The 71,546-nt window shown below is 38.9% G+C and overlaps 4 protein-coding genes, 1 long non-coding RNA gene and 2 other non-coding genes across 15 annotated transcripts; 6 read left to right on the top strand and 1 right to left on the bottom strand.

Annotated features, from left to right (window-relative positions):
* Nucleotides 1-3,664: 3,664 nt before the first annotated feature.
* Nucleotides 3,665-5,685, top strand: LOC103708297 (polyol transporter 5-like). Its single transcript, XM_008793144.4, has 2 exons — nucleotides 3,665-3,904; nucleotides 4,008-5,685. The coding sequence occupies exons 1-2, from the start codon at nucleotides 3,754-3,756 to the stop codon at nucleotides 5,441-5,443; spliced, it is 1,587 nt and encodes a 528-aa protein (XP_008791366.3). The 5' UTR covers nucleotides 3,665-3,753; the 3' UTR covers nucleotides 5,444-5,685.
* Nucleotides 5,686-35,606: 29,921 nt separating this feature from the next.
* On the top strand, nucleotides 35,607-46,061 carry LOC120111055 (L10-interacting MYB domain-containing protein-like). 5 transcript variants are annotated; one of them, XM_039127403.1, is made up of 4 exons: nucleotides 35,607-35,761; nucleotides 41,860-41,919; nucleotides 44,537-45,302; nucleotides 45,438-46,061. In XM_039127403.1, the coding sequence occupies exons 3-4, from the start codon at nucleotides 44,639-44,641 to the stop codon at nucleotides 45,899-45,901; spliced, it is 1,128 nt and encodes a 375-aa protein (XP_038983331.1). In that variant the 5' UTR covers nucleotides 35,607-35,761; nucleotides 41,860-41,919; nucleotides 44,537-44,638; the 3' UTR covers nucleotides 45,902-46,061. The 5 variants fall into 5 exon arrangements, 4 of the variants coding, with proteins under 4 accessions (XP_038983331.1, XP_038983333.1, XP_038983332.1 ...); XM_039127405.1 differs by lacking the exons at nucleotides 44,537-45,302; nucleotides 45,438-46,061 and adding exons at nucleotides 43,207-43,571; nucleotides 43,659-44,448; XM_039127404.1 differs by lacking the exons at nucleotides 44,537-45,302; nucleotides 45,438-46,061 and adding exons at nucleotides 43,204-43,571; nucleotides 43,659-44,448.
* On the top strand, nucleotides 36,175-36,260 carry LOC120111252. Its single transcript, XR_005512328.1, has one exon. It is a non-coding gene; the product is annotated as a small nucleolar RNA R16 (small nucleolar RNA).
* On the top strand, nucleotides 36,365-36,445 carry LOC120111253. The gene has a single exon (XR_005512329.1). It is a non-coding gene; the product is annotated as a small nucleolar RNA R16 (small nucleolar RNA).
* Nucleotides 46,062-54,182: 8,121 nt separating the features above from the next.
* LOC108511891 lies at nucleotides 54,183-55,057 on the top strand. The gene is made up of 4 exons (XM_039127747.1): nucleotides 54,183-54,491; nucleotides 54,604-54,767; nucleotides 54,846-54,939; nucleotides 55,022-55,057. Exons 1-4 carry the CDS (start codon nucleotides 54,438-54,440, stop codon nucleotides 55,055-55,057), a joined length of 348 nt encoding a protein of 115 aa, XP_038983675.1. The 5' UTR covers nucleotides 54,183-54,437.
* A 253-nt stretch (nucleotides 55,058-55,310) lies between these two features.
* Nucleotides 55,311-55,930, top strand: LOC120111228. Its single transcript, XR_005512308.1, has 2 exons — nucleotides 55,311-55,450; nucleotides 55,534-55,930. It is a non-coding gene; the product is annotated as an uncharacterized LOC120111228 (long non-coding RNA).
* A 3,169-nt stretch (nucleotides 55,931-59,099) lies between these two features.
* LOC120103888 lies at nucleotides 59,100-64,307 on the bottom strand. 5 transcript variants are annotated; one of them, XM_039127402.1, is made up of 10 exons: nucleotides 63,988-64,307; nucleotides 63,679-63,866; nucleotides 63,420-63,542; nucleotides 62,555-63,333; nucleotides 62,398-62,446; nucleotides 61,928-62,313; nucleotides 60,790-61,834; nucleotides 59,843-60,699; nucleotides 59,455-59,521; nucleotides 59,100-59,349 (listed from the first exon to the last, which is right to left on the bottom strand). In XM_039127402.1, the coding sequence occupies exons 6-8, from the start codon at nucleotides 62,254-62,256 to the stop codon at nucleotides 60,397-60,399; spliced, it is 1,677 nt and encodes a 558-aa protein (XP_038983330.1). In that variant the 5' UTR covers nucleotides 62,257-62,313; nucleotides 62,398-62,446; nucleotides 62,555-63,333; nucleotides 63,420-63,542; nucleotides 63,679-63,866; nucleotides 63,988-64,307; the 3' UTR covers nucleotides 59,100-59,349; nucleotides 59,455-59,521; nucleotides 59,843-60,396. The 5 variants fall into 5 exon arrangements, with proteins under 5 accessions (XP_038983330.1, XP_038983326.1, XP_038983329.1 ...); XM_039127398.1 differs by having other exon boundaries at nucleotides 60,790-62,313; XM_039127401.1 differs by having other exon boundaries at nucleotides 60,790-62,313; nucleotides 63,420-63,537.
* Between the last annotated feature and the right edge of the window lie 7,239 nt (nucleotides 64,308-71,546).

Genomic DNA, 71,546 nt, shown 5'->3' with positions numbered 1-71,546 from the left:
CCACCGAAGGCACCATAAAGTCATTTAAAACTATTACAATGGATGACTGTTACAGCTTGCCTATCTATGCACGTTAAGCCCATTGACGTGCATAACTTGCAGATGAATATTGAGCACTTAGCGTGCATGTCTGTCTTACTAGGTAATAGGCATTACTCTCACTCTATATGTTATACATTCAAGTATGCTTGTTTTTATACTCCTATACCATTTTATTTTCTTTCAAGCCTCCGCTGTTTCTCTAAATTTCTATCGGTCTTAGACATCAAAGGATTCTCCATCGGGCTTTTATTTTCACGTCGGTCTTCTATCTCCAAATAGATTATTTCGTCTGAGCATAACCGACCACACTCCATTTGCTAGCTCGTCCAGTCCTCTCAGCCCGAATTTTGGCGGAAACATTCGACAGATCCAACTGATATCGGTGCGTTATTTGGCCGTTATGAGTAAGCAAGGTTTTAAAGTAATGGCCGTAATAAAAAAAAGCTGCTACGTACGATGATTTCGCCCCCTTCATTGCATCACATACACAACGAGAGAAAAGGATAGCAGCTATGTTAGAATGGATTATTAAGTATTTCAGTATCCAGGTATAACACAAAAGGTCTTTGTTATTTACATTTATATTATTAAATTAAATATTAGTTAAATTTCAAATTTTTAACAATTTTTCTCTCAATTAAAGCTTATACCTTCTAAGAAAAAAAGAGAAAACATTAAACAAATAGTTATTTGAAATTACCCTTATCGATCTTTCATTATCTGTTGCATATATTTTATTATAATACCATTGTAAAAATTATATTAATAGTAAAATTTTGATATCACACATTGTTTAGACAAATAATAGTTATTATATTATATATAACAATTAGTAGTGGTTTTGATATAATACTGTTATAATCTGTATAACAAAGAGTTAATATAATATATATAATTATTGACGCTCTTTCCATTCCATCTGAACGTGTTGTAGGATCTCCTGGCACAGTTCTGTCCAGATATAGTGGAGAAGAATGATGACAAGCCAGATAGTGCGAGTTAGTGTGTGCAAGTATACCACCAACACTGGATTAGCCGGAAAATGATCGAAGTTAAGATAGAAAGTAGCATAGGTCCAAATACCTTGATCTGCATAAATTTTTACTACCGTCATACCACCATTCAATGGAGATGGCTAAGGGATGTAGCGCTACGCTACAATTAAGGGACATAATGTTGAGCTACCATATTGAAAGTTAAGTTACTCCTATTCTCAAGGTAGAAAGTACGACAGACTAAGATAAATAAAATGCATTGAATTGATTGTCGAAAGAGTCCATTGTAAAGGACAATTTTTACTTATTTATATTAATAGACAATAAATGCATACTCTAACGGTTGCCACCACATCTAGCCTCCATGCTAGATGGTTTTAATATATGACACTAGTTATCCTCTACTATTTATGTTTGTCAGCATAGTTATCCAGCGACTATTAGGCTAATAATCATATTTTTTCGGGTTTGGCTTATTCAAATATCTTACATTGGCTGTCTTTCTTCACTTTGACCTATAACATGTTTTTCTATACTTTGGGAATGTTTTAGAGACCCGTTAAATCACTTGACCTACTCCTGCCAACTATTCATCTTTATGATGGCTAGGTTCTTAAGCTTTCAATCTGCTTATCAACACCAGGACCGAACCCTCTAATTCCTTCGGACTATGCTTTCTCATTAAGTGAAATTTATCACGATTGGAACTCTATCCAATTCAACAAAAGTCATATGACCCTCCTCTACCTGATCCACATAACGGTTGCTCTCAGCCGCCAACTGGATTAAGATGGGACGCAAATAATGCCTTCGATATCTTCTTGGCTTATAATCAAGAGACTAGGAGGATGTCTGTCATCATATGCTCGATATCTGCAGAGTCATAATCCTAATTCGTTGATCGATTATTATTTTCCTTTGAATGAAGTATCGCTTCAATAATCTGCTCATATTTTTCTATTTCCCCCAAGCTTGATACTTTTTTCATGATGTATTTTCATGTACCAAAAAGGTCCGCACATCGCTCAAAAGATCTTCCACATCCATAAGGATCCGACTATCTTTGTATTAATGGCTTGGGCGCCAGATTCTTCATCGTTTGTCCTACCTCTTGGCAGATCAAGCCGACAATCTTCAATATTAGTCAAAAGAGCCGAATCGTGTCCTTGGACTTAGAGTTGATCGACCTTCGTTAAAAAGTACGATTCTTGGAGAAACCTACGAACTAGCATCCAAAGTTCTCCAAGAGGAGTAGAAAAAACTAAAAAATTATAAAAAGGTTGGTAGCATGGAATCCGTCATAGTGAAATATTATCATCTATACCGACTTATTGGTCGAAACTCTTGTGGAACTTCTTACTAGATAATATGTAATACTATTGTTTATTCTGCCTTTATACTATTATTTTTGATCTTTGAACGGCCTTTTTATATAGCATTGAGAGCCATACTATCTGTAATCTATATGAAGAACTTTATCATTAGTAATGCCGAGTACCAGGCCAAATCAGCCCTTGTGTTGTTCCATTGTCTCTCGGCATATGGCAAACGAATCATATAGAAAAACTCTTAAAGCATCCTTCAAGAAAGTTGCCCTCCAATCATTGTGATGCTTACAGCTAGTTCTATAAAACAGTTATATTCTTACCTTTTACTGTTGGGCGAATGACCATGAATTAATGTCAGCAAGTAATTGTTGTCTTCACCAACGGTTTTCTCTAACTCGCTCTGACTAACAATCTCAAACATCAGCCACGCATTGATTCAAATATCCCCTGATATTTCAGTTTGCTACAACCTTGATGGTGTCACTTTTGTAATGCCTCAGTCAATGGATTCCAGAGCTCCATTATATCGTCTTTGGCTGTTATTTCCTAATGAGTTAAAGCTTCAAATTTTGATTCTTCATATGTTGCAGTATTTTCATGTAGAACCAATTCATTCTCTATTAAGACGGGAGTAAGAGGTACCCAATCTAGTTATTTGATTTTTTTATATTCAAATGTTCATTGGAATGTATGGGGTAAAACACTTTTCCAACAAGAAAAATGGATAATTTTGAAAAATTGGTACATATATAATTTCTCACTTTCTAAATTTATTTATTTTATTTAATTTATAAATAAATGATTTCATTATCTAGGATGGGTCAATTTACTCCTATGGAGTAATTTATTTTGGATTAAACACACACAAAAACAAGTAAGTTAACACATTTATTTCGATTAACTCATTTTGCTTCCAAGTATGAGGATAATTTGATATTTAATATGATGCAAGTTGTACATTATTTGTTTGTACAATGCAACCAATTTATGCAACTTGTAAGAACAGTTCTTTGACGATTTATATTGTCGTCCTCTTTTTTAAAGGGTGATCTTTTTGATCTTCTATTTGGAGAAACACAATGTTGCACAAACAAATCCTATATACGAGATTCATACTTCGTCTTAGTTACGTGAGATATTAATTCTACGAACGGCATTTGAATGCTAATACGGTTTTACCACCCATGTTACTAAGTTCTAACCTTGCGCCAAAAAGTCAGGCCCGTGCGACGACTTTGACGAGTCTTCAAGACTCTCAAACTCACATGGCCTCCATATTCAATTATTTAAGCTATCATGCTCTTGACCGCAACTCCAATCCAGTCCCTCGCTCTACTGGCGCAGTATCTCTTCTCCTCCCTCAAAGAACGCATATCGCCAGCACAGAAATGGATAACCAGAAACCTAGAGCACCAGCAAATTCTGATCCTCCTCCCAACCAAACTCTAGCCATGGAAAAGCCAAAGAAGCCTCCAAGAAACAAATACGCCTTGGCCTGTGCCACGCTTGCTTCCATGACCTCAATCCTCTTGGGTTATGGTACAAATACTAACTCTTTAAGTGTCATGCTTATGAAGTCAGCCGCAGTATTTTGCGGTTTCTAGTACTAGTCTTTTCTAATTCTTCTACTACATGTTTACAGATATCGCGGTGATGAGTGGTGCTTCTGTTTTCATTAAAAAAGACCTGAAAATAAATGACACCCAGATCGAAATCCTCGCCGGCATCATCAACATCTTCTCCCTTGTAGGCTCCATCGCCGCAGGCCGGACCTCCGACTGGATTGGCCGCCGCTACACAATTATATTCGCGGCTGCCATCTTCTTCGCCGGGGCCCTCCTGATGGGCTTCGCCACAAACTACGCCTTCCTAATGGTCGGCCGCTTCATCGCCGGCGTCGGCGTCGGCTACGCTCTCATGATCGCCCCCGTCTACACCGCCGAGGTCGCCCCCACCTCGTCCCGCGGCTTCCTCACGTCCTTCCCGGAGGTATTCATCAACTCCGGCGTTCTCCTCGGCTACGTCTCCAACTTCGCCTTCGCAAAGCTGCCGTATCACCTCAACTGGCGCATTATGTTCTGGGTCGGGGCGGTGCCGCCGATCTTCCTAGCCATCGCTGTCCTCGCCATGCCCGAGTCGCCTCGGTGGCTCGTCATGCAGGGCCGGCTTGGCGCGGCCAAACGTGTCCTCGCCAAGACCTCGGACGCGCCGGAGGAAGCCCAACTCCGGCTCTTGGAGATCAAAGAGGCCGCTGGAATACCCGAAAGCTGCAACGACGAAGTCGTCGCAGTATCGAAGAAAAGCCATGGGGAGGGCGTGTGGAAAGAGCTTTTACTCAGACCGACACCGTCGGTGCGCCGTATACTGATCGCCGCAATCGGTCTACAGTTCTTCCAGCAGGCTTCAGGCATCGACTCGGTGGTGTTGTACAGTCCTCGAGTGTTTGAGAAGGCCGGGATCAAGTCGGATTCCAATTCCTTAGGCGCCACGGTGGCCGTCGGGTTCATGAAGACGGCGTCGGTCTTGGTGGCGACATTCTTACTGGACCGTGTCGGGCGGCGGCCGTTGCTCCTAAGCAGCGCCGGAGGGATGGTTATTTCTCTCGTTATTCTTGCTTCCTGTTTGTCAGTTATCGAACACCATCCTCACGAGAAGCTGACATGGGCGGCGGCGATGTCGATCGCGACTGTGCTGACCTTCGTCGGCTCGTTCTCCATCGGCCTCGGGCCGATCGCGTGGGTGTACACCTCGGAGATCTTTCCGCTGAGGCTGAGGGCGCAGGGGGTGAGCTTGGGGACGGGCACCAACAGGATTCTGAGCGGGGTGGTCACCATGACGTTTATATCGCTCTACAAGGCGATTACCATAGCTGGGAGCTTCTTTCTTTACGCCGGGATTGCGGCGGCCGGGTGGCTCTTCTTTTATTTCTTCTTGCCGGAGACGAGAGGAAGGAGTCTGGAGGACATGGAGGTGCTCTTCGGTAAGAAGCCGGAGGGCGGAGAAGAAGAGAAGAAGAAGGGGGAGGCGGAAGGAGTGCACGGAGGTGGAGAAGATAGCAAGGCGAAGACTGAGGTTTAACGCGACTACTCTCTAGTTACTTTGTTACTTGAACATTGTGAACAAGAATCACTAAAGAAAAACAAAATCGTAAAGCACTTGATGCAGGGTGCTTTATGTTCTCGCTTATTAGTTTCCTCTCAGCTGAGGCTAGAAAATGATTGTATAATTAGCTCATCAAGTTCGGCTTGTTTGTTATTGAGCCGAGCTCACAGCAACTCATATAATTATGATAATTAAAATGAAATAATTGCATATACATACATAGCATGCTGAATCTGAGTAAGTTAAATCTAGCTAGTTCCAACTTGGGTCATTTGTTAATTGATCGAGATAAACGTGAGCCATATTTCATGGTGAAGATGAGCTAAGGATCGAGTGGCTTCCTCTGTTTGACGGTGTTCTAGCAAAGGAGCCAAGCATGTGAAGGAGAGATTAGTAAGGAGTCAGCGAAGAAAGAGGACAGTGGTCGATGGGCAGGTTTAGGCTGGCGTGGTTGGGCTTGCAAGTTGATGTGACTTCTGGCAGAGACTCGTTGATCATTTAGAGTACTGGACTCACCAAAAATTATGAAACAACAGTGGGAGCACTGGACCATTGTTGTTCTTGAACATTTTCCTAATGATTGTGGGCCCTTTTTTTTGTCACGTCCTTGGACGCTTTCCTTAACCATAGGGGCGCCTTTCTTCATATAAAAACGTTGAAAAAATAATAAAAGAACGCCCCCTTCCCTAGGGTAAATCATGTGGCTGGTGGATCCTAGGGAGGGCCGTCCAACCGTCTTGATTTTTTTTTTCGAGTATTGGCCCATGGCCTGACCCCAGATGGTATTCGATATTGTCAATGAGCCAGCGCAATCCCCAAACCTGATTAATAATATTGGCTTAAATAACATATCTTTACCTCATATTAGTGTATATTTCACTGATTTTAAGCTAATTATCTGCGGGAAATATTGAGTTTGAGTAATCTGATGGACGCTTAAGATATTGAGTAATTTGTGTTAATGGAGCAGAATGAGATTGTTTGACTTATGTTTAGGCTAGAGGAGAGTCATCTTTTTTTCATGTAATGCAGGTGCAGGACTAAGATCTTGTTTGGCATTATCATAAGTAGTAGAGCTTTTGTCTCTAGGATTTTAGATAGTGGAGCATTTAATAAAAAGTTATTTATTATTTGGCAACTATATTTGTTAAGTATTATGAAATTTTAATACATATTTGGGTATTCTAAAATTTTGGAATGATTTGAAAATTTGAAGGATTATTTTGAAAATTATTAAAGATGAGAAGATGTATGTGAGAATCTTCCAAACTTAAGGGGTCAAAATATATTTTTTTCTTTTTTTTCTGTTGCAAGATTATTTGCCTGTAACATTTGGTTTCCATGTGATTTTGCCACGTTCCTGAAAGTATCAAAAGATTAGGCCTCCATATTGACAAGAAGATATTAAAAAAAAAAACCGACTCCTAACACTTTGATATCCATTCCTTGTTTCCTTCTCAATCTAGCCGACCACGGTTATCATCCTCGACCTTTCCCTTCTTTATCTAATCTTATTCTCACATTATTCCCTTTCAGCTACTCCTGTTCCCAAACCTCCGCTCTATCTTCTTCTACTTCCCTCAATTCCTCGAATGGTCATGTATCAATCTATCCTTTTTCCCCTAGGATTCTTCGTTTTATCAAGTTTTGCTTTAGTAAAAACTTTGCTAACTAGGATTTCTAAGCTCTAGTAAGAGTTGTGATAGCATAATTTTAGGAATCACGTAACAACCTGCATTGCCCGTCATATTTTTTTTATTAGCATAATTCTATATCAACCTATATTATTTTTTTTATTAGCATAAGTTGTTAGAGTGATTTTATGGATCACATTGCAACTTGTATCAGTCAATAATATTTTTCATTGTTAGTGTGATTCTATATCAGTTTATATTATTTTTCTTGTATGGAGTCTATACACAAATATGTATAAGCTCGAGATGTACCAAATATGACGGAACAGAAAAATAAAATTACTTTTCTCTCTCATTTTTTCTTTTTTTTTTCTTCTTTTGCAAATATTTTAATATGGTATCAGAGACACCAATCACCTAATCTATCACCATCATCTCTTTCACCTTTGTTGTGGTCGTCGTTATTGTGTCTAGAAGCTTTGAAGACCCCTATTGTCAATCTATCGATCTCTATTCTTGGATGAATCAACATCCAAAAATTCTCTATTTTTTGGTAAATCTGCAGATCCTCTATTTTCTAATGAATCAATATTGATCTCATTAGTAGATCTGCATATCCTCTATTTCTGGTAGATTAATATCGGAAGATCCTTTGTTTTCTATGAATCCGCAGCTCCTCTTCACTGCTTTTCTTCTCAGCTTCAGATCTTTTGTTATCTCTCCTCACCATTGCTCAGCTCCTATCTCTTTATGTCCGATTTTATTTGCTGCCTCCAGTGCCTTCATCATCCAGTTCGGGTCTCTTGCTCCTCTTCCATGGTGCCTCCGTCTACGAGAATCATCGACCTTCGGTTGCCTTCTCTCCAAGCTCTGTTCTTGATGCAACTGTCATCTTCTATATGTCTTATTCTGTAACATTATCAGACAAGTCAATCAACTACATCGACAGACATATCAATCTATTGCCCAAGGTGACAACCCAAGAGGGAGGGTGAATTGGGTTTTCTAAAAAATTATGTTCCCTATTTAACTTTGAATTAAATGCAGCGGAATGATAAGATGTTATCTTTCTTAAGCTCTAGGCAATTACAAGTAAAGCAGTGAAAAATTAAGCAAGAGCAACTATACTATGGCTTTAAGGTGCAATTGATCTAAAATTAACTTATAGTTGTATGATCAATTTTTAACTATGTGAATGGTATGAATGGAGTGGAAGCTAAGCAGGCTCTAAACATGTTGGGAACCCTAGTAGTCGCATACATATATTTTTTAAAAATTTTACAGCGGAAGTATAAATTAAACTATTTAATTTCTATACATGCTAGAGATCATATCTTTACAACAAAAATAGATCCAAGACTTTAAACATTTATCCTAAACAAGTAGATATGATTCTATATCTAATATGTAGTCATGCAGAATTTTAGCAACTTTCTAATCTTAATTTTTAATGAGATCAGATCTCATATCTTTTTGCTTTGAGAACTTTGATGATGCCTTGGTCACCTTGTATAGCCGCACACGCGTCCGTCCTCTACGGATAGTCCACGCGAAGCTCTAGGAAGATCCACAACTGCAGGAGTGCTAGCTCATGCAGAGGTGCTGCAGTGGCTGAACTTTTCTCCCTCGAAGCACTCAACTTTTGATTCTTCTTCGAGAGGATGAAGGATGGAGATGAAGGAGGAGAAGGAGGAGAGAAGATGGCTAGCTCTCATAATTTTTTCAGAATTTAGAACCCTTTCTAAAGACCATCTTATTTGCAAACCCTAGGCGTGGGGTCTTTTTATAGCCAAAAGACCCCCCACGCCTCACACCTCTTTTGATCAACGAATTTGGCTGATAAAATTTTTAAAAAATTTTGGTGAATCGGCAGCTAAGAGATGAACAAATTCTCTTTTAATCTTGTGCCAAGAATTCCTAAAAATCAGAGAGTTTTTGCACCCCAAACTTCAGCTGCACGCCACCCTGCTTGATGCATCAAGCAGTCCCTACAAATTAGGGATTTGATTCCTATCATTTTAGGAAGATTTGAGGCGCCATATTTTTCTGGAAAATAGCCCCACGCCTCCTCTTTCCTCACGCCAAAAATTGGTCAAAAATAAAGAGGATAGGCACCACTACTTTTAGGGATAAAGATGAGGTATCTTTCTTCTCCAAGAAAGAAAGCTAGGGTCCTAAATTTTAGGAATTCTTCTCCATAATAAATTCTGATTATTTGGACTCTTAATCCTCATCAAATAAGGACTCTTAATTGACTTGAGTCAATCCCAATATAATTGGATCAAGTTCGATCAATTAGGTTATGCCCAATCGGCTTGGGTCGAACCTGATTGAATTAGATCAAACCCTAATTTAGCCCAAATTGAATCTAATTCAATTTGGCTTAATTAAAGTCCAATAATTCAATCAAATTGAATTTATTAGTAATCCAATTACTAATTAACCCTCCAATAATTCAATAATTATTTTAATGCAACTTTTGCTTAGGATAATTTGTCAATCGAATTGACCAAATTACCCCTGAATGATTCTTAATCATCAATCAGCCATTTGATCAACCTAGAAACTTCTATGCGTGTGACCCCATAGGTTCGAACCTAAACCGGTAGCACAAGAATAACTTCTTCTACTAATCGAAATGACCATCTAGCAATGGTATCCGACGTCCGGATAGGCCGAATATATGCGAAGCAAATATTCTGAAACCCTGGACTATGGTTACTGTATAATTCATCCCTTTGATTTCTAATGCCAGGATGACTTCAGAGTTCTGTCAACTCTGTAATAAGTACATCCTCTATATGATCAACTTTAGAAATCCTGTGACTCCTCACAAGGATTACCCTGGCTAAGGTTTTGCTAAATTGAACACAAAGCATTATCTCTTGTTTTCAGGAGGGGTCAATTCCATCTTAACTCATGTACTGATTTCACAAGTACTTGACTGCACCTAGTAACCTTCCGTCCCAGAATTAGAAATTCTGCTAGTCCGGTACCAAAGTACAATGAGTTACTTGTTAGTCACTGTGGTGATCTCAGGTTTGAGGGATACTTATACCCATATCCACTCGGAACATCTCGCGATAGTAGAGTGTTCCGAAATTGATCACGTTCAGTGAAATATACTCCTACACTTCACCTGTGCGACATATCAGTGTCTCCACACTCCTTAGTTAAGAGGACAGCCAACATATATGTCTCACAACGACCTAATCTCGACAATGCTATCGTCCTATTAACAGCAAATCATTTGGTCGCGAACAGGTTTAAGGACTTGAAGATAAATCCTTCTTTATTATAAAACAAGTCCCAAGGACTTAATCATATAAGAGTTCATTTGAAGATGTACAATGAAATGATGAACAATGCCAAATAACACTTTATTAATTTGTCAATTCATTTATAAAATTCAATCATCAGCACACTGACGATTGACTCTTAGGATACAATTTTCAATAACTTCCACTTAGCCTAAAGCCAATCGGCACAGTATCTAATTGATAGTCAACTTTAAAGACCACGCAATAGCACGTATCTGGTAGGATAGTGATTACGGATATCGATCCACAAGGATTAGGGTACAGTTATTTTTTTTAAAAAAAAAATTGAAAAAGAGAATTTGTGAAGACTATTGAACTAAATAATTTAATAGGAAATGCAATTAAAATGATATCAGTTGAGAGAACCTTGGGTAAGAAAATCACCACTAATAGAGGGACAAGGATTATTTGTATTTTAATTCGTTTTTGGATTAACATGCAAATTGGCTACAAGCCTTATAAGCATTCAAATAAAATTTCACAAAAGTAATTTAGGAACATCCATCTTCAATTAGCATGAAATATCTATCCTAAACTAATGTGGCAGGACACTGCATCTTTTCTAAGCATGGATGATCTTATATTAACTTAGTGATCATGAAGAACAATTATATAAATATCATACTTAAAATCACAGAATCTAAATATGAGATGAAAAGATATTCATTATGATCAAAGAAGTTTATACAATTTCAAGAACAGAAGTAAATAAATACAAAAACCGTTGTCGCCTGTGTCAGGGCTTCATCCTGCCCTAGTGAAGAGATCAGCTTTCCATGGTGTCGTGGGTGATAGCAGCAGTGGAGACTGCTTCAATTTGCATCACGATCGGCTTCTTCCCTTCCTCCCTCCTTCCTTCTGTGACTTCCATGGAAAACTCCCTCTCAGCACTTCATTATTTTTTTCTATGGGAAGTCATTTCCAAAATACCCAAAGTATTCTCTCCCTCCTTTTACTTCTGTGGGAACTCCACCTGAGAAGAGATGCTCTCCAAGGTAGAGGAGTCTTCTCCTTTTATAGCTTCACCAGACCCTCCCCCTGTTTCGTGGTTGTTCCAAATGGGAGGATCATGCGGAAGGATGAAGCTCACTTGTGGATGGAGTCGGATCGCGGAGTACTCGGACGTGTTATAGGTGCTGGCTTCGTTGGGATTTGGAGCTATCCGTGGATACTGGACTTAATCCGGAAGAAAGGAAGCTTGGGAACGGCTGGATCTGTGGACATGAAATGATCCAGAAGTTGTTGGGATTTTGCTGGCTTCGGAAGTTTGAATCATGGAACATCCGGACGCTAGAGACTTGGGAATTGGAAGTAATCCGTGGATGAAGGCTGATCTTGATCGTATCCCGAAATGGTTGCGGCTGCAGCTGGAAGAAGTCGATGCTGCTTCAACGCGGAGGAAGCCATGGATGTTGAGAGGATTTCGGAGGCTGGGAGGAGCTGGACACGGTGGACGATTGTTCCGCTAAGCAGGGGATTCATCCGTGGTCGATGGAGTTAATCGCGAACGGGATGAAGATGCAGGGGATTCGGAGAAGAGGATGGGTTGGTTCAGAAGATGGCTGGGACGTGATCCACGGAATGGGGAGGATGAAGCTGAAATGGAGACGTGAGAGGATCTCGGCTGATGGCTGAGAGGAATCCGTGGGTTTGTTCTATTCTTTGGACACGGGAGGAGATAATCACGTGGAGGATCATACACTAGGAAGAAGACGAAATGAAGGAGCTTTGGATGCGAAACTGTGAACGACATGCAAATGGGATGGAGATACAATGGGAAGATGAACATGAGATGCTTGATTTTTGGAGAAGATAGACTCTGTTCTGGGATGCAGGGAATCCGGAAGAAGATTGTGAGAATCTTGGTTTGGGATGCAAGGGATGGCGTTTGAGAAGAAATCTGGAAAGTTTGAACATGTGGAAAGACCTATTTTTGATGGATGAATCGTGTGAAGAAATTGGATGTGAATGGCTGAGATGTGATGCCGAGGAGTTAGGATGAATGGCTGAATCAGAATCTGAGAGGATCTAATTCGCGGGATGCATGTGATTTGGGTCCAGGGATTATCCCAAATGAGTTTGACTTGACCTGCATAGATTAGACTTGACCTGCATAGATTGGACTCGACCAATAAAATCAATCAAACTTGAATTACTTTTAATAATTTATTAAAATGTAGTGATAAAGAGGAATGCATTTTCTTATGTTTAAATTTAAAATATGTGCGTAAAAATAATGATAAGTGCTATGAGTAGGAAGTTAATTTATGCATTATTTAGCACTTATCACTAATACCCATCTTCGATTTGTGTTCGTTGAACTCTTTGATGCCGAGGACTTTGGTAAATGGGTCAACCAGATTTTCTTTTGTGTCAATCTTCTGAAAATCAATATTACCTCGTTCGACGATCTCTCGAACCAGGTGGTAGCGACGTAGAATATGCTTGGTCTGCTGATGTGCTTTGGGTTCTCTTGCTTGAGCTATGGCTCCAGTGTTGTCACAAAATACAGGCACTGGACCATTAATGGAGAGTGTCACTCCAAGCTCGTTGATGAACTTCTACAACTATACAGCTTCCTTGGCGGCATCAGATGCTGCGATGTATTCTGCTTTACATGTAGAATCTGCTACTATATACTGCTTGGAACTCTTCCAGCAGATGGCCCCACCTTTAAGATTAAAGATATATCCTGACACGCTCTTGCTATCATCTTGATCTGACTGAAAACTTGAATCAATATATCCCTCAAGTTTTAAGTCAGAATCACCGTAGACAAGCCACTAGTCTTTAGTATTTCTCAAAAACTTAAGGATGATTTTTACAACCTTCCAGTGGTTGCTACCTGGATCAGACTGGTTTCTGCTCACTACTCCTAGTAAGTATGCCACGTCTGGTCTAGTACATGTCATGGCATACTTATAGATCCCACTGCCGAAGCATATGAAATTCTATTCATACTCTCTCTTTCTTGAGGGGTTGTCGGACAATCCCTCTTAGAGAGGTTAATTTCATGGCCCATCGGAAGATAACCTTTTTTGGAATTAATCATACTGAACCTCTTCAGTATAGTATCAATGTATGTGGATTGGGATAATTCAAGTAATCTTCTAGATCTATCTCTATAGATCTTCATCCCTAGGATGTAAGATGCTTCTCCCAAATCCTTCATGGCAAATTGAGATGATAGCCAAACCTTTATTTCTTGTAATGCAGGAATGTCGTTCCCGATTAAAAAAATGTCATCCACATACAAAATAAGAAATATAATAACTGAACCATTTGCCCTTTTATAAATCAAGGTTTCTCTTCATTCTTAATGAAGCCATATGTTTTGATTACCTTATCAAAGCGTATGTTCCAACTCTGTGAAGCTTGCTTTAATCCATAAATGAATTTTTGAAGCTTGCACACCTTAGACTCATCTGCAGATATAAAACCTTCAGGTTGCATTATATACACCTCCTCTTCTAAATCTCTATTTAGAAAAGCAGTCTTTACATCCATTTGTCAGATTTCATAATCTAAATGTGTTGCTATCGCAAGCACAATCCGAATGAACTTGAGCATTGCCACGGAAGAAAACGTCTCGTCATAGTCAATACCATAACGTTGGTGATATTCCTTGGCAACCAGACGGGCTTTATAGGTCTCAACCTGACCGTCTGCTCTCCGTTTTCTTTTGAAAATCCACTTACACCCTATGGGTTTAATCCTTTCGGATGGGTCAACTAATGTCCATACATCATTGACTTTCATGGATTCCATTTCGGATTGCATAGCTCCAAGCCATTTACTAGAGTCATACCTCTGCATTGCATCCATATAGGTGATCAGATCCTCATTATTTTCATCAAGTTCGATAGGATCCCCGTTCTGGACTAAGAAACCGTAGTATCTGTCTGACTGACGTGGTACTCTACCTGATCGTCTTAATGGTGCATCTAAAATAGGTTTTGAATTTGATCTAATCAATTCAGACTCAACTGGTTCAGTGGATGGTGTCGGGTCTTCTACATGTTGAACTTTTCTAAGCTCAACATTAGAGCTTCTACTTCCTTCTCCAAGGAATTTCTTCTCTAAGAATATAGCTCTATTGCTTACGAACAATTTTGTTCTTCAACAAGGTAGAAATAATATCCTTTAGTTTCTTTAGGATAACCGACAAAGAAATATTTGTCGGACTTGGGTTCAAGTTTGTCTGTTTTTAAACGTTTGACGTATGCCGGACACCCCCAAATTCTAAGATGAGAGAGGATCGGCTTACGTCCAGTCCACATCTCATGTGGTGTTTTATTTACCGACTTATTTGAAACTTTATTTAGAATGTAGCAGGCTGACTCAAGTGCATATCCCCAAAAGAATATGGGCAGACTCGCAAACTCCATCATGGATCGAACCATGTCTAACAGGGTTTGATTTCTCCTTTCTGATACGTCGTTATACTGCGGTGTACCAGGAGGAGTCCATTGAGAAAGAATCTCATTCTCTCCCAGATATGTCAAAAACTCATTGGAAAGGTATTCACCCCCTCGATCTGATCGAAGGGTTTTAATACTCTTTCCAGTTTGTTTTTTTACTTCATTACGATACAATTTGAACATTTCAAATGCTTCAAATTTATGTCTCATTGAATAGACATAACCATACATCGAAAGATCGTCTGTAAACGTAATGAAATATGAATACCCACCTCTAGCATCTGTGCTCATTGGCCCACATACATCAGAATGTACAAGGATCAATAAGTCACTAGCACGTTCACCTTTTTCGGTAAAAGGTGATTTGGTCATCTTACCAAGAAGACATGACTCGCAGGTTGTCAATGATTCACAATCATTAACATTGAGAATTCCCTCTTTATTTAATCTGTTCATTCTGTTCTTGTTAATATGACCTAGCCTATGATGCCAAAGGTAGACATCTGTGACATTATCTATTCTAGGGCGCTTGCTTGACTTGTACATTACATTAACACGCTGTGATAATATGTAAATCCCATTACTCAATTGTCCATGCATTACAGTAACACCATTCATAACGATATTACAATAATTTCTTTTTATTGAAATCTCATAACCGTTCATGGCCAAAAGGCCTACAAAAATTACATTCAATAGAAAAGAAAGATAAAAGTGACAGTCACTTAAGACTATTATTTGAGAATTGAATACAAGTTTTAGAATTCCTAAAGCTAGAACTGGAACTGATCTTCCATCTCCAACAATTAGGAACCTTTCGCTTTCTTCAAATCTCTCACTGACCTGTAATCCCTGCAACGAATTACAAATATTAAAAGAACTTCCGATATCCAATACCCAGGTCGAATTATCACAAATTGAGAAATTACAAGGTATTATCATATAAGTACCTTGATCTGCAACCGATTGCATCTTTTTCTTTGGTCTGTTCGGATCAGGAGAGGCAATGTACTGAGGACAGATCCTCTTTCAATACCCTTGCTTCTTACAGTAGAAGCACTCTACCTTACTCTGATCAGCCTTCTTCTTCTTAGTATGACTTTGCTCAGCACGATGCACCTTTTTCTTTTGATTTTTGTTTTTCTTCTTTGTGGAGTGATTGATTTTAACCCTATTTGATTTTGATGAGCTCAAAGCATTTGAGTATATCTTATGTTATACTAATGAATTCAATCTAGTGTTTCAGTCAAATATTTGTGAATTTATGTTTAAGTGTCTCTAGCTTTGGTTCAATACACTTTGGCTAAGTATAAAAATCAATTTGAACTAAAGTCTGAATCTCGAGTCGACTCCGGAAGATTACGAGTCGACTCCAAGCGTATCAGAAGCACTGGCACAAGCTCGAGTCGACTCCTGCACATTACGAGTCGACTCCGATTGAGAACAGACAGCCGGACAGAAAGATTCATCTCAGAACCTGTCAACGAGTCGACTCCTGAAGAATTCGAGTCGACTCCGATGCTTGCCGAGTCGACTCCAGCATAGTACGAGTCGACTCCATGGAGTAACAGATAGAAAGACAGAGAAGCCATATTGGACTCTGAGAGCCGAGTCGACTCTCGAAGAACTTGAGTCGACTCCGACGGTTGGCAGGTCGACTCCTAAGGAAGCAAGAGTCGACTCCCAGAGAAATGCAAGGCTAAAAGTCAGAGAGCCAACTTCGATGTCTGAGAGCCGAGTCGACTCCCGCAAAGTCCGAGTCGACTCCAAGGCAGTTCAACTCCAAAGATAGAAGACCGATATTTCGTGTCTGAGAGCCGAGTCGACTCCCGCAAAGTCCGAGTCGACTCCGAGACAGATCAAGTTCAAAGACAGAAGACCTGTCTTTCAGGCTCTGAGAGCCGAGTCGACTCCAAGGAAATCCGAGTCGACTCGAGGAAGCAAAACCGAGAGGATAAGTTTTGAAGCCTGAAGATCGAGTCGTCTCCAGAAGGGAAAGTCATCTCCGGATAATTGGCGAGTCGACTCCAGGTTCAGCCGAGTCGACTCCAGAACGGGACGGCACTCGATTTCAAATTTTGAACAGTGGGCGAGTCGTCTCCAGTAAAGCATGAGTCGACTCCAGCAACACTCGAGTCGACTCCTGATCGAGCGAGTCGACTCCGATCCCAACGGGCATTTTGTCAGGAGTTGCAGAATGTGCAGAACGGCCTTGAATCTGTGTCTAACGGCTATTTTTCTTTGGGAATGGCTTAAATAGCCTGAGTGAACAGTAATAGAGTAGGAAAGAGAGACTCCATTCAAAGCTAAAGGGATTTCCACCAACCAAAAGCTCTCTAGAGTGATTACACGAAAAAGAAGGAAGAAGTGCATTGAAGTCGACTCTCCAACTGTCTTCCTCACATTCAAGGCTCTCCTCCTGACAGCAAGTCTACATCAAATTCAAGAGGAGTCAAAGAGTTTGAAAAGCCCCTTCCTCCATCTCCAAAATCAGTTTGAGGGCTTCTTACTCTTCCTTGCTTAAATTGTTTAAATACGCTTTTGAGAAACTTCCTTTTTGTTTGTGTCAAACTATTTGTTACTTACTTGATACAATCAGGGGATTGAATCAAGGGTGTTAAGGTTTGTTGGTGAGCCAAGGTTAAAACCAACGGTGTAAGGGTTTGATTGTGATCCCGGAAAAACAATCGGGTGGTTCTAGTCGGTGAGCCTGTGAAAACCGACCGAGTTCGTTGTGATCTCGTAAAACAACAAGTTGGGTTGTGAACTTGTAAAACAACCGGCTGTAATCCGAGGGATTATAGTGAACTCCCAAGTGAGGCTTGGGGAGTGGACGTAGGAGCAAGGGTTAGCTCCGAACCACTATAAAATTGCTTGTGTTTGTGATTGTTTCATTGTCTCTTCCTTTTCCTTCATCCACTGTATATAGCAACTAATTAATCCACTCGCAAAAGTTTTAATTAGTTACTCACAAAGTCTTTTAATTGCAATAATTATTTTAAAACCCAATTCACCCCCCCTCTTGGGTTGTCTATCTGGGCAACAAGTGGTATCAGAGCCGGAACTCTTTTACCAAAAGAGTAAAAGATCAAAATGACAACCCCATTTGGATCTTCTCATATTGAGGGCCAGTCCACCCATAGACCTCCATTCTTCAATGGATCCGACTACTCATATTGGAAGGCTAGGATGAGAATATTTATCCAAGCACAAGACTATGAGATGTGGACCACCATACTTAATGGACCATACATCCCATCAATTTTTGTAGAGGGTGTTACTATACCCAAACTTGAAAAGGATTGGGATGACAATGATATAAGGAAAGCACAACTAAATGCCAAAGCAATGAATGTGCTTTATTGTGCTTTAGACCGAAATGAATTCAATAGAGTCTCTACTTGCAATTCTGCAAAAGAGATTTGGAATAGACTTGAAGTGAACCACGAGGGCACAAATCAAGTAAAAGAATCTAAAATAAATATATTAGTTCATAAGTATGAATTATTTAAGATGGATTCCAATGAAACTATCACTTGCATGTTTACTAGATTTACTGACATTGTCAATGGCCTAAAAAGCCTTGAAAAAAATTATACTAACAGTGACCTTGTCAGGAAGATTCTTCGTTGTTTGCCAAGGTCATGGGAGGCCAAGGTGACGGCAATCCAAGAAGCCAAGGACTTGAACAAGCTTCCACTTGAGGAGCTTTTTGGATCCCTAATGACGCACGAGCTCACAATGAAACAACACAGCGAAGAAGAATCCTCTCATAAGAAAAAGGTAATAGCTCTCAAATCTACTTCTTCTAACAAGGATTTATCTTGCAGTAGCAGCAGTGAAGAAGAAGATCATGAGGGAGATGATGATGAGGCTCTTCTCGTGCGTAAGTTCAGAAAATTCATCAACCGAAAGAAGTCCTTTCATCAAAGGAGAGGTCCCTCAAGTTTCTATTACAAGGATAAAGGTAAGGAAAGGGAAAATGAGGGAATCGGATGCTACGAATGTAAGAAGCCGGGACACTTCAGAGCGGACTGTCCTTTGCTCAAGAAGGCCAGCAAGTACAAGAAAAAGAAAGTCCTCGTTTCCACCCTATCGGACTTCGATTCATTATCATCATCATCGGATGAGGAACAAGAAGAAAAGGCCAACCTATGTTTTATGGCAAACGAAAATGAGGTAACATCTGAAACGCATTTAGATTTTACCTTTGATGAATTGTATGATGTGTTTAATGAATTAATGGATGAATATAAGACAATAAATCTTAAGAATAAAGAGCTAAAACTAACTAATCAATCTTACCTCCATAAATACGATAAATTAGTTAAGGATAAGGATTTTATCATTAAAGAAAATTTAGAACTTAAAACAAGCAAGCAAATGTTAATTCAAAAAACTAATACCTTAATTAAAGATAACGAAAAACTAACCAAGGAAATTTCTAAACTTAAAAAGGATAAACAAACTATTAGAGATAATTTCACAAAAGACTTAAATGCACTAAAAACAGAAAAACAAAAGTTGGCACTAGAACTTGAAAAGTACAAACCTTTTGTAGAAAAGTTTACATATAGTTCTGAAAAATTGGAAATGATACTTAATAGTCAACGAGCTGTGTTCAATAGAGCTGGTTTAGGGTATAAACCTAAAAATAAGCAAAAGCTCCTTAGTAATTTCTTTGTAAAAGCAGGAGAAAGCAAAACTAAGAAAATAACCTGTTTTTGCTGTGGAACAATAGGACATAAAGCTAATGTGTGTGATCATAGAAAAGGAAAAGCTAAAGGAAAAATTAAAAGGGTTTGGGTTCCAAAAGGAACCAACATTACTAACCATGAAGGACCCAAGAAAATTTGGGTACCTAAAATTGTATGATTTCCTTGTGTAGGAGTGTCTTGCAGCCAAGGTCGACAAAAACTGTTGGTATTTGGATAGTGGCTGCTCAAGACACATGACGGGTGACAAAGACCAATTCTTCACCCTTGAGCCTAAGAAGGGAGGTGCAGTGACATTTGGAGACAATAACCAAGGTCACATTGTTGGTATAGGTAAAGTACAAATCACCTCCTCAACCTTTGTTGATAATGTACGATTAGTAGATGGTCTTAAACATAACTTACTTAGCATAAGTCAATTATGTGATAAGGGTTTTGATGTTTTGTTTAAACAATCCTTATGCATCATAACCAACTCAATTGATAATAGCTTAGTATTCAAAGAAATAAGACGTGGAAATGTCTATGTAGTAGATCTAGATGATCTTGCTAAAAACAGTCATTGCTTAGTTGCTAGTGATACTAAGGAGAATGATGCAAGTTGGTTATGGCACCGTAAATTAGGACATGCAAGTATGGATACAATATCTAAGTTAGTTAAAAGAGATTCTGTAATAGGTTTGCCAAAACTAAAATTTGAGAAAAATAAAATCTGTGAAGCTTGTCAATATGGCAAACAATCAAGGAACTCCTTTAAATCCATAAATTGTGTCTCTACCTCTAGACCTCTTGAACTACTACACATGGATCTATTTGGACCAACTAGAACCACAAGTCTAGGTGGAAACAAATATGGTCTTGTTATTGTAGATGATTTTTCTAGATATACTTGGGTCATGTTTTTAGCTCATAAAGATCAAGCATTTTCAGTATTTAAGAAATTTCATAAGGAAGTAACTAATACTAGAGATGCTTCAGTCATAGCTATTAGAAGTGACCATGGAACGGAATTTGAAAATCATCTATTTGATGAATTTTGTAGTAAAAAGGGAATAACTCATAATTTTTCTGCACCTAAGACACCACAACAAAATGGAGTTGTAGAAAGGAAGAATAGAACCCTAGAGGAAATGGCTAGAACCATGCTATGTGAAAGTAACCTCCCTAAGTATTTTTGGGGAGAAGCCATTAATACATCATGTCATATATTAAATAGAGTTTTATTGAGACCCATTATAAAGAAAACACCTTATGAACTTTGGAAAAATAGAAAGCCCAAAGTAAACTATTTTCATGTTTTTGGATGTAGGTGTTTCATTCATAATAATGGGAAGGATAACTTAGGTAAATTTGATTCTAAATCTGATGAAGGTATCTTTTTGGGATATTCTACATCAAGTAAAGCATATAGAGTATTTAACAAAAGAAATCTTGTTATTGAAGAGTCTATACATGTTGTTTTTGATGATACTAGTGATATCTCTTCTAGCAAGAGAGTTGTTCCTGATGATGATGCAGAAATTCTTGAAGAAAAGATTGATGAGATGACATTACAAGAAGATGAACAAAAACTAAATGGAAATGCATCAACAAGCCAAGAGGCAATTGTGGATCATGGGCTGACTAAGGCTTGGAGGTATGCTCATGGACATCCTAAGAAATTAATTTTAGATGATCCATCTCAACCTGTTAGGACTAGAGCATCTCTTAGGAACTTAAATAATCATCTAGCATTTGTCTCACACTTTGAACCTAAACACATAGAAGAAGCTGAAAAGGATGTAAATTGGATAAATGCAATGCAAGAAGAACTAAACCAATTTACTAGAAACAAGGTATGGAACCTAGTTGAACGACCCTCTGAATATTCAATAATAGGTACCAAATGGATATATAAAAATAAACTTGATGAAAATGGAATTGTGATTAGGAACAAGGCTAGACTAGTAGCAAAGGGCTATAATCAAGAAGAAGGTATAGACTTTGATGAAACCTTTGCTCTTGTAGCTAGACTTGAGGCAATTAGATTGTTACTAGTATTTGCATGCTCTAAAGACTTCAAATTATTTCAAATGGATGTAAAAAGTGCATTTTTGAATGGGTATATTAATGAGGAGGTGTATGTAGAACAACCTCCTCGTTTTGAAAATCATCAATACCCCAATCATGTTTACAAACTAAATAAAGCACTTTATGGTCTAAAGCAAGCTTCTAGAGCTTGGTATGAAAGACTTAACAAATTTCTACTAGACCATGAGTTCTCTAGAGAAAATGTAGATACAACACTGTTTTTAAAGAAGAAAAACAAAGAAATGTTAGTAGTGCAGATTTATGTTGATAATATTATTTTCGGTGCTACTAACAATCGCCTCTGCGAAGAATTTGCTAACTTGATGCAGAGTGAATTTGAAATGAGCATGATGGGAGAGCTGAACTATTTTCTCGGGCTACAAATCAAACAATCTAAGGAGGGCATCTTCATCTGTCAAGCGAAATTCATCAAAGAGATGCTCAAGAAGTTTGATATGGAAGGAAACAAGCCAATCAGCACACCCATGGGTACGTCATGCAAACTTGATAAAGATGAATCAGGTAAGTCAGTAGATCAAAAGATGTATAGAGGTATGATAGGATCTTTATTATATCTTACTGCAAGTAGACCTGATATCATGTTTAGTGTATGCATGTGTGCTAGATATCAATCTAATCCTAAGGAATCACATTTAATAGCTGTTAAGAGAATCTTTAAATACCTAATAGGAACAAAAATCATAGGTCTATAGTACTCTAAAGATTCAAGCATAAATTTGATTGGGTACACTGATTCAGACTTCGCTGGTTGTAAACTTGATAGAAAAAGCACCAGCGGATCATGTCAATTCTTAGGAGAAAATTTAATCTCTTGGTTTAGCAAGAAACAAAACTCGGTTGCATTATCTACAGCTGAAGCCAAATATGTTGCTGCCGGGAGTTGTTGTGCTCAAATCTTGTGGATTAAACAACAACTTGAAGATTATGGCATTAAACAAGATAAAATTCCCATTAACTGTGATAATACAAGTGCCATTAATCTAACTAAGAATTCAATTCAGCACTCAAGAACTAAACATATTGAGATAAGACATCACTTCATAAGAGATCATGTACTGAATGGTGATGTGACACTTCAATTTGTGTGTACTGATGATCAACTTGCTGATATCTTCACAAAACCCCTATGTGAGGATCGATTTTGCATACTTAGAAGAGGGTTAGGAGTGATTGATCCATTCTCGTGATACTCTCCTCTAATTCATAGATTTTGAGGATTAGTCTAAGGCAAACATAGGACTTCTTATCTATGATCATCAATTCAGCTCCTAAATCATGGATAAGTCTATAACTATCTCTAGTGGCACAAAAATAACATGATTTTTGGGTGCGTGCCAGAGTTTGAGTCGACTCGGATACATTTTAGAGTCGGCTCATGGGGGAGTCGACTCGCGCATATTTCGGAGTTGACTCGAGGTCGATGGCATCATGGGGGGAGTCGACTCGCGCATATTTTGGAGTCGACTCGAGGTCGAGTCGACTCGCGACTTACTGGAGTTGACTCGAGGTCGGAAATTTGATGTTTTAACCCTAATCGAAACGTTCAATCGACACTTCTATTCACCGCCGTCACTGTTTCAAAAACTCTAGAGTCATCTCCGACCTTTGTTAGGCCATTTCCGTCGAGTTTCCCTCCGTCCCTCGTGTCCTTTCCCCCTCCTTAGGTCTAGGATGCCTCGCAAAGCCACTGTCCCGAGCCGGAAAAGGCCCCATTCCGCGAGCGGCACCGAGCGATGGTCAAAGGCTCGGAATGAACCCGCGAGGCCACAACCTCCGGTTCCTTCCCCGCCGAGGCCAGTTCCCTCGCGTCCGTGCGCCGGGAAGGCGGTCTCCATCGGGAGAAAAGTCAACTTTGACTTCCTCTCCCGGGAAGGCTTTACCCTAGGGCATCGGTTAAGGGCTCAAGGGTTAGAAAGGTTTTGTTCCCTAGATCTCCCTACTTACCCGGGGTTAGTTAGGGAATTTTACGGTACTGTAGCTAGGGGTAATGGTGGTATTCAGGAAACTGTAGCGGGTGTCCCTATATTTATTTCGGAGGACTTCATTGCTCAAGTCCTCTATCTTCCCCAAGTAGGGGTGTCTCCCTCTCACCCCGCGGATAGGACTGAGGCCCTTACGGCCATACTAGAGAGTCCACCTCAGTCCCCCCTAGAAGAGGTGTCTGCAAATCAGCTATCAGCTGAAATGCAGCTCCTCTTAAGTATCATATCTAGGACCCTCTTCCCCAAGACAGGCCGTTTTGATTTTGTGTCTGAGAGGGACCTAGCCCTGATGTTCTACATACTTCAAGATACTCCAATCAACTTCCCAAAACTCATCTACAGATTCATCTGTGAACCATTAGATAAGCCTAGATTGAGTCTCCCGTATGGTATGCTATTCACCCTCATCTTTAGGGAGTTAGGGGTTCCTATTCCTGAGGGAGAACCCTCTCGCTCACTGCGTCACACTGACCGAATGGGTGAGGGGACTCTCCATAGGATGGGGTTCCATAGAGTCGAGGGAGTCTGGGTACGGAGACCATCCACTTCCACACCTTCTGACCCTACTACTCGACACTTCCCCAGCCCTGATCATGACTCAGATTTTCCCACCTATCCCTCCACTTCAGCACCATCTACTTCAGCCGGACCCTCCATTGCACCACCTTCTCAGCCACTGGAGGTCCGGATATCTTCTGAGCAGCTCCGGGAGTTGCGGCAGGAGATCGTGAGGGAGCTACGGGACGACCTACTGAGGGAGCTCTGAGGTCCTCAGAGTGCTCCCTCCACCCAGCTAGTACCCTCCTTAGCAGCCGTGACAGAGATGGTTGCAAATCTGAGGGAGGAAATATTCAACATCCGAAGCCTAGTTCAAGGTCAATACTGGAACATAAGTGACGTCAAGGACGACACAAGGGAGATGCGAGATAGCATCAAAAAGGAACTAGGCAACCAGAGTCAGGGTGCTGAGAGACTAGCCAATGCACTGATCTTCAAACTCGACACCCTCCAAGAAAGTGTGAACAACATATCGAGGATTCAGTCTAGAACCACCTCGGAGATACTCGAACAACTGGGGAACATCAATGAGGGGTTAAGCATGGTCATCCAACACACTAGACTGAGCATGGGAGCCACATCCTCCACCACAAAGAAACCCTAGTATCTTTTTTTTTACTTTGTGATGTAAAGTCCCTTGAGGACTCACTTGATATGTAATCACACTTGTACTCAATTTTGGATAAATACAATGAGTAGAAATTCTCTTCAAAAATTGTGCATTCTTGAGTTTTTGTCTCTTACTGTGCTTTCTGCCTTTTTGCTATGATGACAAAAAGGGGGAGAAAATATATTGAATTGAAATGTAAAGGGAATCAATAAAAAGAAAACTTTTAAAGCACAAGGTAATTTGTTCTAAGTGGATTCGATACCTCGAGGCTCATTATCTCTCTGTTGGGGCTCCTAAAGGAGTAATCTCCAGAATCTATTCAAGGGATATTCGGAGATTAGTTGAATCATACTCAAGAACAAATTAGCAGATTTTCCCTCAAAAACCAAAAATATAAGCTCAAAAGCTTCAATACACTAAAAGAAAATTCAGAGAATCTAAACAAAATTGAATGCATGTATTGAGGGGGAGAATCTGAAATCTTAAGAAAGCAAATTCATTAAATATATATAAGCCAAACAATTGATTGCATGACATGAAGGCTTATATAATTCCAAATGAAAGGGGAAGCTTTAACTTCAGAATTTACTGTTTCACACCTTTCAATTTTGGATAAATTAAATGACTAGACACTTGAATTCATTTCAAAACTTTATTATAAATCTCCTTTCGGTTGAGCAATTCACTTTACAAATACTCAATGTTTTGTCATCATCAAAAAGGGGGAGATTGTGGAGTGATTGATTTTAACCCTATTTGATTTTGATGAGCTCAAAGCATTTGAGTATATCTTATGTTATACTAATGAATTCAATCTAGTGTTTCAGTCAAATATTTGTGAATTTATGTTTAAGTGTCTCTAGCTTTGGTTCAATACACTTTGGCTAAGTATAGAAATCAATTTGAACCAAAGTCTGAATCTCGAGTCGACTCCGGAAGATTACGAGTCGACTCCAAGCGTATCAGAAGCACTGGCACAAGCTCGAGTCGACTCCTGCACATTACGAGTCGACTCCGATTGAGAACAGACAGCCGGACAGAAAGATTCATCTCAGAACCTGTCAACGAGTCGACTCCTGAAGAATTCGAGTCGACTCCGATGCTTGCCGAGTCGACTCCAGCATAGTACGAGTCGACTCCATGGAGTAACAGACAGAAAGACAGAGAAGCCATATTGGACTCTGAGAGCCGAGTCGACTCTCGAAGAACTTGAGTCGACTCCGACGGTTGGCAGGTCGACTCCTAAGGAAGCAAGAGTCGACTCCCAGAGAAATGCAAGGCTAAAAGTCAGAGAGCCAACTTCGATGTCTGAGAGCCGAGTCGACTCCCGCAAAGTCCGAGTCGACTCCAAGGCAGTTCAACTCCAAAGACAGAAGACCGATATTTCGTGTCTGAGAGCCGAGTCGACTCCCGCAAAGTCCGAGTCGACTCCGAGACAGATCAAGTTCAAAGACAGAAGACCTGTCTTTCAGGCTCTGAGAGCCGAGTCGACTCCAAGGAAATCCGAGTCGACTCGAGGAAGCAAAACCGAGAGGATAAGTTTTGAAGCCTGAAGATCGAGTCGTCTCCAGAAGGGAAAGTCATCTTCGGACAATTGGCGAGTCGACTCCAGGTTCAGCCGAGTCGACTCCAGAACGGGACGGCACTCGATTTCAAATTTTGAACAGTGGGCGAGTCGTCTCCAGTAAAGCATGAGTCAACTCCAGCAACACTCGAGTCGACTCCTGATCGAGCGAGTCGACTCCGATCCCAACGGGCATTTTGTCAGGAGTTGCAGAATGTGCAGAACGGCCTTGAATCTGTGTCTAACGGCTATTTTTCTTTGGGAATGGCTTAAATAGCCTGAGTGAACAGTAATAGAGTAGGAAAGAGAGACTCCATTCAAAGCTAAAGGGATTTCCACCAACCAAAAGCTCTCTAGAGTGATTACACGAAAAAGAAGGAAGAAGTGCATTGAAGTCGACTCTCCAACTGTCTTCCTCACATTCAAGGCTCTCCTCCTGACAGCAAGTCTACATCAAATTCAAGAGGAGTCAAAGAGTTTGAAAAGCCCCTTCCTCCATCTCCAAAATCAGTTTGAGGGCTTCTTACTCTTTCTTGCTTAAATTATTTAAATACACTTTTGAGAAGCTTTCTTTTTGTTTGTGTCAAACTATTTGTTACTTACTTGATTCAATCAGGGGATTGAATCAAGGGTGTTAAGGTTTGTTGGTGAGCCAAGATTAAAACCAACGGTGTAAGGGTTTGATTGTGATTTCGGGAAAACAATCGGGTGGTTCTAGTCGGTGAGCCTGTGAAAACCGACCGAGTTCGTTGTGATCTCGTAAAACAAAAAGTTGGGTTGTGAACTTGTAAAACAACCGGCTGTAATCCGAGGGATTATAGTGAACTCCCAAGTGAGGCTTGGGGAGTGGACGTAGGTGCAAGGGTTAGCTCCGAACCACTATAAAATTGCTTGTGTTTGTGATTGTTTGATTGTCTCTTCCTTTTCCTTCATCCACTGCATATAGCAACTAATTAATCCACTCGCAAAAGTTTTAATTAGTTACTCACAAAGTCTTTTAATTGCAATAATTATTTTAAAACCCAATTCACCCCCCCTCTTGGGTTGTCTATCTGGGCAACATTCTTCCCTTTCTTAAAGGGACCACGATCCTTGGACGAACCTCCCACTAAATTCACCGACCCTTTTAGGAGTTGGTGATCCTTCTCAAAAGTTTGTAGTAAACCCAACAATTGGTGATAATTTACTACAGGTTTCGTCATACGAAAGTTGGTGAGAAATGGGCAGTACGAACCAGGAAGAGAGTTCAGTATAGCATCTTTCCCCAATTGATCATGAAGGAAAAAACCGAGAGTGCTCAAACGCTCGATCAACTCAATCATGTACAATACATGATCAGTCACGGATGCCCCATCTTTCATTCGTGCGCTGAAAATAGCACAACTAGTCTTGTGCCTTTCAACGTCGTCGGGAGTGCCAAAAGATTCGTTCAACACTTGAACAGTTTCTTCGGGCTGGGCATTCTCGAATCGGCGACTGAACTCATCGCTTATTGCAGCAAGCATAATGCATCGGACAATGTTACGGTCACTGAGCCACTTCTGATAAGTTTCTCTGACCGCACCCCGTGCATTAGCAGCAGGCTGCTCAAGTGCTGGATTCGTTATCACATAAAGGATCCGTTCATGCTCTAACAAAATCTTAAGTTTCTTAAGCCAGTGATTGAAATTGGGTCCAGTCAACTTGTCATTATCCAACAATGAACGAAGTGACAAACTAGTGGCCATTTCTGCGTAAAAAGAAAATCGGCTATCAGTATATGAATTGACAATACCCTTAAGACTTGGACTTTAGTCCAAAGGTCCTTCCACTATTTTATACAAATTTGTAGCCTCTACCTCAAATTCGAAGAATTACACTTAACTTTTTAGTGGGCACTAGAACCCAATAGATCGCATATGGACCCAAGTGTGGCTCGGCCAACCCATATGTACCTATTGGTAGGTACACTCAACTCATCATATATTGAATGATAATTCCAATGTCCGATAAGCACCAGGCGTGTGGCGCCTCCAATGATTATTGAAACATTGGACTCATTATCATCCAACTTAACGGAAGGCTATGACCTAGTTATTCCCATAACTATTTCATTTTAGGGACCTAATAAATTTAGAGATTTTGATTTAATTGAGAATATATGAGAAGAACCGGTTAATCTAGATCCTCCCACTGACTTCATCAAGTCAGATTAATAAGAACTAGATTCAATCCGGTTAAGGAGACACCTAAATCAGTCATACTGATTTTTCTTAAGGCATGGGTCAACTCGAATTATTAAGTGATCCAATCAAAATGTGATTGACCATGTCAGCCAGGTAAGTGAGATCGGTGGAAGGGATATGCCATTAACTCGACAAAGATGAATCAGTGCGAGTAGCTCCCAATTAAAAACCACCAGTCAAAACTGCCAAACTTACCTTAGACACCGATTGGTTAATCAATTTTGATTTGATTACTCAAATGACTCGGACTCTACCTCTGAGCATCAATCAAGTTTCATCTTGGTCTAATCAAAGACATGGAATTGATCAATCAACAAGTATTGTATTTGACCTAGAGTTTTCTTGACCTAATCTAGTTACTATTTAATTAGATTTGATCAATTAACTCTAATTGGACCATGTTTGATTCTAACCCCAGGTCTAACCCAATCTTAAGAACTTGATTTGAGCTAAGCCAAATGCTCCATGAATTATGCAATGTCATTGAATTGAGTTACAATTCTAGATCTAGGTTTTCATATCACTTAATTCTCCATTAAGTGTAAGCTTATGAAAATTCAGATCATTGCATTATTCTTAATGACATAATAATTACAAAGTTTCAGTTCTTAAAACTTATTTTTTAGATCTGAGATTTGTAATTAATCATGTTTAAAATTTGGATTTAATTCATGTTTAAATCTTAGATGATTTATGTTCATATATCACATATACAAACTAATATGAATTAACTTAAACAACATACATCATATGCATTTATTTTCAGATTTGATTTGTCATACAAAATCAGAAAATAAATAAATCATAAATTTTATTTAGATATAATCTAAACAAGTTTATGATTTTAGATTTATTCATGTTCTTTATATCATATATACATCAACATGAATTTACCTAGATCTCATGCATCACATGCAACTAATTTTCAGATCTGATTAATCATGTAAAAACAGCAATTAAATCAATCATAAATCTCTTTTAAATCTGATCTAAACATATCTATGATTTTAGATTTAATTACAAAGATTAAAACTACTTTTAATCTTCGTTTTATGGTCATCTTCAAGGATTGAATAGCAAAAGAGGGTTATAAGCCCTTCTTTCTCCTATGACCAGATGGCTTGGTGATCATTCCAATCAGATTACTTGATTACTAGGATTAGAAAACTTGTTTCAGGCATAAATGTTTAAACTACTTTGAACCTATGACTCTGATACTACTGTTGGGAACCCTGGTGGTCGCATGCATATATTTTTTTAAAATTTTACAGCGAAAGCATGAATTAAACTATTTAATTTCTATGCATGCTAGAGATCATATCTTTACAACAAAAATAGATCCAGGACTTTAAACATTTATTCTAAATAAGTAGGCATGATTTTATGTTTAACATGTAGTCATGCAGAATTTCAGCAACCTAGTTGATTTCTAATCTTAATTTTAATGAGATCAGATCTCATACCTTTTTGCTTTGAAAACTTTGATGATACCTTAATCACCTTGTATAGCCGCACATGCGTCCGGCCTCTACGGATAGTCCACGCGAAGCTCTAGGAAGATCCACAACTGCAGGAGTGCTAGCTCATGCAGAGGTGCTGCAGTGACTGAACTTTTCTCCCTCGAAGCACTCAACTTTTGATTCTTCTTCGAGAGGATGAAGGATGGAGATGAAGGAGAAGAAGGAGGAGAGAAGGTGGCTGGCTCTCAGAATTTTTTCAGAATTTATAACCCTTTCTAAAGACCATCTTATTTGCAAACCCTAGGCATGGGGGTCTTTTTATAGCCAAAAGTAAAAAGACCCCCCACGCCTCACACCTTTTTTGGCCAACGAATTTGGCTGATAAAATTTCCAAAAAATTTTAGTAAATCGAAAGCTAAGAGATGAACAAATTCTATTTTAATCTTGTGCCAAGAATCCCTAAAAATCATAGGGTTTTTGCACCCCAAACTTCAGCTTAATGCCACCCTGCTTGATGCGTCATGCAGTCCCTACAAATTAGGGATTTGATTTCTATCTTTTTAGGAAGATTTGAGGTGCCATATTTTTCTGAAAAATAGCCCCACAGCCTCCTCTTTCCTCATGCCAAAAATTGGCCAAAAATAAAGAGGATAGACACCACTGCTTTTAGGAATAAGGATGAGGTGTCTTTCTTCTCCAAGGAAAAAGCTAGGGTCCTAAATTTTAAGAATTCTTCTTCATAATAAATTCTGATTATTTGGACTCTTAATCCTCATAAAATAAGAACTCTTAATTGACTTGAGTCAATTCCAATCCAATTGGGTCAAGTCCGATCAATTAGGTTATGCCCAATCGGCTTGGGTCGAATCCGATCGAATTAGGTCAAACCCTAATTTAGCTCAAATTGAATCTAATTCAATTTGGCTTAATTAAAGTCCAATAATTCAATCAAATTGAATTGATTAGTAATCCAATTACTAATTAACCCTCCAATAATTCAATAATTATTTTAATGCAACTTTTGCTTAGGATAATTTGTCAATCGAATTAACCAAATTATCCCTGAATGATTCTTAATCATCAATCAGCCATTTGATCAATCTAAAAACTTCTATATGTGTGACTCCATAGGTTCGAACCTAAGTCGGTAGCACTAGAACAACTTATTTTACTAATCGAAATGATCATCTAGCAATGGTACCCGACGTCCGAATAGGCCGAATATATGTGAAGCAAATATTCTGGAACCCTGGACTATAATTACTGTATAATTCATCCCTTTGATTCCTAATGCCAGGATGACTTCAGAGTTTTGTCAATGTTATTGACCTAGTCAAAGTTTATCCAAACCGCCTAGCCTATATCTATAACTATTTTTGTTAGAAAATAGTTCACTTGATGTAAAACTGTCTCCTCATTGTGCTTTCATTCTAACCACATGCGGATTGCACGAAAAATTCCATTTTGTGCTTATCTTTTTATATAAGGCATCTATAAATTCTCCTTTTTAATATGGAGAGATTTAAATCCCATCGCTGACATAGTATCAGAATCACGACTAATCCGATTTTGCTCCTATGGCTCTTTTGCGTCTATTCCTTTCTTTTTTCTCCTCAATATTCTCATTCTTTGTTGTGTCCGCATATTCTACATGTTTTGCTACTTTTATAGACTACTACATCTGCTTCTCGTGCTTTGCCGTGAGTTCGACTTCTTCTCCAAAATAGTGCATCAGCTTCTTTGACTAGATAGATAATGTTGGAAGTCCATTGCTTGTCCTACTTATACTAGAATTTATTTCTAGTTTGTATTTATTTCTTGTTCTAATTTTCTAGTTGGAATAGTTTGTCTTTTAGTGCTGTTCTATTTTAGTTAAGTTGAGCCTTAGGCAAAATATTCTTGAGTTTGTTTTTTAGTTGAAGTGGGATAGTGATGTTTTCGAGATCTAGTGGGAGATGGTGACGTAGTTGAGGGAGAGTTTAGTGAGATGTCTTTTGTGGTAAGGAAGAGGTTATGAGATCCAAGGCTTGAGGGTCCTTTGCAAGAGTAGCCAAACTCATTGTTTCGGCATTTATTTCTTTTTGAATAAATTTATTTTTTCACTCTATAATTTTTTTTACTATTGCTGCTTATTTTTTTAGTAATTTTTTCAGATCTTAGGCCGGCATGGCCAACCTACTCCGGATAGCATACTGTTCTATATGGTATCAATAGAAAGAATATGATTTTTTTGAATAAACCAACATGCTTTACACATGCCAATAAAAACCCATATCTGGTTTTAAGCCTGTGTCCATGCCTATTGCTACAAGCTCCCATTTGGCCCTCTATGATGGTGATCCTATAGGTAATCCTATTCGATATTGTAGCACTGTCATAGTACTTTAGTATCTTACGTTAACGCAACGTAACAATATCTTTTCTGTTAATCATATCTATCAGTTTATGCATTGCCCTACTACTCTTCACTGAAAAGCTATAAAACATATTCGCCGTTACTTGAAACACGCTATTCACCATGAACTCTTGACCGCTAAGTCTTCTTTCTTACAACTTCATTCCTTTCATCCCAATTGGGCTAGGAACCCAAATGATCGTCACTCTATCAGTGTATTTTCTATGTTTCTTGGTCCTAATCTCATTTTTTGGATTGCCAAGAAATAACACATTATTGCTCGCTCTAATATTGAATCTAAATACAAAAGGTTAGTCAATGCTACCACCGATCTCATCTAGATCCATCATTTGCTTCCTTAACTTGGTGTCTACTGCCATGATTCGCTATTTCTCTGGTGTGACAATCTTAGTGCCATATTTCTCACCGCTAATCCAACATTCCATGCCTGCAACAAGCATATGAAGATTGATTTTCACTTTGTTCATGAATGTGTGGCTTGCTGACAATTTCGAATTTGTTTCATTTCCAATGCAGATTAGGTTGCTGATATTTTTACATAGGGTCTCTCCGCTTAACGCTAGCTTCACTTTTCTTCGATCCAAGCTCCTGGTTCATGAGTTGGCCCATTGACTTGCAAGAGCGTATTAACCTAGTCAAAGTTTATCCCAACAGCGTGTCCCATGCTTGCAACTTTTTTTTGTTGTGAAAAAGCTTACTTATTGTAAACTATCTGGTCATTGTGTTTTCATTTTAACCACATGTAGATTGCACGAGCAATTTCATTTTGTACTTATCTTTTTATATAAGCATCTACAAACTCTCTTTCAATATGGAGAGACTCAAGTCCCATCGTTGTGCAATGTTTTAAAAACTAGACCAATCGGGTTGAACCGGTAGAATTGTCAACCGATTGGCATCTGGCCTAGATAACCACCTAAATCTGGATTGTCATAAAAATCGGTGCATTTTATAATATTTGTTTTAGACCGCCATTGAACCAACGGCTTGTTCAAATCATTTGGGTTCAAGTGAATCAGCCAGTTTCAAACCGAATAAAACTTTATCATATTAGGTAATTAGCATTTGATTGAATACTTTCTGTTTGTCACTTCTCTTTGCCTCTTTCCTCTTTGAACAAGACTCTTCTCTCTAGCGTCGACATGAATTTTTGGATGGTTGATGGTAAGCAACAAGAACCTTGCTTCAATAAACATCACACCTCGAACTAAGGCTTGAACCCACTCTCTTATCCTCTCTTCTCCCTCACTTTCTCTTCCCATCCCCCTTTTCCTTGGTAGATCCTCAAGGATGGCCGATGGCAAGTAGCCACTCCCTTGCTTTCTCTCTTTCTCTCCCTTCATCGTGCTCACCTTGAAGCTTGGTGATAGGCAAAAGATAGCAGCAACAGAACCCTCTCTTTTCCTCTTCCCTCGCCTTACTCACCCTCGCCAAACCTTGTGGTATGTCGGCAGGCATCAACAAGTAGGTCTTGCTTACTCTCTCCTCTCTCTCAACCCCTCTTACTCCACCATGCTTACTAGATCATGGTAGCAGGCCAACAATCACCAATAATTTGTCCCTTCTCTCCCCCTTTTTCTTTCTCTCTCTCCCTCCCCCCACCTGTCCTTCCTTCTCCTTCCCCACTAGCCACCCTAACTCTCCTCTCCGCCTCCAGCCCCACACAATCAGGATAGTAACAATCTGATAACTGTAACGATGCAGTCCGCTATCCCTCTTCCCACTCTTTATTTTCAAAGTTTCTCACATCAAAATGAAAGTCTAATTCTCACACTCCCAATGCCCTCCTCTTCCCGAACTCCCTTGCCAATGACGGTGGTAGCGTCATCTCCCACCACTCTTCGCCGCAAGAGGCCTCCCCTCCTTACTCTCATACCTTCTCTCATCAAATGCCAAAAGCCTCTTCCCTCTACTTCCTACTAATCTTCTGTTTGATATTTTGCAATAGGACTGCAGTTTTATGGTGTTTCACTGAACATTATGGTTTGCCTAAAAAAGGTCCAATTTTACTCTATAAGAGATTGAGAAGAAGAGGAATCTAAGACTTTTAGAGTCTATGAGTTGTCTATGAGCAACTAAGTATTTCTAAAAATGACACTAACAAATTCTAATTTATGTAAGACAAGTTTTATGAAAAAACTTGAGAAGGCTCCCTTTTACATTGCATGAAATATCAATTTCCAAAATTCATTTGTTTAAACAACCTAAAACTATTTCAACAAAGCATGCATATTTTATTTCATATTTTTCTAAAAAATCTATATATATTTATGATTTTAATATTTTACATATAAGTAATTAATAATTAATATATTAGATGGAATGGGTTGACTTAGATTGATCCAACGGTTGATTTATCCTTGACCAAACTTTTTTTTCCAAGTTACTGGTCGATCCAATTTTCAAGTAGTATGTCAAATATAATAAAAAATATCATAAATGGCTCGAATTGAGTCTTTATTTTTTTTATTAAGACAGTTAACATAAACATATCAATTTTATTCGTCAAGCAATATATGCTACAGAGACAGAATGATATCTACAGAAAGGCAAAACTAGCTTCCCAATATGTGCAGTGTATGATCTTTGTCTCATAAGTAACTAGACGGAACCTTCTTGAATGATTTTTCTTGTAACTATTTTTATTCACAATGTCTTATCCTATTATTTTTAAGCTTTCATATATCGCTAACAATACAATTACCAATTATTTATTTTACAATTTAAAAATTATTTTGCTTGAAATATTTTAGTATAGGTTATTTAGAAGTGTAAAACTTTTTAAAAAAATTAAAATAAAAAGCTAAACTAAAACCAACCCTACCCAACAAAATTTGGAAATTAAAAAAAAAATCAAAATTGACTTCTGCCCAAGGGAGAAGGATCATGTGCGCCTTTGGGTGTCGATAAGGCAATACAATCTGGCCCGTTTTGAGCCCAAAATTTGGAGCATCATACTACAGCCCAGTGCTTCTGGTCTTCAGAATGCGGCTGGATACCCTTGGCATCGAACCCTTGTTCGTGTTTTAGGGCTCAAAGGGGGAAGCCCTTTTTAAACCCCTGCCGGACGTTGCAGCCTCCCATTCCTCTCCCTCTCGTCTTCCTGTGGCTCTTTTCTTCATCAAAAATCTCTATTTTCTTTTGTGTATCTATTTCTCTTTCTTCTTCTTCTTCTCCTTCTAATCTTTTGAACTCTCGATGATGAGATTCGAAGCAGACGGGCGGTCAGAAACTGATGCCATGTTGAATGTCTGCAATCTCTGCCTTCCTTGTTTCAAGGAACGCATCTGAGAGATCGGTATTTCCTTATTGTTTCTCTTAACTTATCTTATTTAATTTCATATAAAGTGTTTGTTGATATGGTATGATGAAGATGCCGAAAATTTTCTATGTCTGGACATCTGAGATCTATTTTGTGTCTTTGATTAAATACGCATCTACTGAGCTATCGACTGACACCACTTTTTAATCTTGTGATAGTTTTTTTTTTTTTTTTGGTTATATAAGCTTTGTAGCAAAGGAATTGCACCACTTACTCTCTTCTCAGATGGTTTTATTCTTTGTCTGGGGAGATATAACGGGTGCAGAGAGCTAAATGGTTGGCTTACCAGCCCAATGCATAAGACTCGGTTGCTTTGGTGTCAAATGGTCCACTCGAAATTCCTATTTTTTGCAGCAAAAAATTCATGTATTAAGAACAAAATTTGTTAAGTTGGCAAGTGATGTGATTGTGAAATCTTATCCTACACGCCGAAATGTTGTGTGGACTAAAACTCCGCTTATTAGCTGATGCCCCTCTTCTTACTACTGCACTCTTGAGTCATGTTTTCATTAGTTTTACTCGATATGCTAACATTTTTGCAAGATTGCAAGCTTTGAAATTTGTTTAGAATTCTGGAGGAATGGCAATTGATGCAATTATCTTATCCTACACACTGAAGTGGTTGTGTGGATTTACACTCCGCTTATTATCTGATGCATACATGATTGTCCATTTGGACTATTGGATCAAAAGTTCTCTTCTATATTTGTTTTTGCAACGGATTATTCTTTTTTTTTTTAATTTTTATCGATTTTAGCCTTGTCTTGTTCATTCTCCTTGAGTCTTGTTGAGTGTTGCAGAACTGTGTTTCTCCAGAAACAGTCTCCGATGATTAAATTGTTCATTAATGCAGACTTGCGGTTTAGTTATTAGTTGATAAGCATCTCTTGGTTGGCAGATCCTAGCCGCAAGAAAAGGTCCTTTCTCTGCTAAAGATAGAGAGAGATTTGAAGAAAAATTAGTTAGCAGATACCTCTTAGCATCATTTCTACTCTCCTTGTTTAACTATCTAAATTAGACACTGCGACTCTCTCCTTTCTCTGCTAAGGCTTTGGTTCTTGAAGTCTTTCTTGAGGTACCTTGGGGGACTATGGAGCTCGACCCTGAGGTTGAGGTTGTGTCGCCAATGAGATCGGCTCCTCCGGAAGGGGTTGTCCTCACCCAACCTTCTGCTACCGCTATATCTCCACGCTGGTCTCCCCCCAAGGCTCGTGGCTTGGCTTGGTCAAGTCCGAGCTTGTTAGCTTCCGAGTAGGGCCCTTCAACTCCTGCTCGCTCCTCTAAGACCTACTTTCCAGGATGGGTCAATCCAAAAAGTCCAATTCAGCTTTGACGACCCTTGGGAGACCTTGTAGAACGTGACCGATGCCTTCAATAAGGGCTTCAACAAATGCTGAGCTTCGAGCTCAATGGCTCGTCTCGAGGATGGACTACTACAGCCTCGACGACGACGTCGTCGGCAAAGGCGAGGGCGGGGAAGGCCGCGAAGAAGGCGGGGCTAACAGCAACGGCAACAATAGCTATGGAGATGGCGACGACCTTGAGGAGGGTGAGATCGGCGGTGGCGATGGCAACCTTGGCAGCGGCGAAGGTTGGGAAGGCGAGGAGTGAAATCCTACCTTTCCATCTTTTTTGTTTTTTCTTCTTTTGCTTAGGTAAACAAAGCTTAATGTACTCTCTTTTTCGACTTTTGTTGAGATAAGTGTAAAACTCAAAATTAATGAAAGTAAAGAATTTTTTAAAGAACATGACTTCAGTTTTTGTTCTTGTTGTTTGTTTTCTTTACTTGAGTTAGGTCATCGCCCAAGTTTCGATCTTTTCTTGTAGCCTCTTTTTGCTCGCCTTCTAATAAGGTAAATATATATACCAAAAGACAATAAAAGTAAAGAAAATTTTCAAAGTCCCTGACTATCCTTACTTGTTCATTTCTTGGTTTTAGTTCGGGTTGTTGCACTGAACTCTTTCCCTTACGTTTAATTTCATCTAGGAAGGAGCGGTGTAGAGCTCAGCTTCTCAGTCAATCTTCCTGGAGTTCAGCTCCCAAGAAATTGGGAGTTTAACTCAGCTTGAGGAGGTCCCAGGTCGGCTCAGATTGTCTCCTCTATTGATATTCTCCGGACTTAGGTTTCAAAGGAATTCTGAGTGAGCTCGGCTTGAGGAGGTTTCAGGTCGGCCTGGATTGGTCTTTTTTGTTGGTCATACCTGGAGTCTTGCTTTAGAGGGATTCCGAGTGAGCTCGGCTTGAGGACGTCCCAGGTCATCCTGGGGTGTCTCCTTTATTGGTCATTTCTAGAGTCTTGCTCCAGAGGGATTCTGAGTGAGTTCGGCTTCAAGAGGTCCCAGGTCAGCCAAGGGTGTCCCCTTTGTTGGTCATCTATGGAGTTTTGCTCTGGAGAGATTCTGAGTGAGCTTGACTTGAGAAAGGTCCTAGGTTGCTTAGGGTGTCTCTTTTGTTGGTCATATATGGAGCAAGAGAGAGATTCTAAATGAACTCAGCTTGAGGAGGTCCTTGGTCGGCATGGGTTGTCTCCTTTGTTGTTCATCTCTAGACTATGGTCCTAGAGAAATTTTCGAGTGGGCTCGGTTGAAAAAAGTTTCGAGTCAGCTCCGGGTGGCCCCTTAGTTGTTCATCTCTGGACTATGAGCCTAGAAGAATTTTGAATAGGCTCGGTCTTAAGAAGGCCCCTGGCGTCCCTGGGGTGTCTCCTTTGGTGGGGCTTAAGCATTCCCGGGGTGTCCCAAGTCGAGTACAGTTGCAATAGTCATCCGATTTCAAAGACAAAGAGAATAAGTGGATTTTTATTAGAAATAAGCTTAGACTACAATGAACCTTACTGATAATAGATGTAAAGGTTGTCGAGTTCGAAGTCTATGGGATCAGAATGCTGTTTGAGCTGCTCTAGTCTATACGCTCCCGATCGCATAGCTTCGGCTATTCAGTATGGGTCTTCCCAATTTGGGCTCAACTTTTCAAGCTCTCCTGGTTGGAACGCTTCAGTCTTTCTTAAGACGAGATCACTAGGTTGGAATAGCTTGCCTTTGAGCCTTGAGTTGTAGTACTGAGCTGTTTTTTGCCGGTACACCCGCCACATGGATTTGAGCTCATTCTCTAGTTTCTTCCAATATGTCGAGGTTGACCCGGAGCTGATCTAAATTTGTCTAGTCGTCAAAACTTTCTATCCGAAACGATGAAAGTCTGATCTCAAGTGTGATTATTGCCTTTGTTCCAATGGCAAGGTTAAAGGGCATCTCCCTAGTATGAACTTGAGACGTTGTTCGATATGCCAACAAAACATTGTAGAGCTCTTCAGCCCATAACCCTTTCGTTCGATCCAGCTCACCTTTAGTTCCTGTAGGGTTGTTCGGTTAGTCACTTCGGCCTCTCCATTAAACTGGGGGTGCGCCACCAAAGTAAATCGGTGGTTGATTCCGAGCTCGGTACATTACTTTTTGAATTTAGCATTGTCGAACCAACGCCCGTTATCTGTGATGATTGCCCAGGGGAGCCCGAACCTGCAAATAATGGTCTACCAGATGAAGTCTCGTGCTTTCACCTAGGTAGTCCGAGCCACTAGTTCAGCTTCTGCCTATTTGGTGAAGTAGTCTACCGTTACAAAGAGGAACTTGTGCTGCCCAGTTGCCACCAAAAAAAGTTTAAGGATGTTGGTCCCCCATTGCGCGAACAGGCAAGGGGCGTTGATCGGCGTCAGTGGCACCGCTGGTCATTGTTGGGTATTTGAATGGCGTTGACATCGGTCACACCACTTGATGAACTGACCACGTCCTTTCGCAAGATCGGCCAATAGTATTCCTGCCCCTCTTAACAGTTCAACTTCTGCCCATTTGAGTTGGCCATGAGTTGATAGTGGTGTTTGTGATTGGATTTGTCGTACTTGTGAATAGATTTGGACTTTTAGCTTGGTAAGGTTGTTAGCTTAAATGGGGGAAGTATGTAAGGATCTATGCGATCATGTATTTACTCTCTCATCGGCTATGCATTTGGTAAATTTTGAATATTTATATGGGGCCAAAGAACCAAATAATATATTTCGACTAGCTTTTTTGAGTAAGGACCTGTGCTGTTATAGCATTTCAAGGGCAAAGATACAAAAAACTTTGGTGGATTGTAACTTTTTGTGGTACAATAAAAATTGCATCCAGTGCCTTTCAAAAACACAATCTAGTTTCAAAGTTTCTTCTAACTTGTTATAGAGGATTATGTTAAAAGCATCATGAACTCCAAGATATTAATTAAATAATTCTAACTAATGATCATATTGGTTCATGTTAGTTAGGTTGAGCCTTAGGTTCAATAGACAATCAAACTACAATGGGAAGACTCTTGGATGTCAGCTTTTTTTAATTCAACTTTTGTAAGGGGATAGTAATGTGAGGCTTTTTGTTGAGGAAAATTTCTTGTGTGAGGTGTATTAGAGGGAATCTATATTTTGGTTTTCAAATATTTTCTTTGAATAAAAATTCTTTCTCCTCTCTCTAATATTTTTTATATTTTTCTTCTATTGTTGTTGGTTCATTTAATTTATCCTTGTTTTGGATCTAGGACCAACATGTCGATTTATATCAAAAAGTATGCAATTCTATATGGTATTAGAGCTATATCCTTTATGACTAGTGATTCGTATATTCGTAGCTCGATATAGTTAAAGAGCTTCTAGTAGTTCACTATACATCAATGTTAGTGTGTACTATCATGTCTCTCATTAGGATCGAAAAATTGAATAGCACGAATTATATCTATTAAAAGTCTTGCATCAAGTATTATACGATTGAGGAAGATTTTTAGGAGATCATGAACAGGAAGACAGTGTGATACAACTAGAAACTCTTAGCAGAGAAAGTGGATATCTTCTCCAAATCAATGTGGACAAAAATAATGATCAGCATATTCAAGATTTAGAGGAGCCAAAAAAAGTATTGAATATTCTTACAGCTATGCACTTAGGCCCTGTTTGGGGGAGCTTTTGGAGGGCCAAAAAGCACTTTCTGGCCCTCCAAAAGTACTTTTAGGGAAAAAAGTGTGTTTGGTAAAATTTCCAAGAAGCTGTTTCAGCTTTTGCGGGAAGCTGAAAACAGCTTTTTGGCAGAAGCTCCAATTTGGAGCTTTTGGGAGGAAGCTGTTTCAGCTTTTTCGGAAAGCTCTATTTTTGACAAAAATGCCCACATTAAAATATAATAATTACATAGCTTGCCCCTTTATAAACCTAAAAAATCTGCTTGAGCCAAGAACCCTAGCCGTCAGACTCCTTTCCGTAAGAGAAGGTATTTTTTTTTCAATTTTTGTATGCATCCCTTGAACTACATTTTAGAATAAAAAAAAATTTAATCCTTCTCTGCACCTTCCAAAATCAATGTATTGTTTTTTTTTTTTTTTTAATCATCAACCTCGCGGCCAGTCCTCCTCGAGCATGGACCACGAAGAACCACCCCTGGACCACGGCATCGCGGTCCAGGCTGTAGCCGCGACACCGTGGACTGCAGCATTGCGGTCCACGATGCCTCCTCTCTCGCGGTCCACGGGTGACCATGATCGCATGTTACAGAGGGAGGATCTCTCTCTGTTACAGAGAGATCCTCGGTCCATGCTCAAGCCGCGACACCGTGGACCGCACCACCACGGTCCACGGTGCCTCCCCTTACAGAGAGAGGATCTCTCTCTGTTACAGAGAGAGAGGATCTCTCTCTGTTACAGAGAGAGAGGATCTCTCTCTATAACACAGAGAGATCCTCTCTCTGTACGCTTAATGATCTCGCGGTCCACGGTGGACCGCGAGATCCTCTCTCTGTTGCAGGGAGGGAGTTCTGGTGGAACGGCGAGCTCTTTTCCCTCTCTGTTACAAAGGGAGAGAGAGAGAACAGAGAGAGAAATCTCTGTTACAGAGAGAGAGATTTCCCTCTGTGGTTCGGGTGGACCAAATTTTTCCTCTCTCTTCGGGTGGACCAAGTTTTTCCTCTCTCTGTTACAGAGAGAAAGATAGATTTGTATTTAGAATTTTAATGGAGTTTGATAATATTATTGTTGCCTTCTAACTTATGATTGGATCATTTTCTGTCAGGTACTATCACCTAGTGGCTCAGAAATTTGCAATCTCCATTGCACTTTGAAGCTTTAAGAAGTAAGAATACTCCTTTTTATTCTTAATTAGCCAAAATATTTTATGCTTATACTTTTGACTTAAAGTCCAAATTACTACTTACATTGTCATTCTTCAACAAAATTCACTGCTAGTGATTCCAAGAATGGACATTTGATGAATATTGAAGCATGTTTTAATTAAAAGATCTTACACCTTATTGTCATTTTAGTGGTGCATACTATTGTTACTAATGCTTCCAATATTGCCAAGAAGATATTGGGTACTCAACATCGTATTTGGCTAATATTGGGAACTTGACAATGTAATATGTTTTGGCCTGAGCGTAGTTAGTGCAAGCAACAAAGTGCAGTTAGGCACAGGTTTATAGTGCAGTTAGGCACAGGTTTTCTAATTTAGTGAAATAGTTTACTGATGCCATCCCTCTCATTCATCTCGATCGTAATTACGAGACATGCCCCCTGGACCTTATTAATCTGACAAATAATGTGCATACAACGTAACCATTACATGATTCAACTTTAGTCTTCATGATCCGAGCATTGGGAATTTCCAAACAATCTCACAATTTTTTTAAGAGAAATCTCGGTGCGCTATTACTTTTATTCCTTTAGAAATAATCAATTTTTATATTTATTACAGAATCATATGAGCATGTTCTGAGAGTTAAAAGGAAAAGAACCTGTAGGTGCTAATGGATTTACAATATAAAATCGAGATACTGGAGATAAATAAGGTAATAAATGTTCCTATTAATCTGATCTTATTTCCAATAGAAAGAGAGTCCTACAAGATCTGGAAGTTGAAATTTAAAAAGAAAGGAGATCATGGTACGTAGGCAAATTTTTCCTGAGATCATGGCAAAAATGCTGCTACCTAGGTAGGAATGGGAAGAGTAAGTTTATACATGGTAATGGCAATTTCTTTATTTAGTATCATAATAGCCATCCATCAAATCCTTGATTCTATCAAATAATTGACATTCATTAGACATAGAGTTCTATTAAGAAGACTAGCTTGACCAAATACAGAGAAAGTATACAATAAAGAGTACATGGGTCTTCTAAGACTAGCCTAAAAATGGTCAAGAACATAGACGAAACCAGTAAAGCCTGAGATCCATTTAAGAACTGTGCAAGCTGGTGAAAATGCTTATAGTTCTATCAAATAATTGCCTCTTATTGCATGCCTTGTCTAATATCTCATTGTTTTTCTAATATGCTTTACAAGGTGTTTTATTCATATGGTTGAAATCATGACTTATGATTGACAAAATATTTCATGTCTTTGTTGTTGCATTGTAAGAAGAACAAATGTCTAAGAAGAGCCAACATACCCTTGCTGGTCCATCAACCCAAGATGAGAAGAAGAGGAAGGCCATTTGGAATGAAAAATTGATAGAGGAGTTTATCGATATATGTATTAGTAAAGTTGAAGCTGGTAATCGCCCAGGAACACATTTCAATAGGTTAGGGTGGGCCAATATAATTAAGAAATTCAATAAGAAGACTGGAAATCAATATGACTACAAAAAATTTAAAAATAAGTGGGATAACCTGAAAGCAAATTGGAGCATTTGGATGAAATTGGTGGGAAAGGAAACAAGACTTGGATGGGATCCTGTTAGAAATACAATAGATGCACCAAATGCATGGTGGGAAAAAAAATTGCAGGTACACGTGCCACTAGTTTAATATTTGTAAGATTTTTTATACTAACCTATAAACTACTATTGACAACTATATATTGTTAACTTGCAGGAGATTCCTGATGCAGCTAAGTTTCGAGAACGTGGTCTACAACATGCAATAAAATTGGATAGGTTATTTAGAGGTACTAATGCCACTGGGGAGGGGGCCTGGGCACCAGCTTTACTGGTGCAGGAGGATGTTGAGGACACAATTGAAGTATATGAGAGGTTGGATGGGGTTAATAATGATACATTTGAGGGCTTAGGTGACTCAGATGAGGACCATCATATGATTGCATATAAAATTGATGATGTTCCCACTGATAATTTTAATGTTAACCTTACTCTTGCATCTGATGCTATCCAAGAGAGAGGAAAGAAAAGAGTTAGCTCTACTTTGCATGATAAGAAATGCAAGAAGGGTTGGGGGTGCTGCACAACTATCTCAGCAATTGAGTCGTCTTATTGATGCAGTGGAGAAGAAAAGTACAGTGCCATCCAAGATGATTGATAAACCTGGACGTAGTATCGATGAGGTGATGGACGTAGTGCATATGATGCCTGAGATGGTAGCACAACCTGAACTGCTTTTGATTGCTGCTGAGGTGCTCCTTAAAAGAGAACATCGAGAGATGTTTATGGCACTCCGAGATACCAATCTTCGAATTGAATGGCTCAAGCGAATGTCAAACTTACATAAGTAGTTGTTGACGTACTATTATGGCAATATGTTTTGTAGTTTTAATTTTGAACTTCTATTATAGAATGATGATGGACTATATGTATTTGTGGTATCTCTTGGATAATGTATCGTGGATGCTATTGATTTTATGGATATTATAGATGTTATGATTTTGTGATATAATATGTATTTGCATTATATGTTTATATATCATTTGTTTTATTTGCTACAGATGTTTTATTTTTTGCATAATATGTTTTCTACAGGTATGGGCAGCATTGACAATAGTTCTGAGGAGAATTATTCTAGTGAAGATGAGATAGTTGATGATGATAATTATAATATTCTACTAACTGCAACTGTTGGTTATGGTTACTGAATATTACACAAAATATATTGAAAAGGAGCCTTGTAGGACCTCTTATCAAACCGGATACAAGTTTGTATCAGAAATTTTAGATGGCAATCCATATAGATGCCAACAACAATTTCGAATGGAAAAACATGTATTTATTAATCTGTGCATGGAATTGAAAATCAAATATGGTTTAAAGGCTTCTAGATATATTCCTGTTGAGGAGCTGGTGTCTATGTTTTTGATGATTCTAGGACATGGGTTTGGGAATAGGATGGTTCAAGAAAGATTTCAACATTCCGGAGAAACAGTTAGTAGATATTTCACCCATGTTTTAAATGCTGTTTTAAGGATGTCCAAGGATATTATTAGCCCGCTGGATAAAGAGTTCAAAAATATTCCAAGTAAAATCCGCAATGATCATCGTTGGTGGCCTTATTTTAAGGACTGCATTGGAGCAATTGATGGCACCCATATACCAGTGAAAATTTCTCCATCCAAACAAGTACCATATATTGGCCGAAAAGGGATTCCTACACAAAATGTTATGGCTTGTTGTGATTTTGATATGCGTTTCACTTTTGTTTGTGCTGGATGGAAAGGTACTGCTCATGATACTCGTATTTTTTTAGATGCTATACACAGAAAAGAGCTCCAATTTCCACACCCACCTAGAGGTATGCATTTTAATTAAATATATTATAATATAGATGTATGCATATTAATTAAATATATTATGATCGCAAGTATACTTTTTTAACTTTCATTAAATATATTAAAATACTAACTCATATATATATATATATATGCAGGTAAATATTATTTGGTGGATGCAGGATATCCTCACATGTTGGGATATATGGGGCCTTACAAAGGGGAGAGGTATCATTTACCAGATTTTCGACGTGGAAGTCAACCAAAGGGTATGCATGAAATCTTTAATCATGCACATTCCTCCCTGAGATGCACTATTGAGAGGACATTCGGATGCTGGAAAAGTAGATGGAGAATGTTGAGTACCATGCCCAACTTTTCTTATCATAAACAAGTCCAAATTGTGGTGGCTTCCATGGCTATTCATAATTTTATTAGAAATCGTGCAATCAAAGATTTGGAGTTTCAGCCTTATGATGATAATGAGGATCTACTCCCTTCTGATTGTTTAGAGATTAATGAACCACAGGAAGAACTGAGTGCAGAGCAAAGCCAAATATTGGGTAACCGTGAGATGGATATTCTGCGTGATCATATTGCTTCTCAACTTATAGCTCGTTGACTTCTGAGTGCAGTGCAATTCTACATGTTGTTTTATTTTGTATTTGACCAAACATGAATGTTCGTTGTATTTTTGTTGCTACTACGTCAACAATGTAAAAAAGTATGAACAAGGTAAAGTTAGAGAGGATGGATATTAACTATGTGCAATCCTTGATTAACTATGTGCTAAGATATATGTATACCATGCTAGATTAATTGTGTCCAATCCTTAATTGTGTGTTAGAAAGGCTAAACTGTGTGCCAGGCTATATGAAGTATATTCCAAGCCTTATTGAAGTACGCACGTAGAATATGCTAAATAATTTTTCATCTATGTGATTCTCGTCTAAACATCTAGTAATCATTTAATCAATTTTATCACCTAACTAGAAAAATTGTTAGAGAGATACCATAATACATTATCACCTACTATAAATATAATATTATAATACGTTATATCATAATACATTAATATGTTATGTTAAATAATTAAATATTATGTTATATTATGAAAAATTAATTTATACTAATAATTATAATATTTTATACCTTTATTATTGTATTATACTATAAATATTATATTATATTACATTACATTATAATACATTAATATGTTATTTTAAATAATTTAATATTATGTTATATTATGAAAAATTAATTTATACTAATAATTATAATATTTTATACCTTTATTATTGTATTATACTATAAATATTATATTATATTACATTACATTATAATACATTAATATGTTATTTTAAATAATTTAATATTATGTTATATTATGAGAAATTAATTTATACTAATAATGATAATATTTTATACCTTTATTATTGTATTATACTATAAATATTATATTATATTACATTACATTATAATACATTAATATGTTATTTTAAATAATTTAATATTATGTTATATTATGGAAAATTAATTAATACTAATAATTATAATATTTTATACCTTTATTATTGTATTATACTATAAATATTATATTATATTATATTACATTACATTATAATACATTAATTTGTTATTTTAAATAATTTAATATTATGTTATATTATGAGAAATTAATTTATACTAATAATTATAATATTTTATACTTTTATTATTGTATTATACTATAAATATAATATATATTACATTATATCATAATACATTAATATGTTATGTTAAATAATTTAATATTATGTTATATTACCAAATATTAATTTACTCTAATAATTATATTACTATTATGCTATATTAACATAACATTATTTTATATTACAATAATATTATACTATATCGTATATTTATGTATTAATTTATGTTATGTTTTATTATGTTCTGTTGTATAATACTATGCAATGTCCTTTATGGTAATTTTGTCATACAAAAGTACTTTCTCAGTTTGTTTACCAAACACAAAACAAAGTACCACAGCACTTTACGAATGTAGTTACCAAACAGCAAACAGCTTTTTATAACAGCTCTACTTCAGACAGCTCTACTTCCAACAGCTCTACTTCCAACAGCTCCCCAAATAGGGCCTTAATATCTAATGAGGTTTGGATTCAATTTTTTGGAGATTGAGATTGATGATCTCAATCAAGGTTAGCATGCTTGATGAAAACTCTTGCTATGATAAACAAATAAATGGGATAGACTGTCAGTTCATGGTTTGAATAAAAATTATAGTTCTTATATGTTTGCTATTTATGGATGGACTAAACAACTTGCATTAGCATAACTTAAAAATACACGTATTAATTCGGAAGAACTTAATACTCAGATGCATCGTTTGACTATGTTGGATTGGGCTTCACAATGCCCATCTTAAGCATTGTAGCCATTGGATTGCCTTGATCAGATGCATAACATTGGTGCTTTAATTGAGTTGGAGTTTGCATTTCAAGTGATTGATATGATTAGCCCTTCAACTGGAGTAGGTTCCCAAGGAATGGTGAAGCTGAAGCATGAAGTTTGTTCATGCAGAGCCCGTATATAGATCGTGGTGAGCTAGTATTACCAAGTTCAATGGGAACAACAAGAGTACAAACCGGGGCTTGGAATGGTGGACAGGATGTATGGGCTACCACCGTCCTGGAATATCAGCTACAACATCGATCTCAAAGATCGAAAGGTACCCGACCTTTGAGTCTCTCAAGGAAGATAAATTTTGACTGGGGAGTGAATCCGATCAAAAGAGCCCGATCTTCTGAAAATTTGGCCTGCAGTGATGTCAGGTGATTTATCTTTCAAGTTTTTGCTAATGCCCAATACCACAAACTTGGAATATGTGGCCCCTTTGTCTTTATGGGCTTCCTCACTCTACCACTGTCCAAAAGGAGCAGGTTTGGACTAGTGAACCATAACTTTTATTCTTTTAGAGTCGGAAACTTTAGTCTTTGAAACCAATCGAATAGAAGAAACCATCAATAGAGCTACAAGGTTAAGGATCAATCAAAAAATGATCAGAACCATGCATTGAAATAAATCAACTTAGTTTGCTCAAAAGAATACTTTTGCCTTTGACTAGAACCACAATTTTCTTACAAATGCTAGAGATTTACTGCCAATCGACCATGAATTAGAGAGAGTATAAGGTACCAAGTCAAGAGGACAATTGATATCAATACAGTCTAAGATGGAGATGGTATTTTCGTGCCGAATATTAGTAATTTGAAAATTCCACCAACTCATAAACTCTTCGGTCATAGCAGGCCAAAGGTTAAGAGGGACAAAATGGTAGTCCAAATGTAATTGCTCAGAATATGAGCAATGTGAGCAATAAATGAAGCCCATAGAAATGTAACGGTACACCACGACCATATGGTATGTTCAGTGTAAGGTATAATTTTTTTGATTCCTAACTAAGGGGTGTCTGAATCTGTGGCCCATTTGAGGCGTTACCTTTTAGTTTTTAGGTCCAATCAAAGTAGTAGCTATAAGAAAACCTGCCAAATTAACCAAACCTAGCCGGACTGCCCAAAGGAACCGTAGCTTCCAACCCAAGTATCTGACGTCGAGCTCCTTTTGCCGAGAAAATTCAAGAGGGGGACCATCTTTATTCAACAATCGCGCTTATGTGGATCTTTCGGCGCCACGCGTGGCTGTTTTTATCGGGCACGTTCCCATCAGTGAATGAAACCACGAGCCATTCGACAATGGCATGGACACTAGGTTCCAATTATATGGACGCTCGAGTCAACTAAATTTGTGCAGCTGGTCCAATTTGAAATCAATTTGGAGTTGGATTTAGCACTAGGGAGTAACGCAAGACGGTCATGACTTGGCATCTAGATAGCATTGCGTAAGACTATAAACTCTTTTTCATTTGAATAAATTACAAAAATTCTTTCTAGATTAGAGATAAATTATACTTACATCTAATAGTTTAAAAAAAATATATGCTTATCCTCCTAAAGTTTATTTTTTTATGCAACACTTAAACTTATAACTTCATAGAACAATGGTCAAACTGCGAATCTTAAATAGGATCCATATACTACAACAGAAAAAATTTTAAAATGACCAAAATAACTTTAAATGACATAATAGCCACCTAAAGGGTATAAGATAAATGCATGCATCCCCTTTCCATCCAAGGGTAATTTCAACTTTTTTATATGAGGTAAACAGTTTTACTAATTTTTTTTAATTTAACTAGATGTAAGTGTAAATTTTATAAATTATTGGATTGAATTGTAATAAACAAAAATCTCAATGAGATTTTTGTAATTTACTTTTTTATTTTATCCTTTGAAAGATAAAATAAAAAAGTTTGCTATCTGAATTTACCACAAGATTGATGCTAACTAACTGAGGTAGGGCTCATTAGCCATGTTTGGAGAGGATATACTGATAAACATATGATTCAGCATTTTCTTGTGCGGGAGGTTATTGCGATGAGGATAAAATTCATAAGACTTATTATCACGTCTATGAGATCTGAATATTAGCTAAGTCTTCAATTTATTTGGGTGGCTTATAACTAAAATAATTGGTACGAGGTTTTCAATGAAACATATTTTATGACTCGTCATCTATAATATTTGCTATCTAGAAGAAACATGGCATTGTAGTGTTTTCCTAATCCTACTCCTTGGTAAAATAGATAATGATGTCCTGCATTTCTAATGCTTCTCGCCCTCATGGCGCATTATTGATGTTGGGACCTAGACATCAAAAAAAATTGTTGTCCAAATCAATGGCCCTACGGGACCGCCAGTGCTGCTATTTTGGACCACCAATATTGCACTTTATTGATTCACATTGTTATGCTGATTAAAGCTTCTTTTTGGTTAATGCAAGGACTAAACATGTGATTGCTGATATGCAAATCCTCAAGACACATAATTTATACAGAATCAGCTGTAGTTATATTGCATGACTAAAATTCGTAGTGAATATAAAAATTTCATAAATGCTCCCTTGGCAGCACAAAAATTTAGAATATGCTGTTCTGAAAAAGATTTTTGAAATATGCTCTCTTGGGAACTAAGCTGCCAGCCTACTTGGATGTAAATAGATATCTAAAACGGGTCGTGTGTCAGTGCATGGTAGCCTTTCATTCAAGCTTTATGTCCAAGCAAAAATAAGCCACATCTTCTCCACGAATAGTGGGAGCGGAAAAGAAAAGGACAGAAAGCACTACGACTGGTAGCTCTTTAATTAACAACATGGAATCAGACAGGGCACCGGGAGATTCGTTTGTTGTTTGCAATTCTAGATGATATGCCTAAGATTTCACGGTTGCTAGATAATAAAGTTGACCAATAGCAGCTTGCCATAGGGCCCAACTATGCAGTTAAACCCAATGACGTGCATAACTTGCAGATGGATATTGAGAAGCTAATAGGCACGACTCTCGTTCTATATAATTTATATTTAGGAACCTTCAAGTATGCTTGCTTTTACAATTTTATGCAGGTTTTTTTTTATTATTATTTTTTGAAGCTTTTGTTGTTTCTCTAAATTTCTACCTGATTTAGATATCGAAAGATTCTTCAACGGATAAAATTCGACGAGCTTCGATCTTTTCACTCTTATTTTTAGGTCGGTCTCCTAGACCCAAATTGATCTTTTCGTCCGAGTCCTACCGACCATATTCTATTCGCCAGCTCGTCCACTACTCCCGGCCTGGATTTTGACAGGCAATATCAGACATGCTACTAGTATCGATGCATTATTTGGCTGTTATTAGTAACCAAGGTTTTGAAGTAATGGCCGTAATAAAAAAGCTGCCGCAATGATTTCGCCCCCTCCGTTGCATCACATATTCAAAGAGAGAAAAAGAAAATAGCTGGTAGAACGGAATATTTAGTATTTCAATGTCCTTGTATAACACAAAAGATTTTTATTATTTACATTTATACTATTACTATAAAAAATTTTATTTTTTTGGGTATTTTTTAAATCTTATAAGCGTCGGTAATTTTTCAGCCTGCACTTTTTAAAGCATCATAAAAACGTCGAATAGGTAGGAGTTAAAAAAAATATTTGTCAACGTTTTTGTAAAGCATCGCTAGAGGTCGATTTTTAATGACGCCTTTTTAGCGATGCTTAAATATGTTGGTTTATGGCTCTTATTTTTATTAGCTGATATTTTTTATAGCAACATTTTAAAGCGCCGTTATAATTATTTTTTATTTTTTTAAATATATCCATAATTTTTGTTGGACAGCTCTACCAAAAAAATTAGGGGAAACTAATCACCGGTCCAGTGTTGGACCGGAGTATAAGGAATAGTCCCTGTTGACCGAAAATGAAACTCCCGGTCCTGAGAGTTTTTGGCTTTCTAAATGGTGACGAAACTACCCTTTATTCATCCGTTGGGCTTTCCGGCTTCCTTTGCTCCTCTTCCGCTCGGGCGAGTCCTCTTCCTCTTCCTCTCATTTTCTTCTTCCTCTGTACCCAGGTAGAAACCCTTCTTCGTCTTCCTTTCCCTCTCGACCGAAAGAATTTCTCTTCTCGCCTTCGGAAAGAACCCCTTCTTCTTCTTTCTCTCGAACGATTCCTGTTCATGTCGACGGAGTCCTCTTCCAGTCGACGGAGTCGTCTTCCTGCCGATCGAGTCCGCCCCGATAAGCATTCCGAATCGCAGGTTAGGTTCCGCTCGCCCAATGCTAGTGGATACCATAATGCTTGCTATTATCGAAGCTAAACCCTAATCAATATTGCTTCCCAAATTTATTTTCCGAAGAAATTTTTCTTTTGGGTTTTGAATGTTACGGAATGAAATATTGATTTGGCTTAGGGAAGATTTGTTCTTACTTTTTGAGAACCATAATGCTGGCTATAGTGGAAGGTAAACCGTAATCTCTCTTGCTTTCCGTTTTTTTTGTTCGGAATAATATTTTGATTTCGTTTTTGAATGCTATGGAATCAATTATTGATTTCGCCCAGGGAAGATTATTGGTAGGTGATATATTGGTATAGTTTCCTGCGAATACATGATATAAGGTTGCTGTTTTCTTTAATTTTACCCTGCAGTGATTCTTAATTTGATGTTTATTATTTGTTTGACAATGCATTCTTGAAAGACTTGTTCTATGGATAACGTGTTTCATTAATATTTTTGATGCAGACATTTGATATGGCTCCAATTCAGAGTAGAGGCAAAGCATGTTCTGTTGGCCCGAATAATATGGTCAATGGAAGGTGCTACTTCAGCCGCTATGTCCAATTTATTGCCACCCTTGTGCAGTCTATGTCTCGGGAGCAGAATGATAGGGTGACCGCAACTCCTTTTGGACATATGCTAAGTTTGCCCTATATCAAGCAGAGTAGGCCTATCCTAGACACTTTGCTCTCTTTTTGGGATGATGTCGACGAAGGTTTTTGCTTTGGTAAAGTTTTAGTGCCTTTTTTAGGGAGTGAGTTTGCACTCATCCTTGGTTTGAGTGCCACGGGTGATGAAGTAGAATTGTATAGAGATGGGAGGGTTACTTCTGACCTTATCACCCGTTTTTTTGATGGTGACCACAAAAAGGCCGGTAGGGATGCGATAGAAAATAGATTACAATTACTAGTTGGAAAGAGAGGACGACAAGATGTAGAGGATTTTACCAAATTATGGGTTTTATACCTCTTTGTCACTATTCTGTTTCCAACTGTACACTACAATGTTCCAAAGGCATTATGTTCATATATTGATGATTTAGGGCGGTTAGGTTCATATAGTTGGAGTCTTGCCGTTTTTGCTTTTATTCGGCAGCAGATACCTACTATATCCGAGAGTGTCAGGAGAAGGAACATCAGCGGGAATGGATCTGGTGGATATATGGATGGATGCACGGTGGCTTTGGTGGTAAGCATCTTTATATTTTTTTAAATTTCATTGTTAAGATATGTATTGTGTTGAAATTTGATGTTCACATTGTTTTTTGGCAGGTATGGGCTGTTGAGCATTCGAATATCCTTTTAGGCAGCCACCGGCCACCGTTTATGTATCCACGTCTGTTGCGTTGGAGCAATGCCAAATTTCCTCGCAAGGTGGACGTGATTGCCAAAGTTATGAAGAACTTAAAAAAATTTTAGGTTTGAATATTAATTTGTAACATCACATTTATTTTTACATGATGCAAGACTTAAGTTTTTGCTTGCGACAGGTGATCGAGAAGCTAGAGCCTAGAGAGGAGGAGTTGCACCTTCTCTCGCGAGGAAGGCCACTATTAGAAGCTCCGAAAGAGATAAGTCAGGTAGTACACATTTACAGGTACTTGGCACAGATTTATTTCCATATGGCACGCACCTTTTATTTTGCGGCACAAACTTATAACCACTTGGTACACATTTAATTTCATTTGGTGGCACTTAGTTAAAGACATACTCTAAATTGGATAATTGTGTTGTTTTAGTTTCCATCATCCAGCCAGAGTGAAGGACCTACATTGGAAAGCTTACATACCCGCTTAAAAGTGGCTGAGAGGTATTTGTTTTTGGTTGATAAGAGGGTGTCCAGAATTGAGAAAGTCCTCTGAGATAATGGTCTCTTAGTGGATGACGAAAATGTTAAGCATGATACAGATTTTACCGAGGTAAGCAATGTTTGATGAATTATTAACTATGTTGTCGTGGGGATCATGGTTGTTGTTATTTCTTAAATACAACTCATTATTAGATGAGTGAAGAGCATACTGCAGTTGAAGCTAAGGACAAAGGTGTAGTGGAGAAAGATGAGATTCAGGATAGTGCAGATGAGGTGGAGGTATGTAATTATTTGATTTTGATAAAAAAAATTTTATCATTATACTATCTTGTTTATTAGATGAATTGCATATTGTTATCAGGTTATTTGACCCACTGATGTTGAGGGTGAGAAAGAAGGTGGACCTATCTCCACGAAATATGTTTCCTCCTTATGCCGGCACGTGAAGTTTGGAGCACGTGAGCGAAAGGCAACAGAGAAAGCAAAGGCCATAGCACACTTTTCAAATACTTATAGAAGGGCAAAAAAGAAACAAAAAATAGCCTCTCTAGGTGAAGGTAGTAGGGCACTAGCAATTAAAAAGGAGGATTTGCCCACTCGGTCGAGTAAATTATTGGAGCCTATCACTACTGCACTTATGGAGCTCCGCAAGTCAATTCCACTTGACAAAGAAACATCACCCCCTATAGAGGTATACAAATTTGTTCTGTTCCTTAAATATTCTGCGTACATATGCAATTTGCTAATCCATATCATGTTCTTTGGTAAGTAAAATTGTTGTATTCTCATTTTATTTCACTTAGCTTTTAGAAGAAACCACTAAATTCATTGATGTTGAAAGAGTGGAGACGCCAAAGAGTAAACTGAAAATGGCAAGGAAACATACATATTACGGAAAGGGGGAAGGTGTGCTCCCTATGTACCATGAAGAAGCTATTGATTTCTTCCTTCAAGAAAATCACATGGAGTAAGTTACCTAAATTAAGTTTGCAATTTCACATTTATCACTATGTAAGTAGCTTAAATATTGGAATGAATTTTGTAGGCACACCATTTGGGAGGATGCAGATACTTTGAAACCATCATGCAACGGTGATGCTATAGAGCAGCTCCTACATGATGGGCCACTACGCAGTGATGTAGGTTAATTAAAGACATATACCTCACATGTATTTCTCTTCTCAACGGTTCTATTTGATGAAGTTCTTTTAATAAATGCAGGTCGTCAACATTTACTTTCGTGTCATGGAGCTTTGACATCGAGAAAAGACTGAGTCTGTTGATTACCCATCTATATTCTTGCGCTGTGAAATACAGGTTTTGAATCACCCAAAATTTTTTAAGACTCTCCTACAAATTATGTGTATTCTGACATAATGAATTTTGTAGGCTGCCGTGAATCGACATCTATTGTCCATTGGTGAGGTAACTACTGATGTTACGAAAAGTATTTTATAATCCTTGCAGCCTAGTATTATAAAATGGTTAGGGGACATAGAACTCTGCAATCTCCAAAACTATAGATATCTATTCATTCCAATGAATATGGAATGGCATTGGTATTTACTTGTTTTGGACTTGAAGCAGCAGTGTTTTCAATGCTACAATTCTATGTGGAGCTTCAATGATGCAAACTATAATATTAAATTTGTGAGTGTCAGTTGAAAGATTTGTTACATTTTTTTTTTATTCACAGGTACATTAAAAATAATATATTCTTCACATCCATGTAGGCATCATTTCTGCGATTTTGGCTAAGCGACCGCGTAGGATACCATATCCCGGAAATTATCATTCATGAAATTCGAGAGTGTCCACAGCAAATGCCGGATACTCTCGACTGTGGGGTATACTTGCTCATGTATGCGGAGGAACTGACACGGGGCACTTCGAGACCATTGCTGGAACAGTTCAAGGATCCCTCTTTATATAGAAGCTGGGTTGCAGGCAATATTTTGTTGAATGACCATTGCAGTACAAATGATAGTTTCTGGAATTGGTATGAGAAGATATGTAGAAAGAGAGATTAGAGCAGGCAACCTACTCCTACATTTTCTTTTTTTGTGTAATGTAACAATGAGACAGTTATGATGAATACATTTGTATTATTGAGATGATTGGCATTATTGTCTATCTTGTCGTGCTCTAAATTGGTTGTAATGATTTATAAAATGTCTAGTTACATATGTTAACTGTGCCATGCCGTGCCGCTATCATATGATTTTCTGCCATGGGAAGTACAGGTCAAAAATCAGATAGTATTGAAACTGTCGTTCATATTGTAAGTGATTTATAAAATGTCTAGTTACATATGTTAACTGTGCCATGTCGTGCCGCTATCATATGATTTTGTGCCATGGGAAGTACAGGTCAAAAATCAGATAGTATTGAAACTGTCGTTCATATTGTAAGTGATTTATAAAATAGACATATGTTAACTGTGCCATGCCGTGCCGCTATCATATGATTTTGTGCCATGGGAAGTACAGGTCAAAAATCAGATAGTATTGAAACTGTCGTTCATATTGTAAGTGTGTGCAAAATGGAGAACATCTTTGTTTGTGTTCCAAAGGCCATGACAGTCAGATGTTTTGGGCCCTTCTGTTTGGAGGTAAACGATAAACTGACAATCATCCATGTTTTGCTTGATCACAATCATTAAGAACTTAACTTAACTGTGTGCACATGACTAATATTAGTGTGCAGTAAACGATAAACTGTGTGCACATACTCATATCTGTGTGCAGTAATCGATAAACTGTGTGCCAAGGTTAATTAAGTATGTTTCCAGATTAATTGAGTATGTGCCATGAGGCTTACAATAATAAGTGTGTGCAAATGGCACATATCTGTGTGCAGTAATCGATAAATTGTGTGCACAGAGCAGAATGCTTAACTTAACTGTGTGCACATGGCACATATCTGTGTGCAGTAATCGATAAACTGTGTGCAAAAAGCAGAAAACTGTGTTCGGGGATAAATTTAGTGTGTGCGAAGGTTAATTAAGTATGTTTCCAGGTTAATTGAGTTTGTGCCATGCTCTAGGCTTACAATAATAAGTGTGTGCAAATGGCACATATCTGTGTGCAGTAATCGATAAACTGTGTGCACAGAGCAGAATGCTTAACTTAACTGTGTGCACATGGCACATATCTGTGTGCAGTAATCGATAAACTGTATGCAAAAAGCAGAAAACTGTGTTCGGGGATAAATTTAGTGTGTGCGAAGGTTAATTAAGTATGTTTCTAGGTTAATTGAGTTTGTGCCATGCTCTAGGCTTACAATAATAAGTGTGTGCAAATGGCACATATCTGCGTGCAGTAATCGATAAACTGTGTGCACAGAGCAGAATGCTTAACTTAACTGTGTGCACATGGCACATATCTGTGTGCAGTAATCGATAAACTGTGTGCAAAAAGCAGAAAACTGTGTTCGGTAATAAATTTAGTGTGTGCCAAGGTTAATTAAGTATGTTTCCAGGTTAATTGAGTATGTGCCATGCTCTAGGCTTACAATAATAAGTGTGTGCAAATGGCACATATCTGTGTGCAGTAATCGATAAATTGTGTGCACAGAGCAGAATGCTTAATTTAACTGTGTGCACATGGCACATATCTGTGTGCAGTAATCGTTAAACTGTGTGCAAAAAGCAGAAAACTGTGTTCGGAGATAAATTTAGTGTGTGCCAAGGTTAATTAAGCGTGCTTCAAGCATAATCGAGTATGCGCCATACAATAGGCTTACAATAATAAGTGTGTACGACGTTCTTGTAACTGATTCCATTATTTCTACATATTAGGAAATGCTTAACTTAACTGTATGCACATGGCACATATCTGTGTACAGTAATCGTTAAACTGTGTGCAAAAAGCAGAAAACTGTGTTTGGGGATAAATTTAGTATGTGCCAAGGTTAATTAAGTGTGTTTTCAGTTTAATCGAGTATGCGCCATACTCTACATAAATCGGAATCCTTAACTTAACTTTGTTAAATATGTTTCAAGCTTAATGAACCAAGCAACACTGCTGTGCCAGGAGATCTGAAACTGTGTTGCATGGTGTGCCATGGCACACCATGTTTATATATCAAATATTGTAGTTAGCCCAAAAAAAAAAGCTTAAATTCCAGTCAACAGAAGGTCTCTCCACATAAATCAGCCACCCAAAAAGGCATAGCATCAGCTAACATCAACAAATTAATATGAAAAAGGAACTTAATAGTATTCCACATTGATAAATTCTGAAATAATCCAAAATTTGTATTAGTTGACAACATCAACAATCAACTTCTTTTACTTCAAAAGGTCTTCCTTTACTACAACGTCACCACATCCTTCCCCATCGGCGACGACAATGGAAAAATTTACTAAATATAAGTAATGTGAACTTGCAGCATAAATTAGAAAGGCAAAGAAAAAGAAACATAAACATGAAAGGTTAGGCATACATTCTCGACTGCACCATCGATAAGCATTTGGCCATTGCAATTGCACCACTTTTAGACCATCTAGAATCTGAAAGTACCAGATAAGTAAAGGGAAAAAAATCAGATTGCTTAAGTTTTAAGTGTGCACAGAAACCATATCTGAGTGCAGGTAACAGGTAACTGTGTGCAGAGAATTAAAAGCGGTGTTCTTTTTTCCTTTTTCACTTAGCTTTTAGAAAAACATGGTGTATAATACCATGTATAATAAGAATACATAGTGTGCCATGGCGTGCCCTGGGATTGAAATTGTATGCCATGGTGTGCCAAGGATGTGCGAAAAGTGTGCCAAGGGTGTGCAAAAGGAGTGCCTCCATGCAAGTCCATTTGACTGAAATAACTAGATGATGTGGAGTACCACACTAAAGGATAATACTGACAAAGTAGATAAAAAATGAAGGATGTGCGAAAGGTGTGCCAAGGGTGTGAATGATGGCATTATATTGTGTGCACATAAATTATCACACACCTTTTTATTTAACCGCGCAGCTTTGACAAACCTTCACTTGGAGATGTACGGGGTGGGTATATTTTGTGCACAGAAATCATATCTATCTGCAATAAATTGTGTGCACATGGCACATATCTGTGTGCAATAAACGATAAACTGTGTGCACAGAAATTATATCTGTGTGCAGTAAACGATAAACTGTGTAGACAGAACAGAAAACTGTGTTTGGGGGTTAATTTACTGTGTGCCATGGTTTGTTTAGTATGTTTCAAGCTTAATGAACCAAGCAAAACTGCTGTGCCAGGGGATCTGAAACTGTTCCATGGTGTGCCATGACACACCATGTTTATAGATCAAATATTGTAGTTAGCCCTAAAAAAAAGCTTCCTCTGAACAATTCCAGTCAACAGAAGGTCTCTCCACATAAATCAGCCACCCAAAAAGGCATAGCATCAGCTAACATCAACAAATTAATATGAAAAAGGAACTTAATAGTATTCCACATTGATAAATTCTGAAATAATCCAAAATTTGTATTAGTTGACAACATCAACAATCAACTTCCTTTACTTCAAAAGGTCTTCCTTTACTACAATGTCACCACATCCTTCCCCATCTGCGACGACAATGGAAAAATTTACTAAATATAAGTAATGTGAACTTGCAGCATAAATTAGAAAGGCAAAGAAAAAGAAACATAAACATGAAAGGTTAGGCATACATTCTCGACTGCACCATCGATAAGCATTTGGCCATTGCAATTGCACTACTTTTAGACCATCTAGAATCTGAAAGTACCAGATAAGTAAAGGGAAAAAAATCAGATTGCTTAAATTTTAAGTGTGCACAGAAACCATATCTGAGTGCAGGTAACAGGTAACTGTGTGCAGAGAAGCAGGTAACAGGTAACTGTGTGCACAGAGCTTAAAGCGATGTTTTTTTTCTTCTTCAGATTTCTATTAAAAACATGGTGTATAATGGCATTTATAATAAGAATACAGGGTGTGCCATGGCGTGCCATGGGATTGAAACTGTATGCAATGGTGTGCCAAAGGTGTGCCAAGGGTGTGCAAAAGGTGTGCCAAGGGTGTGCCAAAGGTGTTCCATACCTTCAATGTATAGTAGAGCACCATATTGTTTACAGTATGACCTCATTACATGTCCTTCTGTTATGCCCAAGCTTCCCGCATCGTCCACATCTCATATCACGTACTAACTCAACTTGAGAAAGTCTTCTCTTCTTTTTAGGCCTGCCAGGACGTGTCTTTTTCATAGGGGGTAGAATGTGAATCTCTTCAGATGCACTGTGCGGCTCCTTAATATCAGGAATTGGATTAATTGCTTCGGCATATGTTGTTTTATACAATTCAGCTTGGAACCAAATGTCAGTGAATTGGTACAAGGATCTGCCGGCCTTCTCGATGCAAGCACAAGCATGCTTACATGGCATGCCGAAGATTCGCCACTCGCCACAAGAGCAGCTGCAATTCTGGAGGTCAACTTTGCATGAGTAGTTTGTATCCTTTACGTCATATATCATTATGTTGGACGTAAACACGGATAATCTCCGACCATCTTCTGCATTTTTATGTAACACTTTCTCAGCATCTGGACATAGGTGGGTTTGAATGCTATATCCTTGATTACGCCGTTCATGCATCATCTACATAATTTGAAGCCTGATATGGTCAACCATATGAGGGATAGGCAGATGACGAGCCTCCAAGATCCAACTATTAAAACACTCAGCCACGTTAGATGTCATAGTGCCCCAGCGTGGACCTGGAAAAATTGCGTTCGCCCAATGCTCGGGGTTGGCATGTAGGAGAAAGGTGGAAGCACCAGGGGCTTCTGATGTAAGCTTCCCAATTAGCTTTTGAAAAACATTAAGCCTTGGAGTATACGCAACAGCATTTACTAAATCAAGCAGCCTCTTTCTGTCAGCTGCACGATAATGGACAAGCACCTGCGATCACAATTAAATATCAGACATACCGGATGGTATATTACTTAGATACTTTCTACTTAAAATTATTTACAATATTATGATGCAAACCTGATTCTTGAAGTTTTCTTTCACATGACGAATACAATATGAGTGGTAGCAACCAGGAAAGTACTTCGGCACCGATTTAATAATTCCCTGATGTCTATCTGTCATAAATGTGAACTTTTGACCATGATACGCACTGCAACTATGAATAGCTTCTTTGAAAATCTGGCAAAACCATTCCCAGTTCTCATCAGTTTCTGTATCTACCACACCATAAGCTATAGGAAACATATCATCATTGCCATCTTTGGCAGTGGCGCCAAGCAATACACCCCCATTCTTATGTTTTATAAATGTCCCATCCATAAAAATTAGAGGTCGACATCCTTTTATGAAACCCAATAGTGAAGCATGAAAACAAATAAACAGACGTCTAAATCGACCTTCAATTGTTTCGTACTTTGTAATGCTGCCGGGGTTGGTTTGAACAATGGCGTCGCAATACCACCGAATTCGGTCATAAGATAGCGATCTATCACCATAAATCTCCTTCATAGCCAGCTCCTTACCATGCCAAGCTTGATGATACGGCAATTGAACACCATATTCCCGACGAATATCTTTTACAATGTCAGTCGGCTTATATAATGGCATATCTTGAAGTTTATCTTTAACAATGTTCGAAACCCAACGTTTTGAAGCCTTCGGATGCGACCGGACTTGCATCCCTCCTCCACATGTATGGTTACCGTTCATTTTTTTAATTGCAAACTTTTCACCATTACCAAGTCGAGAAGCATGGATATGCCATTCGCATTCTTCATATGCACATTCCACAGTAACTCGCTCACGATCGTTCTTCATGAACACAAAATCTCTGCAATTTGCGATACAAAAGTTGCGAATGCTGTCACGAAGAGTTTCGACATTCCTGAACTCCTGACCAACGCCCTCTATACAACTTTTCCAAGCATCCAATGAATTTCTTTGACTTCCTTCCTCTTCAATTGCAGCTTTCGTCTCTTTAACAACTTGGACAAAATTACTTGAGCTACTCTTTGAAATATTTTTGGATCTCCAACTAATTTCAGCACCATGGGATGAGCCACTGTCCATACAAAACGATAAACATAATTTCAGCACACTTATTAATGTTCTTTTAGCTTCAAATGAACAAAATAAAATTTCAAATATGGAATACCTGGTATTGATTACCACATCAGCAGCTTCGATCAAGCTTGGAGAATGAGTAACAACCATCTCGATCACTGCCGCATTTAAGTTCACATGTATTTGATGCATGTTATGAACATCTTTATCGCTCATGAGCGTAACAAGCATTCTAGATTTGTTTGGAATATAAAACTTAATTTCTATCATTGTAGAAGATAAATGTCTCCACCTTTCCACTATTTCCTTGAATATTTGATCAAGAGTTGTGTCCTCACAGATGGAAATAATAACAGCTTCGCTACCGTAACAACAAATGGCCATCAAAACCGGGCTACTACTGTTCTTTGAAGCCATCATAATGAAAATAGGAGGGATCAGCACAAATGATTTGGCGACAATTCTTGGAGCTCAACTCTGTTATAACAAAGTCAGACGAAGAGTGCAGAATCAGAGGCACATCAGCAAAATATCTCTGTTAAAACAAAGTTAGAGGCACACCTGATCTTAATTCCCCACACCCTAAGGCAAAACGGAAGAAGATGGCACACTGGAGCAGAACAAGGCATTCATAAACAAAGAAAACAGTTAAGTTAATTCCCCACACCCTATGGCAAAACGAAATAAGATGGAAAACAGTTAAGTTAATTCCCCACACCTTCTCCCGCCTTCAAACCAAAAAGCCTTCCGTTGGCCCCCCGATAAGCATACAGTCTGTTGAAAGAACAGAGGACTATGCTTGTGTCGCTCCAAAGAACAGAGGTCTTGCTCTAAAAAGCCTTCCGTTGGCCTCCCGATAAGCATACAGTCCGTTGAAAAAACAGAGGATTATGCTTGTGCTCCAAAGAATAGAGGTCTTGCTCTAAAAATCCTTCCGTTGGCTGGGCCGATAAGCATACAGTCCGTTAGAACCTGACAGAACAGAAAACTATGCTTGTGGAGCTCCAAAGAACAAAGGACATCAAACCAAAAAGCCTTCCGTTGGCCCTCGACTGCCCTACAGTCCGTTGGAACCTCAAAGAACAGAGCAGAATGCTTGTGGAGCTCCAAAGTCTTCTCTGGAATTCCAACGGTCTTCCTCTCCCGCCTTCCGTTGGCCACGCGAACAGGAAATTCGAAAGAACTCCAAACGACATTGTTCCTCCCGCCTTCAAACCGAATCTCCTCTTCCGTTGGCCAGGGAATATAGAAACTCCAAACGTCTCCATTTCCCGCCTTCAAAATACTGAATCGGAGCATATTCGGCAAATTTTCTTGGACATTTCTCCTCTCAGGGACCGGAAATTATGGTTTCGTGAGTCTCGGGACCGGGAGTTTCATTTTCGGTCAACAGGGACTATTCCTTATACTCCGGTCCAACACTGGACCGGTGATTAGTTTTCCCAAAAAATTATTTGTTTCTGTTGCTGCCCCTCTGTCTCCATGAGGTACAGAATTCTAAAAAAAAAAAAAATAAATAAATAAAAGTAATCCAACTCCATTTAATTACATCCACTATATCATGAGAATCAAAAGTGGCGTACCATTCTGAAGGGCAATGGTGGACTGCTGGAGGTTGATGGAGACGTGGACGCCCTCATAGTGGATCTCGGCTTTGGAGGTGAGGTTGATGAGGCTATTCATTCCCATTTTCTCCAAACCCTTATCTTGGCAGCCAAACAGCAGGAAACAAACATGAAAACTTAAAAGCGATGCTAAGCAGATCTCAAGCAAAACTTCATCTATAACTGATCCAAGAACAGGTAAAACAAAAAGAAAAGGAAAAGGGGCACAAGACCCAACCTGAGACCAGGGAGGGCACGGCATCCTTCTTCGCTGTCTTCTTATCGCGGCGGTCGGATCCACCAAGCGCCGGTCCTCGCCGCGTGTTGCTGCAATGCTAGAGGAGGAGGAAGACAGAGCCGATGGAGGGGTTGGAGAGCTCATCAAGCTCAAGATCCAAGTCAAGAAAAGCCGAAGACGGCGTGAACCTGGAAAGCAGGGAGAGCGATCGAAGAAGAAAAGGAAGGAGAGAGGCAGATCTGGCAGTTGTAATTCTGGGAAGCAGGGTTAAGCATTCAAAACAGAGAAAGAACCAACCCCAAACCATACCTCAACGGACATTAATGGCGCGAGATCCGGCGCATAAGCGGCCAGAACGCTGGAGCCGTCTTCGAGCGCACCCCTTTCAATACTGTCAGCTCTGACTCGGAGAAGAAGGGGTGGGGTTCCTGGCGGCGTAGGAGGAGGGGGAGCTCGGTGCGGTTGAGGAATTGGAGAAGGGATTCGGACTTGGGACGTGCTTCTCGGGCGCCAGCGTTGCCTCAGTGGCCGCCATTGCCGAGCATTGCTCGCTGGGATGCTTTGCTGGGGAGGGGGAGAGAGGGGTTAGGGATTGGGAGAGGTTAGGGATTTATTGGGGTGGGGGCTGGGGGGTGGGGCGGGGTGGGTTGGAAGTGGCTTCCAATGACGCTTTCTAAAGCGTCGTCGCACTTCTGCGGGAGGGCAGATGTCTGTGGTACCTCCGATCGTCTTAGCGTAGCATAGTCGAATGGCCTGTGACGACGCTTTCAGAAAGCATCGTGTTGTCGTAGCCTAGGCTTTTGACGATGCTTTAGGATTCTCACGGCGCTCAAAAGCATTACGTAATTCGGATTCATCCTGATTCCTGACGCTACTAAAAAGCGTCGGTAAATTTTGACACAGTGATCAAATTATCGACACTTTTCTTTTACATCAAAAGTTAAGAGTCGAAAAAAATTATTTTTGCTGTAGTGTATTTAAATTAAATATTAGTTAAAATTTCAAATTTTTAACACTTTTTTCTCTGTCAAAGCTTATACCTTCTGAGGAAAAAAAAGAGAAAACATTAAACAAATAGTTATTTGAAATTACCATAATTATTCTTTCATTATTTTATGTACATATTTTATTACACTACCATTGTAAAAATTATATTAATAGCAAAACTTTGATGTCACACATTGTTAGACAAATAATAGTTATTATATTATATATACAATCAATAACAGTTTTGACATAATGACTATTATAATATGCATAACAAAAAGTTAATATAATATATATAATTGTTGGTGCTCTTTACGTTCTATCTAGACATGTTGCAGGGTCCACCGATGAAGTTCCATCTAGATATAGTAGAAAAGAATGGTGACAAGCCAAGTAGTGCGAGTTGGTGCATGCAAGCATACCACTAATGTCGGATCAGCTAAAAACTGATCAAAGTTAGGATGCTAGAGAGTAGCGTAGGTCCATATGTTTGACCTTTGTAGATTTTTACCACTTTCACACCACCATTCAATGTTGATAGATAAGGGATATAGCGCTAGGCTACAATAGAGAGGCATAGCGACAGGCTACGATAAGAATGTAGCTTTGGGCTACTATATTGAAAGTTAAGTTACTCTTACTCCTAAGGTAGAAAATATGGCAGACTAAAATAAGATAAAATGCATTAAATTGATTGTAGAAGGTCTATTACAAAGTACAATTTCTACTTATTTATACTAATAGATAATAATTGCACACTCTGATGGTTTTAATATATGACACCAGTTATCCATCACTATTCATGTTTGCCAGCATGGTTGCCTGACAATTGCTAGGCTAATAATCATATTTTTTCAACTTTAGCTTATTCAAATATCTTACATTGGTCGTCCTTCTTCACTTCGGCCTATAATATGGTCTTCTATACTTTAGGAATATCTTGGAGACCGATTAAATCACTTGACCTACTCTTGCCAACCATTCATCTTGTGTGATGGTCAGGTCCTAAGCTTTCAGCCTGCTTATCAACACCATGACCGAACCCTCTTACTTCAAACTATGCTTTCTCACTAGATGAAATTTATCACGGCCATAACTCTATCCAATTCAGCAAAAGTCCCATGACCCTCCTCTGCATGATCCATGCGACACTTGCTCTTAGCCGCTTGCTGCATTGCTGAGATGAGATGTACATAATGCCCTTGACATCTTGTTGGTGTATAATCAAGAGGCCAAGGGGATGTCTGTCATCATACTATCAGTATCTGCGAAGTCATAATCCCAATTTGCCGATCGATTATTATTCCCTTTTTATTGAAGTATCGCTTTGGTAATCTACTCATATCTTTTCTATTTTTTTCAAGCTTAATACTTCTTCCATGTTTCCTTTCATTGAATACTTTTGTGTACTGAAATGGTCCGCATATCACTCAAAGGATCTTCGGCATCTATAGAGATCCGACTATCTTTATATTAATGGGTTCGACACCATCATTCTTCATCATTCGACCTATCCCTTGGCAGATTAGGCTCACAATCCTCAATGCTAGTCAGAGGGAACCAAATCGAGTCCTTCGATATAGAGTTGACTGACATTTGCTGAAAGGTACAATTCTTGGAGAAACCTGTGAACTAGAATCCAAAGTTTTCCAAGAAGAGTGGAAAAACTAAAAAATTATGAAAAGGTTGGTAGAATGGAATCCATCATAGTGAAATATCATTATCTATATCGGCTTACTCGTTAAAACTCTTATGGAACTTCTTACTAGATAATATATAATATTATTAGTTATTTCATTTTTATATTGAATTCACCACTTCTTTGATTTTTTAGCCATTTTTTTGTATAGCATTGAGACGTATACTATTCATAATCTACATGAGAATCTTTGATCATTCATAATGTTGGTTACCAAGCTGAATTGACCCTTACATTATCATGTTGTCTCCCAGCATATGGTATACGAATCAAATAGGAAAACTTTGAAAGCATGCTTCAAGAAAGTTGCCCTCCAACTCTGGTCATAATACGACTAGTTCTATAAAGTTGTTATATTTTCACCCTGTACTCCTGCAAAAATGATCGGGAATTAATATCAGTAGGAATTAATATCAGTAAGTATTTACCAATCTCACTAGCAATTTTCTCTAGCTCGCTCTAATCGACAATCTCAAACATCGACTAGATTGAAACATCCCTCGATAATTTAGTTTGCTGCAACCTTATCAGTGTCACTGTTATAATGCCTCAGTCAATGAATTCTAGGGCTCCATTATATCGTCTTTGGCTTTTATTTCCTGATGAGCTAAAGCTTCAAATTCTAATTCCTCATACATTACAGTACTTTCAAGTAGAACAAATTCATTCTCCATTAGGATAGGATTAGTTTCCTTTTACATAAGATATGTGTAAATATATTATGGCTGAATGTATCAGCCTTCAATCACGGAAATAAGTATTTCAACTCGTTTCGTTTGCAAAGCTGAAAATTCATTGGTATGCGCATCTCATCCTCGGTCAATCCACTCTTGCCTCGCCTGTATATCGATCCAAAAGTGGCCATAGTATTGCGGTTGCTTTCTCTACAGCTACTTTCTTAAATTCTTTCTGTAGTGGCATGATGGAAACCACGCAGCTATCTCACTGAAACTAGTTTGACGATGACTACACAATATCTCACTAGGCGTACCATAAGGCTTATTGGTGCTCCTTCATCCCATCCAGATGTATTGTGGGGCCCGCTAATAGAGTCCTATTTAGATGTGGTGGAGAAGAGTGGTGACAAACTACATGGCATGGGTTGTTGCATGTAGACATGCCACTAGAGTTGGATCTATCATTGCCCAATGTAGTTGTTACTTTATCTTTATCTTAATAGTTTACATGTCATAGGTTGGTGTCGCTAGCTTTCTCCAATTCCGACCAGAGCAGCTGGCCACCGAGCTCTCTAGCATCATCGCACTTCTCGCTGCGGTGCCTAGGGCTAGTTAGTTTTCAGTGACAACAGATTGGTGCTAGAGGATGGTCCAGACCCCATCACTATGAAGTCTTAAAGGGCGCAACTAACACCTTCTAATTCCCAGCCAAGCATACTGGAGGGTTCCAGCAGCTCTTACAGAGCACGCGGAGGGCCCACCCCCAGTAGAGCCACAGACAGTTCTGGTGGTGACATCTGAATAATTTCAAGCACTTCTTCAATAGATCCAAGTGCCGACTACTGTGATTCAGCACATGCAGTAGCCAACCATCCTCCGGCGGCCACAGCTACAAGAGGCCCACAAATAGGATCATTGAGAGGACATTGAATGCTCAAGTTGACGCTCCTCACCTTAGAGTAGGGGGAAGGTGCCTCCCGACCAGCCTTCCTGTCGTTACAGCTCCGGCATGGCTCCACATAGCCCCAAAACTAGCCATGGAGTCATGTGCAGGAGGACCCATCTCGATCCACCGACTCTCCCTCTTGGGAGGAGTCGGCCAATATGCATTCCTCCTCTCACTGACCTAACGGGGCTTCTAGGAGAGAGGCCAACCTCAACCATAAGATCGAGAAGATGTGCTAGCACCTCGAAGACCTGTGACAACATCAGGATAATCAAGATCAAGATGTGGAGTTCACCACTGAAACCCTATTATCGATGAAGATAATGGAAGAGCCTGTTCCCCCTCTTCTCAAGATGCTGCAGTTGAAGAAGTGTGATGGCACCTCGGACCCTCTAGATCACCTAGTAAGCTTCAAAGATCTCATAATACTCCAGGGTTCCTCTGATGTGGTGTCGTGTAGAGCTTTTCCAACTATCCTTCAGAAGATAGCTCAGTTGTGGTACACCGGGCTATAGACAGGCTCGGTCCATTCATTTGAGCAGTTCGATCGGATGTTCACTGCCCACTTCATAAACAGCAAGAGGCTAAAGAGGAGTTCAGACACCCTTTTTGCCATCAAGTAGTAAAATGATCACTCATTATGAGATTACATCAGCCGCTTTAATGCAGCCACCCTAGAAGTACGGGGCCTAAATTATTCAATTGTAATGTCTGCCATAAGGAGTGGATTGAGGACTTCTTAGTTCCTTTTTTTTCAGAAAAAAGGTTCCCAAGAGACTATGCCAAGCTATTGGCCCAGGCAGACAAGTACATCAACACCGAGGAGGCCATGACGACACAACAAGAATAAGCTAGGGGCGGACCCGGCCAAAAGAATAATAATAAGCGGGCCCAGGACAACTTTACACCCTATGCTAAGAAATCCAGAGGGGATGAAGATGCCTCCCACCGATCGAGAAGCCCTACTTAGAGGTTTGGGAGATATACACCCTTGAACACTCCATGCCAGCAGATTCTTATGGAAATCCGCAACGGCAACTATGTGAGTGGCCGTAGAAGATGAAGTCTATGGCTCCTAAGGACGTGATGTGGTATTGCTAGTTCCTCCGCGACCATAGGCATGACACCAAGGACTGCTTCCAACTAAAAAATGAGAATGAGGTCTTAGTCGGAAGCCACCCTCTTCTAAGGCAAAGTTCGATAACCAACAGACGAATGGAGTCATTAGCACCATAGCCAGCAAAACAGTTGCTAGTGAAACTAATTCGTCTGTTCAAAGAGCCTACGCATGAGCCGTTTATATAGAGAGCTCGTTGATGAAGAGATCGAGGGTAGAGGAAGTTATTTTCTTCTTGGATGCCGATGGAGAAGGGGTATAAATCTCTCATGATGATGCCGTTATAATTTTCATTACTATTGCAAATTATGATGTAAAAAGAATTCAAGTAAATAATGGAGCTCGACAGACATCTTATTTTACGAGGCCTTTTCTAGAATGAATCAACCAGTTGATAGGCTTCGAAGGATCACCTTACCTCTGGTTGGCTTTTCTGGAGACTTAGTTCTCATGGAAGAGGTCATCACTCTCCCTGTCAAATAGCAGGGCAAGCCCCATAAGAAACCACATCATGATAGATTTTTTGGTCGTTAGAGTCCCATCAGCCTACAATGCCATTTTGGGATGGCTAGGCTTAAACGTCTTGCGTGCTGTGGTCTCTACCTACCACATACTGATGAAGTTCTCAACTAGAAGTAGTGTAAGATAGGCCCGAGGTGACCAAGCACTTGCTCGAAGATGCTATCTGGATACGCTTAAGGAAAAGAAGCCGAAGGAGATGCTTCTCGTTGAAAGCATAAATTCTTGAGATAGCCAAGGGCAACAGCATAGGGAGCCATTCGAAGACCTTTGTTCTGTGCCTCTTGATGTGGTGGTGCCAGATAAAATAGTACAAATTGGAGCCCATCTTGATGGCGTCATCTGAGTGCATCTCCTAGAATTTCTCCATGGTAATGCTAATGTCTTTGCCTGGTCAGCATCTAATATATCAGGTATAGACTCGGAGGTTATCACCCACAAGCTGAGTGTGGACCCTACTCTCCGACCGATTCGGCAAAAGAAAATGAGCTTCACCCCAAAAAGGCAAAGGATGATTGAGGAGGAGGTAAAAAAGCTTCTCCACCCCAATTTCATTCGGGAGGTAGACTATCCCTACTGCCTGGCCAATGTCGTGCTAGTCAAGAAGCCGAACAGGATGTGGTGAATGTTCGTCTGACTTCACCTACCTCAACAAAGCCTACTCGAAGGATAATTTTTATATACCAAAAATTGACCAACTGGTCGATGCCACCTCAGACCATCAACTCCTCAGCTTTATGGATGATTTCTCGAGCTATAATCAAATCCAGATGGGACCGTAGCACCCCACTTGAAACCTAGAGTCGCAGGTTTTCGTTTCTCTACTAGAGGAGTGTAGGAGATCCGAGGAAATAGTGGAAGATGTTTGTTTTAAAAGATTCCTAAAACAAATAGAAATTTAAATTCAAGTACAAAAATCTAACTAGAATCTTTACTCTCTGCAAATAAAATGTTAGTCTCTAATCCCTTGACTCGCATCCTTAAGAACAACCGATTGACCGGACCTTATAAAGATTGGCTCCGCAACTTGAAAATTATTTTAAGTTGTAAGAAATTAGGGTATGTACAGGACCATGACGTCCCAGTGTTACCAAATCGTCCGAATGCTGAGCAGCGTGAGACACATGCTAGGTGGATGGATGATGACAATAAAGTTAGGTGTTATATTTTGGCATCCATGTCCAATGAACTACAATGCCAACATGAGAACATAAGAACTGCCAGGGACATATTGAATCACCTGCAAGAGTTGTATAGTGAACAAAATTGCACAGCTCGGTTTGAAGTGTCCAAGAGGCTCTTCAAGGCCAAAATGCGCGAAGGGTAATCTGTCCATGATCATGGTCTGACCATGATAAAGGACTTGGAGGAGCTTGAGAAGCTTGGCATGAACATGCATAATGAATTGCAAACTGATTTGATCCTGCAATCCCTTCCTTCTTCATATGGACAGTTTATTGTAAACTACCACATGAACAAGATTGAATGCACCAGACTTGAATTGTTAAATATTTTAGTAACAACTGAGGGAGACTTGAAGAGTTCAAGGGGCACAGTTCTCGCTACCGAGTTGACTTCTACTTCCAAGAGAAAGTCTACTTCGAAGAAGAAGAGTCTGCAAAGAAGCAGAAGACCGAGAAGAAGCCAAAGAAGGATGTTCCAAAGAAAAAGGCCATAGACAAGGAAAAGTGTTTCCATTGCAACGAAGACGGCCATTGGAAGAGGAATTGTCCAATCTACATGGGGGTATAAAGAGCAAGAAGGGTGACACGCCTTCTAAAGGTATGTCAGATATGCTCATTATTGAAACTAATCTAACGGTTTCTTATACTTCCAGTTGGATTATAGATTCTAGTTCTATTGCTCATTTATGCACTACCATACAGGGTCTAAAGAAAAGTAGAAGGCTTACGAAAGGTGCAG

Source organism: Phoenix dactylifera, chromosome 6 (genome assembly GCF_009389715.1).
Source record: "Phoenix dactylifera cultivar Barhee BC4 chromosome 6, palm_55x_up_171113_PBpolish2nd_filt_p, whole genome shotgun sequence".
NCBI lineage: Eukaryota > Viridiplantae > Streptophyta > Magnoliopsida > Arecales > Arecaceae > Phoenix > Phoenix dactylifera.
This window is presented reverse-complemented; position numbering and strand designations above follow the sequence as displayed.

Bases quoted from the DNA above. Each gene is read 5' to 3' on its own strand.
- LOC108511891 (XM_039127747.1), top strand. From the start codon at position 54,438: ATGGAGCTCCGCAAGTCAATTCCACTTGACAAAGAAACATCACCCCCT. The intron at 54,768-54,845 runs GTAAGTTACCTA...TGAATTTTGTAG, and splicing joins CTTCAAGAAAATCACATGGA to GCACACCATTTGGGAGGATG. The intron at 54,940-55,021 runs GTAGGTTAATTA...TAATAAATGCAG, and splicing joins ATGGGCCACTACGCAGTGAT to GTCGTCAACATTTACTTTCG.
- LOC103708297 (XM_008793144.4), top strand. From the start codon at position 3,754: ATGGATAACCAGAAACCTAGAGCACCAGCAAATTCTGATCCTCCTCCC. The intron at 3,905-4,007 runs GTACAAATACTA...ACATGTTTACAG, and splicing joins CTCAATCCTCTTGGGTTATG to ATATCGCGGTGATGAGTGGT.
- LOC120111055 (XM_039127403.1), top strand. From the start codon at position 44,639: ATGGTTACTGAATATTACACAAAATATATTGAAAAGGAGCCTTGTAGG. The intron at 45,303-45,437 runs GTATGCATTTTA...ATATATATGCAG, and splicing joins ATTTCCACACCCACCTAGAG to GTAAATATTATTTGGTGGAT.
- LOC120103888 (XM_039127400.1), bottom strand. From the start codon at position 62,256: ATGATGGCTTCAAAGAACAGTAGTAGCCCGGTTTTGATGGCCATTTGT. The intron at 60,700-60,789 runs GTTTGCATCATA...TTGTGATCGCAG, and splicing joins AAGAAAACTTCAAGAATCAG to GTGCTTGTCCATTATCGTGC.